Source organism: Hemitrygon akajei, chromosome 29 (assembly GCF_048418815.1).
Source record: "Hemitrygon akajei chromosome 29, sHemAka1.3, whole genome shotgun sequence".
Lineage (NCBI taxonomy): Eukaryota > Metazoa > Chordata > Chondrichthyes > Myliobatiformes > Dasyatidae > Hemitrygon > Hemitrygon akajei.
The window spans coordinates 26455119-26527207 of record NC_133152.1 but is presented as its reverse complement, the minus strand read 5'-3'; the positions used below and the strand labels follow the sequence as shown (position 1 = coordinate 26527207).

The 72089-nt window shown below is 42.1% G+C and overlaps 2 protein-coding genes across 8 annotated transcripts in view; both read right to left on the bottom strand.

Moving 5' to 3' along the window:
- Positions 1-26771, bottom strand: part of LOC140718565 (tumor necrosis factor receptor superfamily member 1B-like) — a 33056-nt gene extending 6285 nt beyond the window's left edge. The window contains exons 1-5 of the mRNA XM_073032533.1: positions 26687-26771; positions 15523-15601; positions 5331-5459; positions 4626-4775; positions 1852-1945 (exon numbers count right to left, since the gene is read on the bottom strand). Of these exons, the coding sequence (XP_072888634.1) occupies positions 1852-1945; positions 4626-4775; positions 5331-5459; positions 15523-15601; positions 26687-26752 (518 nt within the window). The 5' untranslated portion in view covers positions 26753-26771. The remainder of the gene's footprint in view (positions 1-1851; positions 1946-4625; positions 4776-5330; positions 5460-15522; positions 15602-26686) is intronic.
- An 11820-nt stretch (positions 26772-38591) lies between these two features.
- miip (migration and invasion inhibitory protein) lies at positions 38592-69212 on the bottom strand. Of its 7 annotated transcripts, none has more exons than XR_012096673.1 (11): positions 69127-69183; positions 67609-67808; positions 63656-64336; positions 61453-61555; positions 61164-61275; positions 60428-60495; positions 59839-59965; positions 53561-53657; positions 51262-51387; positions 41080-41437; positions 38592-39166 (listed from the first exon to the last, which is right to left on the bottom strand). XR_012096673.1 is itself a non-coding variant. In XM_073031974.1 (11 exons), exons 2-10 carry the CDS (start codon positions 67780-67782, stop codon positions 41321-41323), a joined length of 1605 nt encoding a protein of 534 aa, XP_072888075.1. In that variant the 5' UTR covers positions 67783-67808; positions 69127-69183; the 3' UTR covers positions 38592-39166; positions 41301-41320. The 7 variants fall into 7 exon arrangements, 4 of the variants coding, with proteins under 4 accessions (XP_072888075.1, XP_072888074.1, XP_072888073.1 ...); XM_073031974.1 differs by having other exon boundaries at positions 41301-41437; XR_012096672.1 differs by lacking the exon at positions 38592-39166 and adding an exon at positions 50090-50272 and having other exon boundaries at positions 41323-41437.
- Between the last annotated feature and the right edge of the window lie 2877 nt (positions 69213-72089).

The following is a 72089-nucleotide window of genomic DNA, read 5'->3' as shown; positions in this document are numbered from 1 at the left end:
CAGCGCCTCAAGAAGGTGGCATCCATCACTCGCCATCCAAAATATGCCCTCTTCTTATTACGGCAAGCAATCACAACTCACACTCAATGATTCAAAACCAGCATCTTCCTCTCTGCCCTCAGACTTTCAAATCATCCATGGACCCATGATTTAACAGCTTGAATATTACCCCTGTTATTCCTTTCTTTTTAGCCCTTCCTATTTACTTTGAAATTTATAGTAACTCTATGCCTTTGCACTGTACTGCTACGGCAAACCCATAAATTTCACATCATGTAAGGTTCAAGATTCAAGTACATTTATTATCAACCTTGAGATTTGTTTGCTCACAGGTAGCCACAAAGCAAGAAACCCGAAAGAACCCAATTAAAGAAAAATACTTAAAATAACCAACCAACGCTCAATGCACAAGAGAAAGGGGGCAAAAGCCCCAGAGTAGGCCCAATGCCTCATCTATCAGTTCATAGTAGGGGGCATGGAGCACAGAGGTCGGGACAGTCTTCATAGCTTCAGTGCCCTGAAGATGAGCATCACGGAGAATGAGCGAAGACCGTGATACTAAACCTGATTCTGAAATACCTGCTTCTCCCAGAACCAAGGAGACACACATGGGAAGTTTTTTGAAAACACGGAGTAGCAGGCAGCTGGAATGTGCTGCCAGAGGGAATGGTAGGGGAGGTGTTAGAAGCAAAGTTTAAGGAGCATTTAGAGAGACACGTGAACAAGCATGGAATAGAGGAGAACGGGCCATGTGCTAGCAGAGGGGATTAGTGTAGCTTGGCACAGGCATAGTTGGATGAGGGGCTACTCCTGTGCCACGTTCTTCTGCATTTATTGTCGTCGTTGCCATGGCTGCACTGGAACACTGTGCACTGCTATCACCGTGCAATAGGAAGGATGGAGATCTCAGAAGAGAACAAATAACATGTTCATCAGGGCGGCGGGACTGGATGATAAAGAGCGATTATGTAAATCGGACACGTTCTCACCAGAGGGGGAGAACGGCGAGGAGCAGTTTACCCGCTATCCCAAGGGGAAGAGGTAACGCCCGCCATGATCAGCTGCTCCACCTCGCCCAGAACAATGAATCCAAAAAGGAAGGGAGGCACCTGAAACAATATCATTTCATGTCAATGAGACTAGCTCTAGGGATAGAGAGAGAAGCCAGAACAAATATTGATCATGTCAGATGCAATTTAGAAAAACCTATCTTTCAAATTTTGGATCTAGTACATGAGCAATGGAACGTAGAAAGAGCAGGGTGAAGGTAAATTTCTTATCAGTATGACTATATCTCTAACATTGGCATGTTTATTCATTTATACTGACTGTATCAAACAATTTCTTCCTTGTATCCCCTACTGGCTACTTCACCTCTGGGGAGAAAAGCAACATGCTTAAAGAAATGGGTGATTTTGCACTGAAGGGCCCCATAGTTCCCTTCCAGATCAGATTCTAGATCTGTTACAGATCTTTGATAGATTACAGTGTTATGTCAATCACAGCTGCGACTTGGGCCAAAACTAGTGGAAGAAGCACACGGCGGACCTTTCTCTCTCATTGTCCAGCAAGTCCTGCCTTCCTCCCCCAGGGTAGCTACTCCCCAAGAACAAATCTTTTATTAAGCCTTCCCACCAGGGCTACTTGGATGGTAATGAGGAATGTTACCCTACCCTGAGGAAAGTGAATTGAAGATAATCGTGGCAGCTACACAGCCCATAAAGAATACCTCAACAAAGAGACCTTTCAAATCCTTTGCTCCTTCCTCCTGCAAGAGTCCTCTGCCTCTGGGATGTGACCCCAAGCAGAGGCAGAGTAACTGGCTGCAAATGATCAACAACTTGCACTTACTTAACATATGGCTGGCACTTGGTGGAGACAGACTTCTTACTTGAGAATGTGCCTTCTGGGCAGGGCCCACAAACATTGTCCTTTGTGGCATTTCCTGGTAGAGAAGCACAAAGGTGAGGAGATGAAATATAATCATTGCATTTGCTTCCTGAAATTGAGTTGATTAGTTAATCTTAAACTCAACTAACAATGCACAGGGGGAAAAAAAATTCTGCACTGAGCCTTTGATAAATGTTCTAACAAATGCAATGGAATCCATGAAAAAGCACATATAACAAAGGGGGGCACACCGTAGCACAAATAATAGAAAAAACAATCAGATACTGAGAACTTGAACTGCAGAATCTCCGAAAGTGGGGTCAGTTGAGCAATGAGGCAGCAGGATAATCTGGTAACACTCAATGACTAGGTTACCTTCTGTGGAGATGAAGGAAGTTAACACTTCAGCTCCATGGGTTTCTAGCTGAATTCGAGATCAGGTCCATGGGTTTCTAGCTGAATTAGAGATCAGGTCCATGGGTTTCTAGCTGAATTGGAGATCAGGTCCATGGGTTTCTAGCTGAATTAGAGATCAGGTCCATGGGTTTCTAGCTGAATTGGAGATCAGGTCCATGGGTTTCTAGCTGAATTCGAGATCAGGTCCATGGGTTTCTAGCTGAATTGGAGATCAGATCCATGGGTTTCTAGCTGAATTCGAGATCAGGTCCATGGGTTTCTAGCTGAATTGGAGATCAGGTCCATGGGTTTCTAGCTGAATTGGAGATCAGATCCATGGGTTTCTAGCTGAATTCGAGATCAGGTCCATGGGTTTCTAGCTGAATTCGAGATCAGGTCCACGGGTTTCTAGCTGAATTAAAGATCAGGTCCACGGGTTTCTAGCTGAATTGGAGATCAGGTCCACGGGTTTCTAGCTGAATTGGAGATCAGGTCCACGGGTTTCTAGCTGAATTAGAGATCAGGTCCATGGGTTTCTAGCTGAATTAGAGATCAGGTCCATGGGTTTCTAGCTGAATTAAAGATCAGGTCCACAAGTTTCTTGCTGAATTAGAGATAAATGGTTCCTAAGGTTGCCACAGCCAGGGGTGGTAGTGGGGATAAACTCCCACCACCTATAAAATGCTCCAAATGGCATGCAACTCTAACAGCCTCTAACAACCTAGGCCAACTCTTGGCCTTCAGGGGTGGCTTAGCTACTAGGCCCAGCAGAACTGTTTCTACTGACAAGAGAAGGGGCAAACGCGGACCACTGGCGCCTCAAAGCCAGACGCTTTAGGAAGGTGGGGCTCGTCAGACGTTGGACGCCAGCCCGCCTAGGAGAAGGAAAACAATTATTTTAAACCTCTGTTGCCTTGCAGCCATACCCACCCACCTGTGGGAAAGGCTTCGGGAGTAAACCGCGAGGAAGAAATCCAGAGCCAGGGTCCCTAAGGCAGTTTGATGCTTACAACTTCACTCTGGCAACCTCTGTGACAACACTGGTGTCAAGTTGTATCGGTGCTCACCCTTCCCTTGGACTACATCAGTGACTTGGAGAGGGGGAACCCGCTGCACGGGCAACAGCCAGTTCTTCAAATCTTCCCGCCCAGGCTTGTGCCCTGGAGAGGCCACAGTCCACCAGAGGCGAAAACCAATGATCCCCTGGGATTGACGGCTGCCTACTCCTAGAGATACAATGGGGTATTGAGCGTATACAGAGGCTAAATAAGAAGAGAGGAATACAACTAAAATGCAAGTTTGACCCTCCACGGAAGCTGGCAGTTCCGCAGGTGATTTCTGCCAATTTTGGTTTTTTTCTTTCACATTTCCAGCAATTTCAATTTTCCGCTTTTTAGCTAAAGGCCAAGTCTGAAAGGGAAGACAGTGAGGGAGTTTGTAGCGGAAAAACTAAACCAAAATAAAACAACTGTCGCCAGCCTGCGACCGCTACGGAGTCATTCTACTTGCTTGCTGTGCCCCCAGCTCCAATGATTGCTCCAAAAGTCAAACCCTTTATTAGCAGTTAGCAAACATACAATCTTGAAGCGTTGAAACTTAAGTGCACCCTGGCATAAGCTAAGCATTATTCAGCAGTTAGCAAAAGACATGTCCTCCACCGGTCCCAACCTGCATGAAATAAGTAAGAATACACTACTTATTCCCTTCGCCTTTACCTGCGCATGTGACAAGCTACATAATAAGCACACAACACAATACAAAGCAAGTAGAGAACAGATATGTAAGGTTTTTAATAGGACAAACAACAAAACGATGGATCTAGACAGCTGCAGTTGGGAATAGCAGAGTGTTTACCCGCTACTGCTTTGGAATAAATTAGGAGCAAAGAAATATGAAATTCTAAAAATTAATCACAAATCCACAAGTGATTGAAGGATGAAGTGCTCTTCTTTCAGCCTGAACTGAAATAAATAAATCTCAAATATCATGAGCTTAATCTGATAATTCTGTACAATCCATCCTGAGTTTTCTGACAGGGACATCAACAGTCCACTATGCGGACTGGCCCAGGACATCATGTTTTCCATATTCCCATATCAATCCAAGATCCCAAATAGTTTCCCAAGTCTATTCTCTCTCAGGAATTATTCAATTATTCTAATTTAGTCTGTCTTTGTGTTATTGATTCCTTCTGGATAAAGTCAAAGCCTGTGTTAGGCTTTATGGCCTTCCATCTGTCAATTACTTCCTAGTGTGGTTACAAGCAGCCTGAGGCCCTTCACTAGAACCCCCCTCTCTGTGGATAACACTTGTTGAGGCTTGGAGCCAAAAATTCACACCTGCGATAATCAAGTATTCTCCCTCGTTGCATACACTGTGTTCAAAACATTGCAAGCAGTAGTCTTTGCTCGGAGTTTTGCAGAACATTCCGGGTTTACACTCGCAGATTTGCTTTGTCTTCTTGGTACAGCTTTGAATTTGTCGCAGAGCTAAAACACAGGAAGACAGCAGGAAAAAGGTGACAGATTAATAGGTTCACTGAAAACATGAGGCCTATCCCCCTGGGCTTCACACACTAGAATTTGTTTCAAATCCTTTGTGCTCTTCATCCCTCCACTCCCTCCCCTGCCAAATTTCAGCCATTTATCTATTAGATCTGGACAGCTCCATAAATGGATACTGTTCTCATCCACCATACCAGATACAATCTACATGAATACATATACATGTATTCTAGCAGGACGTGAAACCAGTGACAGGTCGAAATGCTGGCTGATTCTCCCATTGCTAATATGAATCACTGAAGCAAGTCAAACCCTGTTAGATTAGAGTCAACTCTCCAGAGATTCTGGTCTTCACTTTCAGAGGCTGGGAAGTGTGGTGAATGGGAATTAATAGTCATTAAAGTAGGCAGATTTCAAAAATTGTTCTGAATCTGACAATATTCCTGTAACATTGTCTGTTCATCATCGGTCATTGTCTTGCTACTGAATGCAAGTCTCTGAGCTTACAGTGCTTTGTACTCACACATGAGAGAGACTTACGATCTGTGCATACTCCCACACAGCGTGTGCACTCATACGAGTTGCTCCACTCCTCCTTGAACGTGTTCCGTTGGCAGTCAGTACAGACTGTGTCGTGTCCAGATGTGCAGAGTGTCTCTCGATATGTCCCTGAAAGCAAGACCAACGGACAATATCAACCTACAGTCTGCATCCCGTCAAATCCAATCAGATTTTGGAGATCTCTCCAACTTGGAACGGAATCAAGCACTCGCAAATGATGACACAATTAGTCACATAAAGAGAGACAAACATGTTCAATGAGGAAATGAGGAAGGACCCCTACGGTCAGAGCTCCCTCGATGTGAAAATATTGAGTGACCACATAAAAGGCAAAAAGGCTTATGATTAATGTCATTAGAAAATAAAGCAGAATATAAAATGCAACAGTGTGATGAGAAAGATAATTCGAGGGACATTGAAAATAAATGAGCACCACACACAAAATGCTGGAGGAACTCAGCATCTACGGAAATGAACAAACTATTGCCGTTCCAGACAATCACGACACAGTATAAGCAGCTCTAAAAATGTTAAATAAAACTCAATTCATGCCACAATGATCTTTTATTTTAACTCTTCGAGCCAGTCCAGTCTGAGATCCCTGCCTTTGACTGTTTCAATAGAGCTTAAGATCAGCTCAAAAGGCAGCACGGAAGATTCAAATTAGGTGCGTTACATCCTTTCTGATGTAAGCTCTGAATTCAACAGCCCGTAAATGAAATATTGCAGATGTTGTAAAACAAGGCAAAATGTGAAAATGCTCTATATTGCAGAGAGAGGTTGTGGGGTGTGGTGGGGCTACAGAGCAGGGGGAAGGTCAGTGCGATTGAAAGGTCACAGATGTGAAATGTTAATTCGGTTTCCTTTTCCAAGGTTTCTGTCTGATTACAGAGTATCTGATTTTAGAATTAATTAGTCATTCTACCCTTGTATCTCACATCTCCGTTACAGTACTTAGTTTTATTCCTCTCTCCTCTGCACATTTTAATCTTTTCCTTTTTACACTACATTTTTCCAGGCTCTGAAACAGTAACTGTTTCTGTTACAACTTGGAACTCCAAAACAAAAAAACAATTGCAAGAAGCAGACAGGGGTCCAGGACATCGGGTCTTAGTTTGTCTTTTACTTTAGTGAGAGGTGCATACATTATCATGTGGTGGCAAGATGACGTACGTCATCTACATACTTTTACATATAACCCACAATGCTTAATCAAATTATATATTTACAATATTACTGAAATATTAAGTACACAACACTCCTTCCTGCTTAGCTATAAACTCCAACATATAGAATGCATCTCAACATATATGCACAGCACACTACAGCTCTGCTGTAAAGGGAAGCCACCCTGCTTGGCAGGTGAGACTTGTGGCTGTGACACAGTCTGAGGTTCTCCTCTGTAGTGGTTGTAGGAGTTGACCGAGACTGCAGGAAGTGGTTTTGACAGCTCTGGACAACTTTCTTCCTCTTTTCTTTCTGGATCTTCTTCGATCCTCCCTTCTCTCCTTTCATCTTGTTTTTCATTTTCTCACTTTCCCTTTTCTGCTAGTTTCTTGTGAGTGTCTCTGAATTTGCTAATTTCTCAAGAAATTCTAACCTGTTTATCCTCTTTCATTTCCATAGCACTCATGTCATCCTCCTTCCCCTTTCTTTTCATTTTTCCTCTTTCTAGGATGTGCATCTTGATCTTGGGAAGGTGCATTTGGTTCACTCTCCCTTTACGATCAAACCCCTCCTCTTGGTTTCCTCATCTGCAACATCACCTGTTGGATCCTCTGTTTTCATATCTCCATTGACTGCTTTCTTTTTGGCCTTCCATTCATCCAGCTGGGCTTTGGTCTTTGCATTTCATTTTACAAGTTGCTTTTGGTTGGGCGTGTTGTGAATAGCGTGGAGGTTTGTCAGAGTTTACAGCGGGACATCAATAGGATGCAGAACGGGGCTGAGAAGTGGCAGATGGAGTTCAAACCAGATAAGCGTGAAGTGCTTCATTTTGGTAGGTCCAATTTGAAGAGAGAATACAAATGATAAGACTCTTGCCAGTGTGGAAGATCTGAGAGATCTTGGGGTCTGTGTTCATAGGACACTCGAAGCTACTGTGCAGGTTGACAGTGTTGTTAAAGAAGGTGTATGATGTGTTGGCATTCATCAACCATGGGACTGAGTTCAAGAGTAGTGAGGTAATGTTACAGCTATATAAGACCTTGGTCAGACCCCACCTGGAGTACTGTGTTCAGTTCACTACAGGAAGGATGTGGATACTATAGAGAGAGTGCAGAGGAGATTTACAAGGATGTTGCCTGGATTGGGGAGCATGCCTTATGAGAATAGGTTGAGTGAACTTGGCCTTTTCTCCTTGGAGCGACAGAGGATGAGAGGTGACCTGACAGAGGTGTATAAGATGATGAGGGGCATTCATCGTATGGATAGCCAGAGGGATGAAATGGCTAACACGAGGGGGCACAGTTTTAAAGTGCTTTTAAATAGGTATCAAGGGTAAGTTTTTCACACATAAAGTGATGGGTGTGTTGGAATACACCGTCGGTGGCGGTGGTAGAAGCAGATACAATAAGGTCTTTTAAGAGCCTCTTACATAGGTACATGGAGCTTAGAAAAATAGAGGGCTATGCCCGAGGGAAATTCTAGGCATTTTCTAGAGTAGGTTGCATGGTCAGCACAACATTGTGGGCCAAAGGGCCTGTAATGTGCTGTAGATTTCGATGTTCTACATTGTCTCCCACTTGAAGTTAATGCAACAACCTTAATGCACACAGAGTAGATTCTGGTTCTTCATACTTACAAAAGCCAAACACTTGCAACTTTCCTGAAATTCTTTGAACTTCCTTTCTGCTTAAAATCAAGCATTGTTTCACAAGAAACTGCCTGATTAACATATCAGAAGCTTTCTCAGATATGCTGCCCACAAAAAGCCCGTTGTAGTCGGACCACGGCTTCCGCCACTTTCACAATTCCTCTGGACAGCATGGTCCTCCTTGGTCCGATATGCTTTCCAACCAGAGACACAGAGGTTGGCAGCAACAGTTCATGGTGTGCAGCACGAAGACAGTTGTAGCCTCATTCAGGACCCTTTTAAATTCACTTTCAGTTGCCCCTTCTGCAGGCAATGTTGCATGCAAATGGTGGATGGGATGTCCAATCAACTTGTAGTGCTCTCAGCCAATCACAACCCCATAATGCTGGCCCTCCTGTTTTTACCACGTACAAGCCCAACGTGGCTTGTTGGTTTTTGCACTTCACTATTATTCCCACAGGAGTTATCTTCTCTCCAGTATATGTTCTTACATGGATATCTGCAGGCTTCAGTTCAGTATCTTTAAAATGCCGTTCAAACTCATTTGAATGAGAGTCTAATTTCACGTTTACTTTAAGCAACACGTACACATATCACATGGTGATGTAACGGCCTAGGTCATTTGCATACTTTTACATTTAACCCGCAATTCATTTGCTAAACAACAAAGAAAGCTTAATCAATACATTAACAATATTACTCAAAATTTTACCAGAATATTAAGTACACAAGTTTCTCTCTCCACGTGTGTGGTCTGATCCTTAAGATAATTTCAACATGTCCTGTTCTTACTTGAAAGACAAATTGAGGAGATTAATAAAAAGGACATTTTGAGGCTTAGAGCATAACAGTAAGGAAATCAGGCTGAATATTGAAAAAATAATCACAGGTTACACACACAAAATGCTGGAGGAACTCAGCAGGTCAGGTAGCATCTATGGAAATTTAAACAGTTGGCGTTTCAAGCCGAGACCCTTCTTCGGGACAGAGAAGGAAGGGGGAAGACAACAGAATAAAAACGTGGGGGAGGTTGAAACCAGGTGGGTGGGAAAGGTCAAAGGTTAGAGAAGAAGAAACCTGATCAGAGAAGAGAGTTGACCATTGGACGAGTGGACTCAGAAAGAAGTGATAGGCAGGTGGGAAGAGGTAAGAGATCAGAGTAGGGAATGGGGAGGGGGAGGAAAAATTTTTAAAACCAGAAGAAATCAATATTCATGCCATCAGGTTGGAGGCTACCCAGATGGAATACAAGGTGTTGCTTCTCCCCCCTGAGGCTGGCCTCATCTTGGCACAAGAGGAGGGAGGCCATGGACCAAAATGTCGAAACAGGAATGGAAATCAGAATTAAAATGTCTGGCCACCAGGAAGTTCCACTTGTAGCGGATGGAGCGAAGGTGATGGATGAAGCGGACCCCCAATTTACGACGGGTCTCACCGTTGCAGAGGAGGCTACACCGGGAGCACCAGACACAATAGGCAACCCCATCACAGGTGAAGTTGCCTCACCTGGAAGCTCTGTTTAGGGCCCTAAATGGAGGAGGCGTATGGGCAGGTGTGGCACTTTGGGTGCTTACAGGGATAAGTGCCTCGAGGGAGATGAGTGGGGAGGGGTGAATGGACAAGAGAACCACCGAGGGTGTAATTTGATAGTGTACTTTAGGATGCCAGGGTTATAGAAGAGATGTACTAAAATGGTCCCCGGTAATGATAGACTTTTTTATGTGGGTAGGCTGAGAAACTGTGATGACTCAGGTAGACAAAGTTAAGCAGAAATGTGCCAGAGATATCCCTGAACTTTCTGAGGTAAAGTCTGTGGAAGAAAAATCAGTAACTGGGGAGAGGAGTGAATGGTGCTTGAACCAGGGACAGAGAGAAAATATAATGAAGCAACTTACTGTTACTTATGGTACTATTGCAGATCATTTCATTTCAAATGTCTAATTACAGAATAGAGGGCTGCAGTTATAGAGGTTGTGCAGGCAGGTAGTAAGGCATCAGGTGAATTTCTGTATTAAGATTTTGCCCCTTCTGGCCACACCGCCAGCAACCCCCGGTTTTACAATGACCTGTTTGTCTGTGGTCTTTGGACTGTGGGAGGAAACCAGGGCACCCAGAGCAAACCCACACGGTCACAGGGAGGAAGGTGCAAACTCCTCACAGGCAGCAGCGGGAATTGAACCCGGGTCGGCGGTACTGTAAAGCGTTGTGCTAATGCTACCTTGCCGCAGGTTGTTACAATGTGGCGGAATGGGACTTAAAAGGGACTAGGACAACTGTTTATTTGTGTAAATCTGCAGAATGACGGGGTGGGTCTTATTGGATAGCTCTTCTAAAATGGGCCAAATGGCCGCCTTCGGTACTGCCTCATTTTAAGCTTTCTGTCCTCACGACTTGTATTCCAGGAAATCATCCAGCACTTTGTACTGTTCTGAATGAATGGTACTGAATTTATAGAGGGCATTGTTTCTATTTTAATAGATATGGGTCTTCCGAGAACCTCAAGACGCAGCATGAGGTCCAGTTACTGATATTCTAGTAACACAGTACTGCGTTCACTTCAGCTCTGACTGCAGCTCCCTTTGCACTGGCCTCCCCACTGTGCTATAGCAAAAAAAAAGATTAATAATGAAAACAGAATGGTAATGATGTGAGCTGTGTAGGAGGATGCTCTGCACAAGTGCTGATTAAAATCTGCCCAGTCAGAAAGAGAAAGAACGAATCAGACACTACAGAACAATGGATAAAGACAATGAGAACTTGATCCAATTCGCACTCCTGTCCACTGAGTTTTAAAAAAACCTATACAAGCACAAACCATGAAGCTTAAGGCTGACGTCATAAAAAAACCTCCCAGGATACGCAATCATTTCCAGCACAAAGATTACAAACGAGATGGCTGAGGTCCGTGACATTCACTGCACTTGAATGAATATTTCAGATTATTATTCAGGGCAGAGGTCGGGAAACTACAGCTTTACTCAAAGCAGATCAGCAAATGAGGTGAGTGAGGCCACAATGGAAATTAGATCAGATAGCAGAAAACAAAACTTTACACAATGACTAATAAATAATTTCAAATAATCTACCCAGCAGCAAAATAACCATTCAAACTGTTGTACAGGAAGTTTACTGTTTCTAAGCTGGACTGTTCTTGCCTGAATATCTTTTGAAGGTGTTTTATTCTCTTTCTAATTCATAAATCGTGCTGCAGTTGACGGAACTGTTTTCAGTCCCGGCACTAGCTGCCTTTCACCTGGTGAATACAAAGTCCAGGCACGAAACATGAATGACATGAATTTCTTATCAGGACTGAATGCTCAAGGAGCATAGAATCACACTCTGGAAGGAGAACATTTAGTCTATCAAAATTAGCTCCATGTTAGGGCAATACAGATAACCCCTGTTCTGTCCTTGCACTACAGAACTGCATTTTCTTTACTTTCTTTTCACACATCTCTTTTGAATACTGCAAGTGAAAATGTTTCCATAACTAACCATCTAAACCCCACCATTCATTACGTAAAAAAAACTGTCCTCAAATTACTTTTGGTCCTTCTGCACCCGGTTCTCAACTCTTTCATCAATGAAAACAAAGCTGCTACCTGCCTTCACATAACCTCTGTCAGATTCCTTTGTGACTTACGGGCCAGATTGAATTTTTTGAGGATGTAACTAAACACATCGATGAAGGTAGAGCAGTAGATGTAGTGTATATGGATTTCAGCAAGGCATTTGACAAAGTACCCCATGCCAGGCTTATTGAGAAAGTAAGGAGGCATGGGATCCAAGAGGACATTGCTTTGTGGATCCAGAACTGGCTTGCTCACAGAAAGCAAAGAGTGGTTGTAGATGGTCATATTCTGCATGGAGGTCGGTGACCAGTGGTGTGCCTCAGGGATCTGCTCTGTGACCCCCTTTTCTTCGTGATTTTTATAAATGACCTGGATGGAGGGATGAGCTAGTAAATTTGCTGATGACACAAACATAGGAGGTGTTGTGGACAGTGTGGAGGGTTGTCAGAGGTTACGGCTGATAGGAAGCAAAAATGAGCTAAGAAGTGTCAGATGGAGTTCAACCCAGATAACTGTGAAGTGATTCATTTTGGTAGGTCAAATGTGATGGCAGAATATAGTATTAATGATAAGACTCTTGGCAGTGTGGAGGATCAGGGAGATCTTGGGGTCCGAGTCCATAGGACACTCAAAGCTGCTGTGCAGGTTGACTGTGTGGTTAAGAAGGCATACGGTGCATTGGCCTTCATCGATCATGGGATTGAATTTAGGAGCCAAGAGGTAATGTTGCAGCTATATAGGACCCTGGTCAGACCCCATTTGGAGTACTGTGCTCAGTTCTGGTCACCTCACTACAGGAAGGACGTGGAAACCATAGAAAGGGTGCAGAGGAGATTTACAAGGATGTTGCCTGGATTAGGGAGCATGCCTTATGAGAATAGGCTGAGTGAACTCAGCCTTTTCTCCTTGAGCGATGGAGGATGAGAGGTGACCTTATAGAAGTGTATAAGATGATGGCAGGCATTGATCGTGTGGATAGTCAGAGGCTTTTTCCCAGGGCTGAAATGGCTAGCACAAGAGGGCACAGTTTTAAGGTGCTTGGAAGTAGGTACAGAGAAGATGTCAGGGGTAAGTTTCTTTACGCAGGAAGTGAGGAGTGCGTGGAATGGGCTACCGGTGATGGTGGTGGAGGCGGATACGATAGGGTCTTGTAAGAGACTCCTGGACAGGTACATGGAGCTCAGAAGAATAGAGGGCTTAGGGTAACCCTAGGTAATTAAGGACATGTTCGGCACAGCTTTGTGGGCTGAAGGGCCTGTATTGTGCTGTAGGTTTTCTATGTTTCTATGTACTTCTGAAGTTTTGTTTAAAAAGATTAAATCATTCTGAGCTTGAAGAATGTTACGAGGAGAAGCAAGGAGTACCCCAAGTGAACAGGTTGTTGCAGTGGGGATGAGGTCTTTGTGTGGTGAGGCAGAGCAAAGGTTTCAAAGCAAGCAAATAAAGTTTCCCCCACTACGAACAGGGGTCTTTGAAACTTTGACTGCTTGTCTAGCTGTTTATTTTATCAGCGAACAAGTCTTTAATCTTAGTGACATGCAGGATATGAGTCAGAGGTCAAATGCAGCCTGATCAGGAAATAGTTGCTGAACACTTAAATTCTATGACAATGCGAGCTTGGACATTGAGTGGGTTTGCTGCTGTGGAAAGGGTCTGTTGGCTGATTATCAAGTTACCAGTGCTGCAGTCACTGCCCAGACCCTTCTCAAGGAGTATGGGCTCAGACAATCAGCACGGTTACAGTGCAGGAGGAATTTATTCAGGCTGTGTGACTGAAGCACTGTACTCGGAAACATTGTCCCTGCTCCTTCCCGCATCTGTTAGTGTTTTACTTTACACGACATACTGTATACAATTTCCTTTTAGTGATATCAATGTCTGGTTATGTGCTGCTTGTGCTAAAACAATCTTCGTTCCCTTCATCCTCTGTGTATAGAGGTAATCTATTGTCACCAGAATCGTATTCGAAGAGCATCAAGTTACCAGTTCGCCAGCTATGAAAACAATTGGAGATTAAACGTTCTCTCTCAATCTTCTCATACCATTGAGAGCCTTATTGTTGGTCCCAGAACTTTGAAGTAGTGGAAGTAAATGATGGTGAAACTACTTGGTAGTTTTCTTCAGGGATGAGGGAACTTTATACAGGAGAAGCTGGAGATCATGTACATGTGAAATGTGATTTAGGTTACATCATCTAGCCAGTATTACCCATCCCAAAAGAATTCTTTAAACTGAATAACTTGCCACGTCTTTTCAGTGTACAGTTAAACTTCAACTGCTTAAGAATCACTTAGTAAAGATCTTAGTAACACAAAGACTTTTACTCCCTCATGTTGTAGGATGGACGTAAGATTTAAATAAATTCTAATTCTAGTCAGACCAGAGAAGAATAGCAAATTTCCTTCCCCGAGGAAGCAACTTAATGGAGTCATGGCTCCATAATTGAAGCCAGTTATTTATTTAAAATGCACTGCATTGTTCGAATATAAATTCCCCCAACTCAACAATCCAGACCATTATGGAGCATGTTAGGTTGGTAATTAAGTTACTGGACTAGCAACCAAGGTTTTCAAACAGTAATCCACAAGAATCAGTTCAAATCCTAGACAGGCAATAGGGAACTGAAATTCAGGTAAATATAGATAAATCTAGAAATGATAATGTTAGTCTCATACAATTATTAGTTTATAGTCGAAAGTATGCCCAGTTTCTCATATCTTGCAGGGAAGGCCATAAGCCTCCTGAACTCTCTGCCACCACCTAGGCTAAGATATCATCATATATGCAGCTTTGTACTGTTTACTTTGTAAATTGTATTAAGACCATAACATATAGGAGTAGAAGTAGGCCATTCAGCCCATTGAGTCTGTTCCACCATTCAGTCTTGGGCTGATCCAATTCTTCCAGTCAGCCCCACTCCCCTGCCCTCTCCCCATACCCTTTGATGCCCTGGCTAATCAAGAACCTATCTATCTCTGCCTTAAATGCACCCAATGACTTGGCCTCCACAGCCACTCGAGCAACAAATTCCACAGATTTACCACCCTCTGACTAAAATAATTTCTCCACATCTCTGTTCTAAATGGACGACCTTCAATCCTGAAGTCGTGCCCTCTTGTCCAAGACTCCCCTACCGAGGGAAATAAATTTGCCATATCTAATCTGTTCAGGCCTTTTAGCATTCGGAATGTTTCTATGAGATTCTCCCCTCATTCTCCTGGACTCCAGGGAATACAGCCCAAGAGCTGCCAGACGATCCTCAGACAGTAACCCTTATATGCACCTTATTATTTGTTCATTTATTTGTCGTAATGTTACTTTATATGTTATGTGTGTGAGTTACATGTAACGTGTTATATGTTATGTGTTGCGCACCTCGGTCCGGAGGAGCATTGTTTCGTTTGGCGGTATATGTGTGTACAGTTGAATAACAATAAACTGAACTTGAAATTGAAGCCTGCTATTCTCACCCTGTCTGGCCTATTCATTACTCTGGACCTATAAAAGTGATTGACTCTGAACACCTCCACATTTGAGGGGCAAGGAGGAACGGAGAATATTGTGAACAATACTGGTGTCATCCATACTCTATGAATTAATTTAAAACAGTAACTTCGCCTCTTTATAACAGTGGCACCAAAGCTGAGGTTGTGAGGCTGCCGTGGCTGTGAGCCCCGCGACACAAACCTTTCCATTGGTATGGATTTAGGACATCTACAGGCTGTGAGACAAAAGACCCGCGTGTTTTAAGGCGGGTATTCAGGGAGCGAGGGATGACACATACCTGGAGGACACAACGAGCAGCACCGATCTGCATCTTCATTATAGTATTCATTCTCCTTACAGGATTTGCCATTTTGTTGCTGACATGCGAGAGAAAGAGAGAATTGGCCGTTATTCAGGAATTACCCACTATCCAGTACATCCACTCTCAGAGATAAAGATACAGCTTTTCAAGTCACTGCAGAAAGCAGCTACTAACTCCAAACCTATTCAGTTTCCAAAAACCCTCGGCTCCTCCACAATACCAAACCTAAGCTGAACACCATCTTCCATTCCAGTAGGCATGAAGGAGCTATTAATGCACCTGGGGCAAATATTCTGATTCCTAAAAAGGGAACTGCAATTGCCGAGATTTTAAGTTATGTGGCTGGGGGGTGGGGGTCAGAAGGATGGTTGGGCGAAGGCAGGGCACAAGCACAAAGTCAGACCATAAGATTATAAGACAATGGCCCATAAGGTTGCTCCAAATGATCTTCTTGTTCATAATTCAGTGCGCCGGACAGAACTTAATGAACATTTGTTCATTGTGAAAAGGGTCCAGTGGAAAATGTCTCATTTGGAAACTTGATGAAATTAACTTAAAAACAAAGAGTTCGTAAAATTTATTACGGTTTCACCTCTGGCTGTTTCTCTCCACAATATCAACAGTCCCAATAAGCGATATGCAAATCGTAGACAGGAAGAATTTCCATCAAGTTATAGGTCACACAGTTGATTAAAACTAAACAACGAGAAAGTTCTCTGTATTGTCTAACAGAGTTCAGGTTAAATGGTCTAAATTAAGCTCACACTGGTGCAGCATACAATGAAGGCACCACAGAGCAGGGGAATTTGCACACAAATCAAAGGAGACCCAACCACACAAAATGCTAGAGGGACTCAGCAAATCAGATAGCATTTACGGAGGGGAATAAACAGTCAGCGTTTCGGGTGATGAGGGGTCTTGGCCCGAAATGTTAACTGTATATTCGCCTCCAGAGATAATGCTCAACTTATTCAGTTCCTCCAGCTTTTTGTGTGTGTTGCTCAAGATTTCCAGCATCTGCAGAGTCTCTTGTGCTGGAAATAGATTCGAGATTGTTTATTGTTATTCTTCAGAGCACAAGTATAAAGGAGGGCAAAATGATTGTTACTCTGGATCTGATGCACTATTAAAAAGTAACACAATAAGCACAAAGAACACAAGCAAAAACAATAAATATGAATACAAAGGCAAATAAACCCTTGTTAAAAAAAGTTTAAAAATTGTACTGCTCCCCCCATAGCAGATTGCCTGCAAGAGATGGTGAGACTGGAGTCAGCAGCTTCAGGAAAACAAGTCCTCCACTGCTTTATGGTTTTAACCGTGGTACGTTTTACAGTTTTTGCATCCTAATCTCTCTGCCTGTCCCAATGAGAGACACTCTCCTACTTACAAACTCAGGCCAAGTTTCGTCCAGTGAAGCCATTACCCTAATTCCTGGGGTCCACGGACCCCTCGGTTAATGGTACGGGCCCATGGCTTAAAAAAAAATGTTTGAGAACCCCTGCTCTAGTTGGACTGAAAGGTAAGGCTGTCACAGGAACATGAATAAAGGTGATGTATAAATAACGTTAGGATACAGGTAGCTGTCAGGACTGTTAAAGTGGTCAAACCCCCAAGGGAAACAAAGAAAATTAGTAAATTCAATCTGAAGTCAGTGGGTACTAGCAAAGGATAATCAGTGATGTGTGTTTATGATACTAGTGGGATTCCAAGGAATTCAGCATCTAATCCCATGCATTTTTCATACACATTAATAATTAAGACACAAGTGCCCGAGGCATTGCTGAGATTGTAATAGGGGGGAAGAGCGTAGACAAGGCTGATCTGGGGCAAGGGTAACCTTGAGGTTGGGAGTAGGGGCTGAAGGTCATGTGAAGGTGGAGGTGATGTTGACGCTGAGTTGGCGAGTCGCAGGAATGATGCTGGGATGGTCACGGGGGCAGGGAAATGAGGGCAATAACAGGAACAATCATTCAAGGTTGCGGTGCAGCTGGGGGTGAGGATGATGTTAAAAGTTAAAACTGTTGTGGGCCGAATCAAAGGAATCAGCATACAGAAGGGAGATAGAAATTTTGGCTAAGTAGTGTAATAACAACAACCTCAGCAAGACCAAGGAACTGATCGCAGACTTCAGGAGAGGGAAACCAGAGGTCCATAAGCCAGTACCTATCAGAGGATCAGAGGTGGAGAGGGTCAGTAACCTTAAATTCCTGGGTGTCTCTATCTCAGAGGACCTGCCCTGGACCCATCATATAAATGTAATTGCAAGGAAAGCACGACAGTACCTCTGCTTCCTTAGGTGTCTTGGAGATTCAGCATGTCATCAAAAACTTTGACAAACTTCTATAGATGTGTGGTGGAAAGTGTGCGGAGTGACTGCTTTACAACCAGGTGTGGGAATGCCAAAGCCTTTTGAGAGGAAAGTACTACAAAAGGTAGTGGATTCGGCCCAGTACATCATGGGTTAAATCCTCCCAACCATTGAGAATATCCACATGAAATGCTGTTGTAGGAAAGCAGCATCCTTCATCAAAGATCCTCACCACCTAGGCCATGCTCTCTTCTCACTGCTGCCATCAGGTAGAAGGTACAGGAGCCTCAGGACTCACACCACCAGGTTCAAGAACAGTTACTACCCCTCAACCATCAGGCTCTTGAGCAAAAGGGGATAACAACACTCACTCTGTTTCTAGTGTTCCCACAACCAATTATCTCACTTTAAGGACTCTTTATCTTCTTACTTCATGCTCTCATTATTTATTGCTATTTATTTATATTTGCATAGTTTGTTGGTCATTGATCCTGTTTACAGTTACTGTCCTGTAGTCTTGCTGACATTGCCCACAGGAGAAAGAACCTCAGCTTTGTGTATGGTGACATGCATGTACTTTGATAAAAAAACATTTAACTTTGAACAGTGATATTGACATTGGAGCTAAAGGTTATCTGAGGGTGCGGGTGACATCTGGAGCACAATGGTAATGCTATGGGTAACGTTGGCTGTGTGGTTTTTGTGGCATGGTGGGGATGTTTTGGGCTGATGTGTCATTAGGAGTTTGGGAAATACAAGTTGCCCAAGAAGAATATGACACCTGTCTTGAGGGGATTGCTTCAAGTGCAACGTTTTGAGGCCAAGTATGCAGACAGAGGTGAGGGTGAGGTCAGGAGTTAGGGTCGGGCTGTATGCAGTAACAATGTGTGTCTGTTTGTGAATGAAGGCTACAGTATCAGAAAAGAAGGATGGATGTGGAACGTGACAATTGTCTCGAACATAGGACAAGGGTGATTGCCTGTCTGGAGATAAGGGTGATATCTGCAGTCATTCATTTAAAGGATCAGTGGTTTCAGCCTGAGAACTAAAAGGGGCAAGAATGATTCATACCGTGAGAAGAATCAGAGCCACTCTAATCCCCCACTGTCTCTAATTCTCTCTGGTCCATTCATCTGCACAGAGGCCAATGTGTAGCCAAGTGAAACCTAACCCTCCTCAAGATGTGACAGCTCCAGGTCCTGTCCCCAGAGTGCCCCTGCAACCCTCCCAATGCCCCGCTGAGATATACACCCAGGGATGGTTCTACAATGTCGATGATTCATTGTATAAATGGTAAAGTACAGCTTTACTCAGTTTCCATTTCAATGGTCCTACAGGACTGAGTGGGGCATGAGCTGGTTTGCATATGCTCAATACAGCCATGACAAGACCTGCTTGCTTTTAAATCACTCATGACATTTCAGAGAAACCCCTGCTTCATGTGCATGTCTGGGCAGTTGCATCTCCGTAAAATCTCAACAGCATTATTTTCTTGGTTCAGCTTTACAAAGGGATCATCTTACATTCTCAAACCTTCTTGCATGCTCTTATAATAGAAATTATAATCTAAGTTGGCGTCAGTGTCAGAATGAGAATCAGGTTTAATATTACTGGAACACACACAAAATGCTGGTAGAACACAGCAGGCCAGGCAGCATCTATAGGGAGAAGCGCTGTCGACATTTCGGGCCGAGACCCTTCCTCGTGTTTACTCTTAATATTACTGGCATATGTTGTGAAATTTGTAAACTTTGCGACTGCAGTCCGTTGCGATACATGCCAAATATAGAAAAAAACCTGAATTATAGCAAGTATATATATGTATATTAAATTGGTAAGTTAGAATGGGTCGTGCAAAAACAGAAATAAATTTTTTTAAATGGTGAGGTAATGTTCATGGGTTCAATGCCCATTTAGAAAACAGATGGCAGAGGGGAAGAAGCTGTTCCTGAATTGCTGAGTGTGTGCCTTCAAGCTCCTGTACATCCTTCCAGTAGCAATGAGAAGAGGAGTCGAGGAATGCTACTGAGAAAGCGTAGGATTAGCAGTGGAGCTATCTTTTGGATGAGAACATAAACCAAGGTGACATGTACACCTTTGGGTAGACATAGTAGAGCTCATTGCTTGAGTGATGAAATCTCACCAGATGCCTGCAGCCATCACTTCTCCCTCAATGCACATCACTAAGACAGATTCGTGTATTTATATACTTTACGGACTCTTGCTGCATCAGAAGTAGAATTACCTCTCTAGGTGAATTAATATCTCAGATGCTTTTAAATATTTTCAAATGTAGTTAGGCTCCAACTGAAACATTGCTACTCTTTCTAAGTAATATTAGGCATGGTCATCGGCTAACTCTATCAAATCTTCCACCGAGAGTTTGAAGACTCCCAACAATGAATATGACTAGCTGAGGAGGGAATTCAAAGTCTTTTAACTCTGCTTTACTCATGTTCTCAACACCAACAAGATGGTGGGGGAACATTAATAAAAAAAAAGAGGGAGGAGTAGGTTCTTTCCTTCACAGTCCAGTGAGATTATGACTCATAATACATTTGTCAACTTTTCACCCTTTCTTAATGTCCTTTGGTTTGTTAATGGTCCAAAAATCTATCTATACCAGTTCTATCTATACTCAAAGATTGATAGATTTATCAATTCTTTTGGTAGATAATTATCAGAATTCATAATCATTAAGTAAATAAAGTTCTCCTTACCTATGTCTTAGTTCTTGATGTGCCCCTTTGTTCTAGACTCTCCTGATGGAAAAATATTCCTTTCAGTCACTACCCTGACATGATTTCTAAACTTATATGTTTCAATGAAACTAGTCCTATTTCTAAACTCGAACATGATTGTCTATTGGACAATCTCCTCATCTAAGGAATCAATCAAATACAGTACTGTGCAAAAGTTTTAAGCACACATTTATAGCTAGGGTGCATGGTATTGTACTTGTCAATGTGGAGTGGAGAGTGAGTTTGTAAATCTGGCAGAAGCAAACAATGTTGGGAATGGCGAGGGTGGAGTGCCACACAAAGAGTGTACGACAGGTGGTAGAGGAGTGCCAGGTTGGCACAGCTGCAGAAACACCCAGCCCTGGGACACCAGGCAAGGTCATTTGATTCTGAACAATTGGTTTATTGAACATTACAGAATGTCTCTCCAGTGCTTCCTGCCTCCTCCCCTCTCTCTTCCTCTTTCCCGAACTATGATTCCCCCCTCCCTGCCCCTTCAGTCCACAATAGAAATCCATATCAGAATCAAGTTTACCATCACTCACATGTCATGAAATTGGTTTTTGTTTTATTTTGCGGCAGTAGTACAGTGAAATACATAAAATTACTGTAGTACTGTGCCTAAAACTTTGGCACATTACTGTAAATCTATGCTGCACAGATCCCAAGGCATTTGTTTTTTTTTGTGACCAAATCCACATGCAGTAACTCAAGTGTGGTCACATTAAAGCCCCATTTAATTTTAAAAAAAGATTTTCTTATACAGGTCCACAGCCCCTTATCTGAAATTCTGAAACCGAAAAGCGCCGAGAAATGAAGTTTTTGCCGCGCCAACAGCTGACGTCACTCAGGAGAGACGTGGCAGCACTAGCAGAGGCCGCCAGACGTCAGTTGTGGCTCGGCGCTCGTACTGGTTACACGTGCATTTGTTGTTCGCTGTTATTTTGTGTTCACTGTTGACTTTGTGTTTAATTTCACTGTGAAAATGTCAAAAAGAGCTGCAGATACCCCAATGGGTAACAATGAGAAAAGAGAGAAGGAAGCATCTGTCATTATCAATAACGCAGAAAGTGGAGTTATTGCAAATGCTTGATCGTGCTGTGTCTGTGCGGCATCTTACATTGACGAATTTGCCAAGATAATATCTGATGAAAACCTTAGCCCTGAACAAATTTACAATGCTGATGAAACATTTAACGATATATGTTTTCTTCACTGTTGACTTTGTATTTAATTTCACTGTGAAAATGTTAAAAAGACCACGGATCAGGAAAACCCGTAAGTTCTCTCTCCAGCACTCGTTTGTGCATGTATATTTTCTTGTCATTATTCCCTAAACAATACAGTATAACAATGATTTACATAGCATTTACATTGTATTAGGTGTTGTAAGTAACCTAGAGATGATTTAAAGTATACCGGAGGATGTGTGTAGGTCTGGAGCTCCCCTGGGTCCTAAAGTTCACCCACACTCAGACAGGTTATATTCTGAATTCCGAAAAATTCTGAATTCCGAAATGCAACTGGCCCCAAGGATTTCAGATAAGGGATTGTGGACCTGTATGAAATCCTCATTCAATTTGCCTTCCCTGCTGGCTGCATGTGTGCTGGATCAAACCAATTTGTCATCGGTCACCAGTAAGCCAATTTCTACCTGTTCAGGTAATTAACACAGTCAAGCTGAAGATGTGAAGATTTTTCCTTTCTTAGAAGGATACAATGCCTCCAGAGAAATGCACAATCTGCTGAAAGAGCTCAGCAGGTCAAGCAGCATTGGGAGGAGGAGAGAATTTGTCAATGTTGCAGCTCAAAATCCCACATCAGAACCAACATCTGCAATCTCTTTTGCAGACTTTGTCCTCCTGTTCCCTAGCCATACAGTCCAGTGTCTCTGTGCTGGAGATATAGAAGAGTCCAGCACAATACAGGCCCTTTGCCCCACAGTGTTGTGCCAACTTCTAAGAAAAAATAAAAGCAGAAAATGTTGGAAAGATTCAGAAGGTTAGGAACCACCTGTAAAAAAGAAAACAGATTTAATATTTCAAGTCAAGTATGTTCATCAGCTGCCTGACCCACTGAATATTTCCAGCAATTTCAGTTTGAATTTCATATTACCAGCACCTGTAATTCTTCTAATTTCCAATTGATAAATATCAAGAGCAGGTTTAAACATTAGACACTGTCTATTCATTTTGTGAATTTGAGATGAACATCAATGAGACCATTGGCCTGTGAATCAATATATGTCAGCTACAATCTCACAGTTTTCATCATCCTATCAGATCAAGAAACTAGAAGGGACAAAACAGCAGGCAATACTCTAAAGGCAAAATTAATCACAGCTGATTACATTGAAGATCTATTCAAAGAACAATAAATTTCTGCATAATCTCACAGAAGCATCTCTCCGTCTCCTCTCTTCCCAGGAAAGTCCCCATAAAGACATTTACAATTTCAACTAACCCTTCTGATACTATTATCTTCTGATCCAGACAATCACAATGTCACTGATAGATGTCACCAAGGTAACTAACAGCAAGCAGTTCCCTGACTCTAGCTTACTGAAAAGGAAATGAGGGCTGCATTTTAAGGGCCTGATAAACCACCCTTTCGGAAATAAGCAAAGATCCACAAAAAGTTCACCATTTGAAATTACCACTACTGCTTAGCTTGGCAATTCATATTCAGCTAGACAACCATTGATTCAGCAGAGGGAATGTCACGTATTTAATGTTTGAATAAATCTTGTAAATACTGTGGCTATAAAAAGTATTCACCCCCTTGGAGCTTTCATGTTTTACTGTTCTACAACATTGAATCACAGTGGATTTTATTTGGTTTTTATGACACGAATCAACAGAAAAAAAAAGATTCTTTTGTGTTAAAGTGAAAACAGATGTTTACAAAGTGATCTAAATTAATTACAAATATAAAACACAAAATAATTGATTGCATAAGTATTCACCCCCCCCCCTTTAATATGGCATACCAAATCATCACTGGTGCAGCCAATTGATTTTAGAAGTCACATAACTAGTTAAATGGAGATCTGTTTTTGGAATGCAGTCAAGGTGTTTCCTATATCTGGAAGGTCCAACTGCTGGTGAGTCAGTATCCTGGCAAAAACTACACCATGAAGACAAAAGAAAACTCCAATCAACTCGGCAAAAAGGTTATTGAAAAGCACACGTCAGGAGATGGATACAAGAAAATTTCCAAGATACTGAATATTCCTTGGAGTACATTTTAAGTCAATCATCAAGAAATGGAAAGAATATGGAACAGCTGTAAATCTGCCTAGAGCAGGCCGTCCTCAAAAACTGAGTGACCGTGCAAAAAATGGAATTGTAATGGAGGTCACCAAGTGCCCTATGACAGTTCTGGAGGGGCTACAAGCTTCAGTGGCTGAGATGGGAGAGACTGCACGTACAACAACTGTTGCCCGGGTGATTCACCAGTCTCAGATTTATGGGAGAGTGGCAAAGAGAAAGCCACTGTTGAACAAAACTCACATGAAATCGCAGCTGAAGTTTGCCAGCTGGCATGTGGGAGACTCCTACATCAGCTGGAAGGAGATCCTATGGTCTGATGAAACTAAAATTGAGGTTTTTTTAAAAATGCTATGCTTGGCATAAGCCAAACACCGCACATCATCAAAAACACACCGTCCCTACCGTGAAGCATGGTGGTGGCTGCATCACGCTGTGGGGATGCTTCATTGCGGCAGGCCCTGGAAGGCTTGTGAAGGGAGAGGGTAAAATGAATGGGGCAAAAAGCAGGAAAATCCTGGAGGAAAACCTGACGCAGTCTGCAGGACAACTGCGACTTGGGAGAAGATTTGTTTCCCAGCAAGACAATGACCCCCAAGCATAAAGCCAAAGCTACACAGAAATAGCTTGAAAACAACAAAGTTAATGTCCTGGAGTGGCCAAGCCAGAGTCCAGACCTCAATCCAATTGAGAATTTGTGGCTGGATTTGAAAAGGGCTGTCCTCTCACAATCCCCATGCAATCTGACAGACCTATTCTTACAGAATTAAAGGCTGTAGTTGCTACCAGAGGTGCATCTACTAACTACTGATTTGAAGGGGGTGAATACTAATGCCATCCCAATTATTTTGTGTGTTTTATATTTGTAACTAATTTAGATCTCTTTGTAGAGATCTGTTTTCAGTTTGACACAAAAGGGTCTTTTTCTGTTGATCAGTGTCAAAAAAGCCAAAATAAATCCAATGCTCTGAAAGAATAAAACATGAACATTTCCGGGGAGAAGATGAATACTTCTTATACCGGGCTGTATCTTGTTGATTAAGCATTCCTGTTCTTTAAAATTAATTCATTACGGATTATAAGTAAAAGTACATTGATGGCTTACGTCATCGTGCTACCATGTGATACGCGTGCAGCTAGCTAAAATGCAGATCCACGTTTCTGACTCCCAGGTCTTCATTTGAATTAGTTTAATGTTTTGAAGTTACAAAACTTGATAGTGTGGGTTACACTCCCCTGACCCAGGGATAAGTAGATATCTGACAATCCTCAATGCAGAGAACTCCGAGTGGATTCGCTACACGATGGAGAACCCCCCCCCCCCCACCCCATCCACACGATTCGTTTGATGATACAGGCAATTCCTCATCAATCAATCATGCCAGCAGGTAATCAGCTTAGCGCAAACATGCTTGACTAAAATATAAACACAGCAAGTTCGGGAAGAACTCAGCAAGACAACATTTTTTGGACCTGAGACGTTAACTGTTTCTCTCTCCAGAAACGTTGCCTGACCTACCGGATTTTTCCAGCATTTTCTATATTTTTTTTTAAAAAAAAATGTTTTTAGGGTTCCAGTGTCGGCAGTCGTCGTTTTCCTTCAGTGGCCATTTTCTGCGTGCAACGTCCATCGCCCTTTGCCCCCTAATAAATATCTATTACTCAGAAAGTAAGTTATTCAAATCCAGAGAAGTTAATCATCTTGAAGATTCGTCGGCTTACATTCGATACGTCTGATCTTACATATCCTAACCGCATGCATCAAACTCATCTACCGATTTCAGCTACCCCATTCCAGGAAAGTAAAACAGCACACGGTGAGCAACATAAACACGCTTGTATTCATATAGCAAGTCTACAAAAAGGGTAATACAAGTTTTTTAAAACTTCCAGCAGTTTTCACCTCAATGAATGTAGCATTCCCCCCTCCCTCCACGCCCGTCAATAATTGCCAAGATATATACCCGCGTTATCTGTATCTTACCTTCCAGTTATCTTTCTCTCCAGGCGAAATAATTTTCATATATAAAATTTTACAGGACAGCGTCTATGCTTTAACAAATTCGTTCTACCTCAGTCCGAGAACCACTCCCCCACTTCCCAAGAAATCGTCCTTCCCCGTTCAGTTCATGTACAACCATCCGCGAAATTTCAAGCCTCCTGTCATCGACGCCCACGTTTGAAACGGTGTGTTCGATTCGCGACACCAGCCGACCGCGGCTGGTCTGAACAACTGAGATAAGACCAGACAGCAGACCAGGTGCGTTTCTAATGTTTGTGTTTCATTATGAGATCTTACTCCGGAGCAGGTTCGGGGGCCGCGGAGGGGCTGACAGAAACCATGTGTTAGCCTGACTACCGCCCTAATCGCGATGGGACCCCTCCCAGCCTCTGTCAAATTGCAGAAACAATACAAATCCTCGTGGGCAGGTAGGTTTTTAGTGTGAGTATGAGAGGGGGGGGGGGGCTCTGCTGAACAAGTGGAGCTTACTCTGTTGATAATTTCACTAGCTGACTATTTAATCAAGAACTCTCAGCGAAACTCAAACTTCACGCTGGGAAGAGTATAGTGGAAAGAGGGAATTCGTCTTAATACGTCCGTGCCCTTATTATTTATCATTCGGAGCGCAGATTCGAAATCATTACGTGTTTTCATCTTGAAGAATGTTGCCAGAGCGCTGGGTCCGACTGAACACCCTACAATTCAAATAGGAATTTAAATGCTTTTCGGTCCCGTTTTACGGAGAAGGTCTGAGTTATGAATTACGTTCCTGATACACTGGCCGCTCCGACAATAAGATTCACAGTTGTTGACCTACCTCTCCAAGCGCCGCCGTGAACACCAACGAGACCCATAAGACGGGGATTGAGCTCCGCGGCAGCATCCTCGGCTCCTCGCTGCCCAGAGGTTGCTGGCGAAGTGACAGACTGAGCTCTAATTGACACAGCAGATTGACTTTGAATTTTGCCGGTGCTGTACGTGAATTGGTGGGAGGAGCTAGAGCGCTTGGACGCTATAAAATACGAGCATCTATAGAAAGAAACACGTCGACGTTTCGGGCCGAGACCCTCCGTCTGGACTAACTGAAAGAAAAACAAGAACATAGAATACGGGCTGCAGTCTTCCATTAATCTCCAACTGGAACCTCACATCTTTCTTGCCCTCCCACTTTCCGCAGGGATCGCTCCCCACGCAATTCCCTTGTCCATTCATTCGTCCCTCCCCACTGATCTCCCTCCTGACATTTACCCCACTGATCTCCCTCCTGACATTTACCCCACTGATCTCCCTCCTGACATTTACCCGTGTGCAAGCGGTGCAAGAGCTACACCTGCCCCTGCACCTCCTCCCTCACTACCATTCAGGGCCCCCAAACAGTCCTTCTCGGTGAGGCGACACTTCACCTGTGAGTCTCTCGGGGTCATCCACAGTATCCGGAGACCCGACGCAGACTGGGAGAGCGCTTCGCCGACACCTACGCCAGAAAAAGCGGGATCTTCCAGATCAGCAGGTTTTACTTCCCATTCCGGCATGTCAGTCCGTGGTCACCTCTACCGCAACTCCGTCTGGGTAGCCTGAAACCTGACGGCATGAGCATCGATTTCTCGAAATTCCGGCAATGATACCCCTACCCGCACTTCACCACTTCCCATTCCTGTTTTCCTTTCTCTCCTTATCACCTCCCTCTGATGTTCCCCTTTTCTTTCTTCCACGGCCTTCTGTCCTGTCCTATCAGACTCCCCCTTCTCCAGCCCTGTATCTCTTTCACCAATCAACTTCCCAGCTACTTACTTCATCCCTTTCCCCCCCACTCCCCATCTCCCAGTCTCGCCTATCAGCTGGTGTTTCTTTCACCCCTCGCCCACCTTTTTACTCTGACTCCACATTCCCAGTCCTGATAAACTCTTTTCCACAGATGCTGCCTGGCCTGCTGAGTTCCTCCAGCGTTTTGTGTTAGTTGCTTGAATTTCCAGCGTCGACGGATTTTCTCTTGTTTGTCGCTGCAATTCACCAGAAGTTCAGGCAGCATTTGTGGAAAAGAGAGCCCCTTGATGTAATATAGTCTGTATTCAAAACCGGCGCAAGCCAGATCTCCAGGACCATCGGGTGCTGTCAGGTTTGGGGTGGTAGCCAGCCTCCAATTTAAACACATTGTCACTGGCACAGTCTCCGAAACCGCTCCCGTACGAGACCCTCAGAGTGAAGCTCCAAGCAGAAAGGCGTCTGATTTGATATTTGGTCTCGGCTGTGTCCCCCCCCCCCCCCCCCCCAATTTAATAAACAGACGCGTGAATCCCGGTGAGTTGGTGCCGTTTATCTTCGCGATCTCGTGGCCTTGTTGAACCCCGCGGGCCAGGGCCAGGGCCAGGGCGAGGGAGAAGTGGGAGCTGGAGGCGAGGATGCAGATTTGGGCGGCACTGGACTGGACTGCAAACCACCCTGCCTTGATCGAACAGACCGGTCCAAAGTAGCGAACTGGATGAGTTTCCAGCAAGCTGATGCAGTCATAATCCCAACAAACATCATAATCCCGATGAAAGGACAGATTGCTTAAAAAGTAACAGGTAACGTCTAAAGAATGGCAGTGGACATGGTTAGTAATTTTGTCGATGATACTAAAATAGGTGTTGTAGACAGTGTACTTACAAAAAATGACAAGGGGTGGGAGTCAGCGGGAGACGTTCATGGAGTGTGCACTGTTTTAGATTCGCTCCATAACCTTTACTTTTTTTAACCTGTGATCACCCTTATCCAACTTATTTTTACCTACACCAAAAGATTCTTGCTATTTTTTTGGACTTATAGTTAAGAGTTTATTGTGAATTTTTGAAGAGATGCAAACAGAAATGGCTCTTAGATCTAAAGGACGAGAACCGGGGTGCAACCCGAATGGTAATGGAAAGAAGCAAGCTCATCCGCAACGCACTGAGTTAACTTATGAACTGTTTATGGAGGTTTTGGATAAAAAATTTGATGAACTACAACAAATTTTTAAACAAGATATAAAGGCTTTTCAAGATTATATGGTTAAGACGGATTCAGTAATTAACCAGCAGCAAGTTCTCTGCAAGACGACGCTCGGAAACGTGATTTGACAATTGAAAAATTGCAACTGGATTTAATGTCGACCACTAAATTGGTGGAAACACTTAAAGCCAAGAGTGTCGACTTTGAGAATCGGTCCAGAAGACAGAACCTACGTATACTTGGTCTCTCAGACGGCATAGAAAAAGACGACCCCTCGAAATATTTTGCTCAACTTTTAAAAGATGCGTTCCCGTCGGTTTTCCCAGATAACCCTCCGTTACTTGACCGAGCACATAGAATTTGGCGTCGATCATCGAGTGTTCCAGCTAAACCTTCGGTTGTAATTGTCCGGTTTCATTATGTACACGACAAAGAACAACTTATTCGTGTGGCTCGGCGGGTTGGAATGGTTAAAAAATGACAAGGGGGGGGGGGGGGGGATCTTGAACAGATAGATATGTGGACTGAGGATTGGCTTTGGATCCAGATAAATTCAAGGTATTGCATCTTGGGAGACCAAACCAGGATAGGGCTTATGCGGATAATGGTAGGGCCCTGCGATGCGTTGCAGAGGAGAGAGACCTAGCAGTTCAAGTGCATAATTTGCTGTAACCAGCATCACAAGCAGATAAGGAGGTGTAAAAGTCATTTGACATACTGCCCTTTGTCAGTCAGGTCAAGAATAGGAGTTGTGAAGTTGTGTTGCAGTTATCTCAGACGCTGGTGAAGGCCTCAGATAAAATTGAATGTAGGCCAATGGAAATGTGAGACAACAGCACTACCAGCAAAGACTCAAAAGTAATTGATGGATAATTTAAAAGAATAATAAGGAATTTTTCTTTGACACAGACAGTGGTAAGGGGTGTGAAACATGACAGAGTGAAAAGGCAGAAACAACTATTACATATGAAACTGTTTGGATGTGTAGTCCAAAAATTATGCCTTGCAGGTCAACGGACACAATGCAGGAAGGTGTAATATAGTGAGTTGTTCTTTTATTGGCCAGTAAAGGTGAAATGGGCCAGGTGGCCTTATCTAGTTCATAAATGTTCTATGAGTCTATCACTCAGAGTAGTCTAGGTTTGCCGATGACATTAATCTAGGTGGGGAAGTAAACCGCGCAGAGGTGTAAAATGACTGCGGAAGGGTCAAATGACTGGACAAGAACGTGTCAAATAGAATGTATTCAGCAGAATGAGAAATTATCCACTTTGGTGGAAAGGACGGGAAAGAGGCAACATTTTTTTTAAAGTGACTGTAACTGTACATTCAGAGGGATTTGTGTGTCTCTGTTGACAAATTACTAAAACATAATGTATAAGAATAAGCATTAGTTAGGAAAGCAAATGCTATGTTAATCTTAGAGACAACAAGAAACTGCAGATGCTGGAACCTGGAGCAAAATAAAACTGCTGGAGGAAGTTGATTTTTATGGAAGACAAAGGGCTTTGGCAAGGCTCCACATGGAAATTGAACCTAAATGGGCTCTTTAAATGGAACAGGAAGCACGTGCCTTAGAAGGGTTGCTGTAAATATTCCCTGCATTGTTCCTGGGAGAAAATAACTTATAAAGAGATGTTCTCTGTGCTCTCTGGAGCAAATAAAATTCTTAGGCAGAATGGATGCTGAGAGTTTCTTCCCTCGTGCTGGTGAGAGGCCAGACATTCAGGACCGGGATGAGGAGAACACTTAGAAGGTAGCAATATCTTGGAACGCTACAGTCCACGAGATCAGCAGATATTCAGGGTGCAGGTTCATCCACTTTTAGCACTGAGGGAATTAATAAGTATAGAGAGGGGATGGGAGAGTTAATGATTGGCTGCAATCTTTTTCTTTATATTTTGACTATGATGCAAGATCATGGTGAAACATCAGAGCCTTGATCAAAGTAACGTGCACGACTCCACATCAATCAAAATGAGTTGCACTCACTTTCAACCAGTCAGCTCACATTTCAATCAAAAAAGCCTCAAATATTTTTTAAAAATGAGCAATAGCTTCAAAGCTCAATTTGTCTTTCTCTTAAATGCAGATTGCCCCTTTATTGAGATGACAAAGCAAACTTTCAGATTTGCAGAATTGGACCAATTACTAACTGAGTTTTGGTTAGCTTTTCCCAGCAACACCAATGCTGAGAAATTTCAAGTTTACCATACTGAAGTTATGAGCGGCTGACACGTTCCACCCTGGCTCTTTGATCATTTCAAGGGTTTAATTGAAAGTCAGTGAGAGCTGTTCTTATATACAAGACACCAAGCAGCATCTTTTACACTGACAGTAGCAGCCAATATGTCTCAAAGTGAATTGGCAGGTGCTTAATGTTGGCTAAGAGTTGAGCTTCCAATCCAAATCTAGTCCATTCCTAAAACTGGCTGCTTCCATTACTCTTGTCACTCAAGTTATCTTTTGCCGAAACCTCATTCATTCCATTGTTAGCTTTGGACATGGTAATTAAAGCTTCCTGACTCATTATCATCTTTCTCCCATCTGTTACTGCCCACAATGCCGCCGGCATTTAGGGCAACAATAAAGGTTCTCCTTCTCTGTCTGTCTTTGGCCATGTTACTTTGCACACAGATATAAAAGAATTCTTCATTGCTGTTTCCATAACAATTTTTTTGACCAGTCAGGGGTGTCAGCCCTGAGCTGAATGAACCCAGAGGACCGGTGGTCCACTCTTAGTCTGGCCTCTGACCTTTGACCTGCTTGGCATTGGTAACTCTACCAAGAGCCAAAACATAAAGCCCTGATTCCAGCCAATATAGCTCTCTGAGTTATTGAGGAACACAAGCCTCCAAACCCTACGACAAAGTTGTGGTCCTCTTGGAGGCTTTCTTCCAACAGTTCACCCAAAAATCTATGATGCCAACTGTAGTCCACCTGCTAATTTGGGTTTGTTAATCTGCATTGCTCTTATCTGCATATGCTCTTATTATTAAAAAAAAATCATCCTTGAATTCAAATCTCTCTCCATTGACTTGCCTCAAATCTTTTCAATGAATAGTTTGTCTGTATCACAGTTTTCATTGTTCCACCTTGAGCTATCTGGACCCTAAAGTCAAATATTCTCTCCCTTAACCTCTTGCAACTCTCTCCTTTAGGCCAGGCTCTGAGACCTATCTGCTTGAGCAAGCTTTTGGTTACATCCAAACATTTCCTTATATAGTTTATACAAGACTTTATTCATTAAAAACTCCTGTGAGGCATCTTGAGGTATTTTATCATGATAGATGTAATACAAAAATATGAACTGTTGCTGTGACTTAATATGTTGTTGGCCAAGATTCTAGTCTTTCCCAAACCTGGGAGTACACAGAAAGAGTCCTGGGCAGCTCTTCCTAGATGTGCAGCTAAGCTTTCAAAAAAAGATTGGGAGTGAATGGTTGGTGCTTAAGCCACATCTGGATGTCATTTACTGACTGAAAAAACACCAGGCTAGTACTGTGGAAAGTTTCAAAACAATTATAAAACCCAAAGTAAACACAAAGTACACTGCGGATGCTGTGGTCAAATCAACACGTACAAAAGCTGGATGCATTCAGCAGGTCGGGCAGCATCCGTTGAAATGTGCAGTCAACGTTTTGGGCCGAGACCCTTCATCAGGACTGAAGAGGGAGGGGGCAGGGGCCCCATAAAGAAAGTGGGGGGAGGGTGGAAAACCAATCAGAGCGAAGTTCAAGGGGTGGGGGAGGGGAAGCAGGGAGGGGATAGGCAGGAGAGGTGAAGAAGGAATGTAAGGGGAAAGCACTATGGGTAGTAGAAGAAGGCAGAATCATGAGAGACGTGATAGGCAGCTGGAAGAGGAGACAGAATGAAAGTGGGATGGTGGAAGGGAGAGGGAGGGAATTACTGGAAGTTGGAGAATTCGATGTTCATACCAAGGGGCTGGAGACTTCCCAGACGGTAGATGAGGTGTTGCTCCTCCAACCTGAGTTTGGCCTCATCATGGCCGTAGAGGAGGCCATGTATGGACATATCCGAATGGGAATGTGAAGGAGAGTTGAAGTGGGTGGCAACCAGGAGATCCTGTCTGTTGTGGCGGACGGAGCGGAGATGCTCGATGAAGCGGTCCCCCAATCTGCGTCGGGTCTCGCCGATGTAGAGGAGGCCGCACCGGATGCAATAGATTACCCCAACAGACTCACAAGTGAAGTGTTGCCTCACCTGGAAGGACTGTTTGGGGCCCTGAATGGTGGTAAGAGAGGAGGTGTAGGGACAGGTGTAGCACTTTCTAGCTGCCTATCACGTCTCTCATGATTCTGCCTTCTTCTACTACCCATAGTGCTTTCCCCTTACATTCCTTCTTCACCTCTCCTGCCTATCCCCTCCCTGCTTCCCCTTCCCCACCCCTTGATCTTTCCTCAGATTGGTTTTCCACCCTCTCCCCACCTTCTTTATGGGGCCCCTGCCCCCTCCTTCTTCAGTCCTGACAAAGGGTCTCGGCCCGAAACGTTGACTGCACATTTTAACCGATGCGGCCCAACCTGCTGAGTTCATCCAGCTTTTGTACATGTTTAATTATAAAACCCAACTTTTTTAATTTGGCCTATTTATAGGATTACTTGGTACCTGTTGATGTTGATTACATTCATATCATTACATTCAATTACAATTTAGTCTATATAATGTTTGTCTTTACTTATGATTTTTAATTTTGTCTTGTATTTTTATTACTAGATTGATTCATCTTTACAATCGATGTAAAGCATTTGAGCCTGCATCTTAACGTATAAAAGGTTAAGATAAAGTTATAATTATTATTTAACATCAGCTAGAGTTCAGGACTAGCATGTTCCTGTGGAGATGAATGATAAGGATGGCAGGGTTTGGGAACTTCAGATGACATGAGATACTGTAAGTTTAGTCAAAATGAAAAGGAAGCATACGTACGGTTTTGGAAGCTGATATTAGATAAGGCCCTTGATGAACGTAAAACAGAACTAAGGGGCCAAAAAATTCCTTAGTAAGCAGGATTAAAGAAAACCTCAAAGTAATTTATACATACTGCATAATAGGAGTGAGAGTGTAGCTAGTGAAAGAGTAGGTCCACTGAAGGACAAAAATGGGAATTTATTCATGAAGCTAAAGAGAGACCTCAGGAGGACCAGAATCTTGTTGTGGGTTGGAGGCTTGCATGCCTCAATGACCTGGAGAGCTGTGTTGGCTGGAGGCGAGGCTTTATGCTTTAGCTCTGGATAGGGTCAACCATGTCAAGCAGGTCAAAAGGCAGAGACCAGACTAAGAGTGGTCCACCGGTCCTCCAGGTTCGGGGGTTCAGCTCAGGGCCAACAACCCTGAGTGGTCAAACAAGATTGTGATGGAAACAACAATGAAGGATCCTCTACATCTGAGTGCAACGGTATTCCTGAGTCTCACCCTGTGTAACTAACAGTAGTAAAAACTGAGAGGATGAAGGAAGCCCTGAACACCACCAGAGATGGAGGAACTTCATTGCTGCCTTAAACACCAGTGGTTTAGTGAGCAGGAGCAGGGGAAGGTAAAGAAAGTAGAAAAAGTCCTAAATGAACACTTCACGTCAGTACTCACCAAGGAGAAAAACATAAATGTTGTGGAATCTGAAAGGGGTACGTTAATATTAAGGAGGCAGCGCTGAGTGTCTTTAAAAACATTAAGATGGATAAATTCCCAAGCCTAATGGAATCTATCACTGAACGCTGAGGGTGGCAAGTGAGAAGATTGCTGGGGCATTGAACAGATATCTTTATATCTTTTTTTAGCCACAAACAAGAAGAATAGCCAATGTGTATAAGATGGGCTAATCAAGGAAATGTTAGCCAGTGAGCCTTAAATCAGTTGTAAAGAAATTATTGAAGAAAATTCTTAAGTACAGGATTTACTCATATTTGTAAATACTTAGATTTAAACTATCTCCCTCAAAAGATAATTGTCAGGTCAGCTATATGAACTACACCCTTAAACTGTGGAATTCAATACCTGAAACTATAAGGGATGCAGACTCAGTTGACACTTTTAAATGCCAGCTCAAAACATATTTATTTAACCTTGCTTGTAACTGACACCTTTTTGTCTTTTATTTTCATGTTTATTTTAAATTTTATTTTCATGTTTGTACTTTTATCCCATTGTAAAGCGCTTTGAACTACATCATCTGTATGAAAAGTGCTCTAGAAATAAAGTTATTAATATTATTATTAATATTGTTGATATTATTATTGTGGATTATTATTATTATTATTATTATTATTATTATTATTATCACAGATTAACTGGAATAGTCAGCATGGCTTAGTAGTTCCATCTCACAAATTTAATTGAAATTTTTTGAGGAGGTGACTAAGATCATTTTCGAGGGTAGAGCAGTGGATGGTGTCTACCAGGACTTCACTAAATTATTTTCCAAGGTTCCTCAGAGTAAAGTAGTCCAATGGATTAAGTCTCATTGAATCACAGTAAACTGGTAATTCAAGAAAGTTGGCTTGATCATAAAAGACAGAGGGTAATGGTAGAGGGATTCTTTTTTCTGACCAGTGGTGTTGAGCAAGGTTCAGTGCTGGGACCTCTCGTCATTGTTTTATGTAAATAATTTGGACGAGAAAGTCAATGTTCTGATTAGTAAGTTTGCAGATGGACATGAAAATGAATGTTGTTGTGGATAGTGAGGGAGATTGTTAAAGGATATAGAACAGTTGAAAATTTTAGATGAGTAATGCTAATTGACATGTGTACGGTGATGTATTTTTGAAGGTCAAATGCGAGAGGAAAGCATAAAGTAAATGGCAGGGATTCCCAGCCCATGGTTAATGGTGAGGCTCCAAGCGATAAAAAAAGGTTGGGAACCTCCGCTTTAGAGTATTAATGTAAAAAGTTATCTAGGAGTACGAGTCCATAGCTCCATGAGAATGGTTAGGATGCTAAAGAAAGCATATGGCATGCTTGCATTCCTTGGCTGGAGCATTGAGTGTAAGAGCTGACAGGTCATGTTGCAGCTGTATCGAACATTTACAGTATTTGTGTGCCGTTCTGGTTGTCACAATGTGGAGGGCTTTGGAAAGAGTGCAAATGATGTTGCTGGATTAGAGTGTATTAGCTATAAGGAGAGGTTGGACAAGCTTGGATTGCAACATTTGAGACTCAAGGATGACTTGACAGAAGAATATAAAATTATGAGAAGCATAGATAGGGTAGATAGTCCCAGGGTTTTTTCCCAGGGTTGAAATGTCAAATACAAAAGAATATTGGTTTAAGATGAGAGGGGTAAAGTTTAAAGGAGATGAATAAGGCAGGGAATAGAGGGAATATAGACCATTGCAGGCAATGGGATTAGTTAAATTGGTACCATAGTCAGTACAATTTTAGTAGGCTGATGGACCTGTTCCTGTACCGTACTCTTCTACATTCTACATTCTAGAAGCAGTGGAACTCAGTTGCTCCCATTGAGAACAGTTCCACTTAAGTCAGTCTTTATTTCAGGCTGAGGAGGGAATTGTGCTTGGCAGAATATTCAGATAAACATATGGTAATGCCACTTTTCTTTGGTAGGGATTTTAAATTTCAGCCTCAGAATCAGAATTATAAAACCTTAAGACATAGGAGCAGAATTAGGCCATTCGGCCCATCAAATCTGCTCTGCCATTTTTTCATGGCTGATTTATTATCCCCCTCAACCCCATTCTCCTGCCTTCTCCTCGTAACCTTTGACATCCTGACTAATCAAGAACATATCAGCCTCTGATTTAAATATACCTAATGACTTGGTCTCCCCAGCCAACTGTGGCAATGAGTTCCACAGATTCACTACCCAGTGGCTAAAGAAATTCCTCCTCGTCTCTGTTCTAAATGGATGCCCCTCTATTCTGAGGCTGTGTCCTCTGGTTCAAGACTGCCCCACTATAGGAAACATCCTCTCCACATCCATTCTATCTTGGCCTTTCAATGTTCAATAAGTTTCACTGAGACCCCACTCATTCTTCTAAGCTCCAAACCATCAGACACTCCTCATGTTAACCCTTTCAACCCCAGCATCATTCTCGTGAAGCTCCTCTGGACTCACTCCAATGCCAGCATATCTTTTCTTAGATAAGAGGCCCAAAACTGTTCACAATATTCTGAGTGTGGTCTGACCAATGCCCTATAAAACCTCAGCATTACATCCTTACTTTTATATTCCAGACTTCACAAAATGAATCTAACATTTCATTTGCCTTCCTCACCACTGACTCAACCTGCAAGTTAACCTTTAGGTAATCCTGCACGAGGACTCCAAGTGTCTTCGCACGTCTCATTTTTGAATTTTCTCCCCATTTAGAAAATGGTCTTCATCTTATTCCTTCTACTAAAGTGCATGACCATACAATTCAGTTCAATACAGTTCATCTGCTGCTTCTTTGCCCATTCTCCCAATCTGTCTATGTCCTACAGACTTCCATCTTACTCAACACTACCTGTCTTTCTGTCATCTGCAAACTTGGTTACAAAGCCATCAATTCTGTTATCCAAATCATTGACACATCACTTGGAAAAAAGTGGTCCCAACATTGACACCTGTGGAATACCACTGGTTACCAGCAGCCAACCAGAAAAGGCCTCCTTTATGACAACTCTTTGCCTCCTGCCAATCATTTCTATCCATGCTAGTACCTATTTTGTAATACGATGGGCTCTTATCCAATTAAGCAGCCTCACGTGTGGCATCTTATGAAAAACCAAGTACACCTGTAAACAACAACCACTGACTCTTCTTTGTCTATCCTGCCTATCAATTCCTCAAAGAATTCCAACAGATTTCTCAGATTAGATTTCCCCCTACGAAAACCATGCAGACTATGACCTATTTTATCATGTGCCTCCAAGTACCCCACAAACTGAACTTCAATAATAAACTCCAACATCTGGCTTAAGTAATTTTCTTCCGTCTCCCTCCCTTCTTAAAGAGTGAGTGGCATTTGTAATTTCCAGTTCTCTGGAAACATTCCAGAATCTTGTGATTCTTGAAATATCATTACTAGTGCCTCCATAATCCCTTCAACTACCTCTTTCAGAACTCTAGGGTATATTCTATCTAGTCGAGATGACTTACCTACCTTCAGACCTTTCAGCTTCCCAAGCACTTTCTCGAATTTCTGGCATACTACTAGTGTCTTCCACTGTGAAGACCAACGTAAATACTTATTAAGATCATCTGCCATTTTTTGTCCCTCTTTACTACCCCTGCAGTGTCATTTTCCAGCAACCAACATCCACTCTTGCTTCTCTTTAACTCTATATATCTGAAAAAACTTTTGATATCCTCTTTTATATTATTGGTTAGCTTACCTTCATATTTAATCTTTTTTCTCCTTATGGCTTTTTTAGTTGCTTTCTGTTGGTTTTTAAAAACTTCCCAGTCCTCTGAGTTCCCAATATTTTTGCCATATTATATGCCCTCTCTTTTGCTTTTATGCTTTGACTTTCTTCGTCAGCCATGATTGCATCGTCCTCCCCTTTAGAGTACTTCTTCATCTTTGGTATGTATCTATCCTATACCTTCTCAATTACTCCTGGAAACTCCAGCCATTGCTGTTCTTCTGTCATCCCTGCTAGTGTTCCCTTCCAATCAACTTTAGCCAGCTCCTTCTCACATGCCCCTGTAATTCCCTTTACTCCAGAACAGAGTTTAATATCACTAGCATACCACAAAATTTATTGTTTTGCAGCAGTGGTACAGTGCAATACATAATAGAAAGAACTATAAATTTCAGTAAGAATATATATGTAATTAAATTAATTTAATAGTAGGTAATGCAAAAAGGGAGTGAAAATATAGTGAGGTAGTGTACATGGGTTCATTGTCTGTTCAGAAATCTAATGGCAGAGGGGAAGAGGCTATTCCTAAAACATTGAGGTAGCAATAAGAAGAGAGTACATCCTGGGTAATGAGGGTCCTTAGCGATGGATGCTACCTTTTTGAGGTATGACCTTTTGAAGGTGTTCTCAATTATGGGGGGAAGGAAGGGGCGCTGGAGCCCATGATGGAACTTTCTGCAGCTTTTTCCATCCTGTGCAGTGGCCCCTCCATACCTGATGGTGATGGAACCAGTAAGAATGTTCTCTGTAGAAATTTGCTAGTCTTTGGTGAAATACCAAATCTCCTCAAACTCCTAATGAAATACAGTGGTTGTGGTGCCTTCTTTGTAATCACATCAACATGTTGGGTCAAGGATAGATCTTTAGAGATGTTGACATCTAGGAGCTCATTCTTTTCACTGCTGATGCCTCGATGAGGACCATGTGTTCCCTTGACTTCCAATTCCTGAAATACACAATCAGTTCTTTGTTTTTACTGAAGTTCAGTGCAAGGTCGTTGTCACAACACTTAACCAGCTGATCGATCGCACTCCTCTATGCCTCCTCATCACCATCTGAAATTCTGCCAACTATACCAGTTTTATGTAGATTGGGATCAGTAGTTTTATTTAGCTTTAAAATATGGTGATCTTCGTGAATGTGTCCAATAAAGATATGCCAGAAGCAACAGCAGCCCAGGGCATGTCAGATTTTATAGGGAATTAAACCAGACTTAGTTAAATTTTAACCACGCACGATAATTTTTCAGTTAGTGATAAAAATATGGTTTCATTGAATGAACTAGTTTGGAAGTAGAAACACAGTAAGATTCTAGAATTAAGTAATGGTACTGAGACTGAGTCTCACTATGATAAACTTGACCATAATGACAAAATAATTGAAAATCAAAAGAGTTTTAAAAGCAAAAGTTGTAATAAAGAATAGGCTTATATCTCAAAGTTGCAATTAAAAAAGGGACAATCTAAATGCAAAACATACAGAGAAGGAAAATCTGAGGCAGATTCTGGAAAGAGAGAATAAAATGAAACAAATAAAATAGCAAAATGGAGTAAAAGACTACTAGAACCAACACAAAACAAATCTACATATCTATATTGCAACATTTATGATCCTACTCTACAAACATTGGAGTGAATTTCATCTTTAGCCCATTTTAGTTACTTTAATTAATCAATTTCACAAAGTTTAAGCTATAATCTCCACATCAAAATTAGATTCAAATAAAAGTATTGGTTATTAAGTTACTGTATATACCAGCACTCATCATTTTTCAGGTGCCAGTAATAATGACATTCATTAACTCTCAGCATTGTTCATATCTGCACTTTCATTCTGTGACGCAAATCAGTCATCACCCTCTCAGATCTACTCATTTGCAAACTGCAGGACACCAGAATTGATTGGGTCATATACAGGAAATGCAAAAATAAAATTAGACTACCAAGGAGGTTTGATATTAAATTTAAAACAATAATCAAGAGAAACTTCCTACAGGGATGTAAGGTCATGGAATTTATATTCAGGTTTATTGGCCAAAGTACAAACTGCAGCATTTGAGATTAGGTTGGATATAAGAGAAGAAATGAGGAAACACAATTAGGATCAAACACGCGCACAGAAAGTAAACGTTGCATGGACTGGTAGGGACAAATGGCTTGTTTCTGCTGTACTTCATGTGTATTTGGTGGTTAATTCAGTTTCTACACACAAGAACAAGGTTGGAGTTTGAATATAAAAGAGACTGCAGATATTGGAATCTATAACCTAAAAAGGCTGAGGGAACACAGCATCACACACAAAATGCTGGAGGAATTCAGCAGGTCAGGCTGCATCTGTGGAAAAAAAAACAGGCTTATTCTGGCATTTTCCTTTCCAGTCTTGTTGAAGGGTCTCGGCCAGAAATGTCATCTGTTATTCTTTTCCAAAGATCCTGCCTGCTAAGTTCCTCCAGCATTCTGTATGTGTTGTGTTGCATTTCCAGCATCTGCTGAATCTCTTGTTCATGACTTGCCACAAGAGCAGAGCAGGTCAAATTCCTCCAGCATTCTGACTGTGGTCAATGGTGAAGTTCCTAGCTTTCAACACATAGTTGTCATGGTAAAAACCTCAAATGGGTCTATACATTTCAATGTCCTAGGAGAATATTGAGAAATCAGCTTTCCTGATCTTCCTCAGGAGAATAAGTGAGGTTATTAACTAGCAATCAGACCAGTTGCCTGGTTATTTAGGTGTCAAGGGAAGTTGTGTTCCATAGTCCATCTAGAAGGGATAAGTGGGAAGATGAGAACAATGAAACACAAAATTAAACAGATTCATTGTAATATGATTTATTTCCATTGAATGATTAAAACTGATTACCCACACAGAGGTGGTGATCTGTCCTATCCAACATCGTCAATCACTGGGAGACTATCGTAGGAATCTGCTGCAGCAGGTTTGGCATTAGGGACTTGCAAGATATCAGCAGCTGGCCGAGAGAAATGATGGCCAAATCGTGGGGCTACTTGAAATTCACTCTCTGATACTGGGCACTCAGTGGTCTGGCATTTTGTACAGTCAGTGAGGGAACATGGTTTGACCTGCCAGAAGTCATCCAGGCTCACGTTGCTCTTTTCGGCACCTGTTGACACGATGAAGTATCGGATACGTCCTTGCCTGCCGATGTCACACATACATACCCAAGATTCCCACTCAGTCCACTGGAAGTCTGGACCAGCTGGGAAAACAGGAGGAACAGATCTTCAAACCAAACTCCCTGCTGTCAGAAGCTACTGCTGAAGTGCTTTAATCTCTGGAATCCCCCAATAATTTGAAAATATATATATCAAATGTTTCAAACAAAAGCCATCACCCAGCAAAACAAGTGATTTAATTAATTTCTGAACTTGCTTCTTTGTTTACCATAGCACATCCCTAACCCATATTTAGTATTTAGCCTTTTATAAACTCTGAATTAAATAGAAGTGTTCTGATCAATGTCCCATTCTCCCTCCAAATTCATTCCTAGATTTCTTTAACCATATAACCATATAACAATCACAGCACGGAAACAGGCCATTCCGGCCCTCCTAGTCCGTGCCGAACTCTTAACCTCACCTAGTCCCACCTACCCGCACTCAGCCCATAACCCTCCACTCCTTTCCTGTCCATATACCTATCCAATTTTACCTTAAATGACACAACTGAACTGGCCTCTACTACTTCTACAGGAAGCTCATTCCACACATCTATCACTCTCTGAGTAAAGAAATACCCCCTCGTGTTTCCCTTAAACTTTTGCCCCCTAACTCTCAAATCATGTCCTCTCGTTTGAATCTCCCCTACTCTCAATGGAAACAGCCTATTCATGTCAACTCTATCTATCCCTCTCAAAATTTTAAATACCTCGATCAAATCCCCCCTCAACCTTCTACGCTCCAATGAATAGAGACCTAACTTGTTCAACCTTTCTCTGTAACTTAAGTGCTGAAACCCTAGTAAATTGTCTCTGCACTCTCTCTAATTTATTGATATCTTTCCTATAATTCGGTGACCCAGAACTGTACACAATATTCCAAATTTGGCCTTATCAATGCCTTGTACAATTTTAACATTACATCCCAACTTCTGTACTCAATGCTCTGATTTATAAAGGCCAGCGTTCCAAAAGCCTTCTTCACCACCCTATCTACATGAGACTCCACCTTCAGGGAACTATGCACTGTTATTCCTAGATCTCTCTGTTCCACTGCATTCCTCAATGCCCTACCATTTACCCTGTATGTTCTATTTGGATTATTCCTGCCAAAATGTAGAACCTCACACTTCTCAGCATTAAACTCCATCTGCCAACGTTCAGCCCATTCTTCTAACCGGCATAAATCTCCCTGCAAGCTTTGAAAACCCACCTCATTATCCACAACACCTCCTACCTTAGTATCATCAGCATACTTACTAATCCAATTTACCACCCCATCATCCAGATCATTTATGTATATTACAAACAACATTGGGCCCAAAACAGATCCCTGAGGCACCCCGCTAGTCACCGGCCTCCATCCCGATAAACAATTATCCACCACTACTCTCTGGCATCTCCCATCTAGCCACTGTTGAATCCATTTTATTACTCCAGCATTAATACCTAACGACTGAACCTTCTTAACTAACCTTCCATGTGGAACTTTGTCAAAGGCCTTGCTGAAGTCCATATAGACTACATCCACTGCCTTACCCTCATCAACATTCCTCGTAACTACTTCAAAAAATTCAATAAGGTTTGTCAAACATGACCTTCCACGCACAAATCCATGCTGGCTACTCCTAATCAGATCCTGTCTATCCAGATAATTATAAATACTATCTCTAAGAATACTTTCCATAAAAAACAAAAATGATTAATGGACCTCATGAAACCTTTCTCAAAAAAAGTTTATAATTACCCTGTATGAAAGTTGCAATCTAATTATCTAATCTACTCATAAAATGAATCATTTGTTACTTACCTCATCACAGAAACACTATATGTCCAGAAGGTGGCCATTGAGCCCATGGCAGGTTTTCTTACAAGAACAATCCAGTTTGTCCTGCCCTTGACTCTTTCTCCATAGCCCTGCACGGCCTCCCTCCTGCCCACAGATGCTTATCCTCAACAGAGACACCTACCCGACTGTTGAGCACTCTCCCCCTCTTCCTCCACCCTGGCCACCATGCCAGTGGCTGCATTTATAGAAATGAAAACTCTGATTGCAGTACTTTTCTGAAACAGACTTTCAAATTATTATGGTTCTCTGTGTAAAAAGAGATCTTTTGATGTTCTTTTGCCAATCTCCTTAAATGTTTTCCACCTTCCCACCCTCCACCCCTCGCACCCCCCCCCCCCCCCCCCGGCCCGCCACAAGGCCTGCAGAAGGAATACTGGACATCTTAAATGAAAATACTGAAACAGTTGAACTCTGTTGAATCCAAAGTGTGCCTAGACAGAAGACAGCATGTTTTCCTCAGGCTTTATCTGAAATAAAACAGAACCTCTCTGGCTCTTTATCTTCTACCTCATGAAGCAGTTCTTCTTCATTCGCATCGTCTAATGCCTTCCTGATATTGTACTATCTAACAAAGTATCTCTCCTCTTCTCTGGAAAGTCCCAGCTCTTCCAGACTATCCATATAATTGAGTCCACAATCCCTGGTCTATTCTTTTTAATCACACCATATGGTTTTCTGTAGGACAATAACAAAACATTGGCCAAATGTTCCACTTGTGGCTGAAGCAGAGGATCAAAAAGTCCTGATTGTCTTTGTGGTCTGTTAATGATGGCTTATACACTCAAGGTGCCTCCTGTACCTAATAAAGTGGCCATTGAGTGTCTTTTGCTGCTGTAGGCCATCCATTTCAATGTTTGATGTGTTGTGCATTCAGAGATGCTCTTCTGCACATAACTGTTGTAATGGTGTAGTTATTTGAGTTACTGTTACTTTCCTGTCAGCTTGAACCAATCTGACTATTCTCTGACCTCCCTCATTTGGCCTCAGAACTCCCACACACTGGATTCTTTTTTTCTGTTTTTTGCACCATTCTCTGTAAACTCTAGAGACTCTTGTGCGTAAAAATCCCTGGAAATCAGCAGTTTCTGAGATATCAAACCACACGATCTGACACAATCATTCCATGATCAAAGTCACTTTGATTACCTTTCTTCCCCATTCTGATGTTTGGTCTGAACAACAACTGAACCTCTTGACCATGCCTGAATGCTTTTATGCATTGAGTTGCTGCCACATGACTGGCTGATTAGATATTTGCATTAGCGAGCAGGTGTGTGGGTGTACCTAATAAAGTGGCCACTGAGTGTATGTTTTGTACTTTTATAATATGCCTTGTGCTCTGAAGTATTTTCCTTCATCCATTCGGTATTGTATCCTTTATAGAACATAGAAATCTATAGCACATTACAGGCCCTTCAGCCCACAATGTTGTGCTGACCATGTAACCTACTGTAGAAACTGCCTAGAGCTTCCCTACCGGAAAGCTCTCTATTTTTCTAAGCTCCATGTACCTATCTAATAGTCTCATAAAAGACCCTATTGTATCTACCTCTACCACCAGCACTGGCAGTACATTCCACACACCCACTACTCACTGTGTGAAAAACTTACCTCTTTATGTGGTACTCTTTCATTTCTCCAACCAAAAAGTTTTGGATTTCACCTGTGCATCCACCCTCACAGCCTATATTCCATCCCATTCTAATACAACTTCATCGTCACCACCACCACACTCCTCTCTTCTCTCCTCCAGTATGCTGAAGCAATTCCTCAGCACCCACTCCAGTTTCTACAACATCTGTCCTTCTCTCTTTCCCATATCAAAGCTGCACAGATGTCCACAGGAAGTGATTTTTTTGGTACTTTTCTCAGGTTAGTAAGCTATATCCACTGTTCATAATGCCACATTCTCTGCACTGATAGCAAACATGGACTGTGTAATCTCTTTACAGAGTAACTTCATTTTGTTCATAAATACGACCATGAGCTCCCAGTGACCCTTCATTTTGTTTCTCCAGCTCAGTGCCACTATAATTTATCTGTCCTCAGCCTTCAAAACTGTTCCAATAGAAGTCAACATGAATCTAAAATCAAATACCATAGCTGCTGGAAATGTAAAATAAAAAGGAGAGGTCTGTTTTTCTTTACACCGATGCTGCCTGACCTGCTGAGTATTTCCAGTACTTTCTGCTTTTATTTCAGATCAATGTAAGCCTGAGGCACAGACTTCATTTCTTACCTAGGCACATTCTGGACTCAACAGATTTCAATTATTTCAGAAAATAAACATGCCCAGAGCTTTTGTTTCAGGTTTCCAGCACTCTCCTCTTCAACATTACTTTCTCTAACGAGAACAATCACCTTTTCCTTAAAGTCTCAATTTAAATCTCTTGAGTTTAGTAATTTTCAAAAGCCTCAATATCCTTACCAAAATCAAGTGCTCAGATTGAAACATAATAATCCAAATAGGGTCTAAACAATGATTTCTAAATTTTAGTACAATTCCTTGCTTTGTACTCTATTCTTCTCACAATATACCAAAGAATTTTTTTTAAAGAATCTCCAAAATCATGTTGTCAGTTTCACATATTTGTATACTGGACCATCCAGTTTCTCAATCGATACATGACTTTTAGAAAGAGGAGCAGAAGTGGACCACTTGGTTCAAGGCTGCCCATCCATCCAATACAACCATGGCTGATGCATGGCCTCAACACCAATTCCTCATAACCATCAGGTCCTGGACCTTTCTAATACTTATTTACCTTAATTTTAAAATGGAACTAATTATTTCATCTTTCATTATCCCTACCAAAAGGCTTAATATAAAATCAATTTTCCACGTTTACTTAATTTATCTGACTATATGCTCCTACCATCTTTTTCTATAAGATTTCTGGATTCAGTGTAATAGTCTATTTTTTTAATTAAGCCCTGGTGTGGTAATTTTAGTAGTGTCCTTACATCAGTAATTAAAGAACACTAACTACTAAATTCGCCCCAGTCAAAAAAAGTCCTTTGTTTTATTTTTGCTTCCTACTTAACTTTGTAGGTAAACTCCCAGCTTTATAGCTTATGACTTTAATTATTAACTTTAATGGAAAGTCCCGAGAATTTCAGCATTCAAGACTGACAGATCTCAACTCTTCATGAATTCTGAATTTAACATTTGTTTACGGGGTCTGCTTCATCATCGCTTCAGCAAATGTGTGAAGTTTCTGTCACTTTGGCAAAGTGATCCTATTACACAACAAATACCCACTCCCGAAAAGTCTTACTCCTTTTGGGATGTTAGTCCCAGACAGAAAACAAAGTATTTTCTGGAATGTTAACAAACTCATACCCAGACCTGTGGGAAAGGTAGGGGTCGGGGAGTGATGGAGAGCGGAGGTGAATGAAAATAATCCCTGAAGAGAAGGTCCCAGTCCGCTACACACAGCGGCGCCAGACTGTAGTAGTCAGATTGCTCAGGCCTCGTGGGTTTAGTTTGTGCCATAGGCCGAAGGCTGCCAACTCTGCTTATTTCAACGGCGGTTAAAAGGCACTTAGTCAGTACGGGGAAACAGCCGCTTTTTAGAGACCAGTACCGACCCTGCCCAGCTTTTCCATCTTTTCTCATTACCTCCCGGCCTGGGCCAGAATCCCGCCTCTCGCTGCGACGTCACCCCGCCCACCAAAAAGGCCACCACGGCCAGCGGTAAGGGCAACGCCATCTTTAAACATCAGGACGCTGTAACCTGGCAACCCAGCGCGCATGTGCAGCCGCCCCACATCCGCGACAACTCCAAACTGGCCAAGGAAAGAACGTTGAAGAACGAGGAACTCCGGCCGACGGGTGCTGGCACTCACTCTCAAGGACTTACGCTCTTCACCTTATGTTCTCAATATTTGTTTGTCATTATTATTTCTTTCTTTTTGTATTTGCACAGTCTTTTGCGCATTGGTTGAACGCCTAGTTGGTGTGGTCATTCATTGACTCAATTAGGGTCATTTCTACTATGAATTTGAGTATGCCCGCAAGAAGAGGCATATCTGGGTTGGGTGTGCTGACATGTATGTACTTTGATAATGAACTTATATTTGATCTTGGTTTGAGTTCTCACGCTGTCTAGTCTTTTCAGGCAGAGTACCCTTTTATCTATCTCTCACCTCATCGCTGAGTCACAGTGCTCCTTGTTCTGCAACCCAACTTCTAGTCTTTACATTTTACTGTCTTTTACATTATGCCTGATCTGGCCCTATTGCTACCCCAATGGAGTACCCTAACTGCATCTTTCAAATTACCACCTTCCTCTCTAACAATCTTTATGCCTCAGTTCATTCAACTCCAAGGGATCATCAGCCCAATAATATGTTTTAATAAGACATTGACATATCAAGTTTTCCTGTCAATGTGATTGCCTCTTAAACAGACAGCAATTTAATTTTCAGATATCCTTTAATAACCAGCAACTGCATTACTTTACCCATCAACTTTACAAGACTTATCTAATTACAGGTTTCCCCTGCTATCCGAAGGTACAGCATTCCTATGAAACTGTTTGTAAGCCAAAATGGCATAAAGCAAAGAAGCAATTACCATTAATTTATATGGAAAAAAATTTCGAGCATTCCCAGACCCAAAAAATAACCTACCAAATCATACCAGATAGTACATAAAACCTAAAGTAACACTAACATATATTAAAAGCAGGAATGAAGTGATAAATACACAACCTATATAAAGTAGAAATAATGTATGTACAGTGTAGTTTCACTTAACAGAATCAGGAAGACTTAGCCAAAACCAATTTGTAGAAAAAAATCGGCACGTACACGCATGCGCACACACCTGCTTCACGGTCATGGTAGTCTTTTTAGCAATAACAGGTACTAATGTAGGTCTTTCGTAAAAGCGAAGTGGCATAAAGTGAACTTTTGTAAAATGGGGGACACCAGTACTGTTGACCCGCTTGGTTTGTGCCAGATTGTCAAAACACTAACAAAGTCACTTTGCAGAATAATCTAGCAGTTTAGTGCTCCTAAAATGGTTAACTTACCATCAGACCTACTGATGCATGACTGTGAACTGACTAAGAAGGGGCTTATTATGTCTGTGACATCCAAAAGCATAGTTCTGAACACAGCATTTCATCTGTGACAAGAAGTGCAAATATTCTTAATCCAGACATCCAATTTAACCTAAATCATTCTGGATACCAAGATTTCTGTGTGGAACAGGGTTCCCCACCTGGGGTCAATGGCATAAAAAAGTTTGGGAACCCTTGATGTGGGTAGACTTATGCAATTCAACTGAATTTAAACATTAAGTTTATTTGCAAAAAAACACTACCACACAAAATAAACATGCTTCAGAAACTCTGCGGTGGCCGCTTATACTCCAAACTTTGGCCCAGTTTTCACACCATCGCATTCAATATACCTGTACATTGCAACACATTTAGTTCTGCTGATACACGATTGTTGTTGGACCATTTCCAAATTTTCAGGTTTTCAGGAAACCTTATAAATCATGCAAAGGTGTTTCAAATTGTTGAACAAAAAATGAAACCCTTTTTTGTTATCTGATTAGTTTATTACTGTTCTTACTTTTGTAATAATTCATCCAGTGGCTTTATAAGGTGTCAGTTATATGATATTGGTATGTTCTTTAGTCATTCAGAATAGAACACACATTGCAAATTGAGTTCTCTTTTTAGTATCTGTAGAAAAATAGACTTTGCAGAAACAACTGCTTTTTGTGAACTCTTAGCAGCTCAGTTTAAGAATCTTGATTCCTCCACAAGGCATACAGGTAATGATTGATATTAGTCAAATTTCTACAAATGATCAAAATCACAACTCTCAGCATTTACAAAGGTTACAAATTCATCATTCACTTCAAGTGTCAAAAATTATTCATTTACAGAACTGAGAGAGCTTTTAAATCTTGCCAATTTTCTTCGAATGCTAAATTAAGTCTCTACCTGCCTGAGACATAAAAGAAATTTTAACAGTATTAGAAAAGAATTCTCCCAACATCCTGGCCAATATTTATTCTTATCTCATTATATTTGTAACTTAACTACAAGTTCAATGAGAGCCACAGGAACATAATTTTCAGAATACTTCAAAGGATACATAAAATATAATTGAAAGCAAAACTTATGAATTGACAATGATATATTGTTGGAATAGCTGTAACTCAGTCTTGTGCTTCCTTCGACAACCAAATCAGTTTAATATGTTTGTGTGGGATTCGCAGCCACATTTCCACACCATAATCCTATCAAATTTTTGAACTCAAGCAATTAGATTCATGATTTTTCCATGAACAAAAACATTAAATCCATATTAAAAGCATAAAAATATTAAAATAAGAGCAAAATCTCCTCTGCTATCAGCTCCATTTTGTGACACATGTGCCACACGTGGCAAGTATTTGCAACATAGAAAGAATTAACATCTATCAATGGCATACACAAACTCCATCGTGGGAGAAGCACCCATAAGTCAAGGCAACTATTGCGATATGCATAGATTGTTTGATACCAAAATGAATGGCCAATCAGATGAGTGCACAGGACAGCCAACCAATCATACAGGCGTATGTGGTATGTGCAGGTGTACATGCTGTCACTCGTGCAAGTAAGCTGTACTTTACCCTCCAAGAAAGACATTCTTAAATCAGAAATGGTGGACAATTTCCTAGGGTTCTACTCAGCAGACATTCTACATTTCTGATAATTCAGCCCTTCAGGTAGTCTCACAACAGCCAACTGAGTGAAACTTCCACAGTTGGAGTGAAAAGCTCAGGTTCAGAGATAAGATACGTCCCAGTACAGTATCATGATGGGAAACTGTACCTGTGAATCAATGAATTCTTGTTATTGGGAACACGTGCACCTAAAGAAGGGTGAATGAGGCCTGTTTCACCTCAATTTCAGGCTTTGCTCTAGTTTCTGAAACTGGTATTGAGTTGAACGTGATAAATCCAGTAACTCATCTGTTCTGGTGCTTCCAGCCATTCGTGACACTGCAGCAGCACCCTTAAAAAGACACACACAAAATTGTTCCTAGTTCAAATTTTGCTTCACAGAAAATACAGCAAAAGTGCATCACGAGTGAAGGTTTACACTCTTCTCTGTATATATTACATTCTCCTCTTTACTTCTTTCCCTTTCTTTTTTATCTCTGAAAGTGGAAGATACCCCTGGGTTCAGTCAGTTGTGGAATTCCAATTTTATTCCTCCAAAATTAGAAACAAAGACATGTTGTCCAGTTTCAAAGATTACATAAACACCTAATGTTAATCTCGGCAAATTTTTCCACAGTGAATAGAATTCAAACGTGAAGTTAAGAAGTCAACAGAAGGAAGTCAATCAAAGCTTGAATTTGCTTTTTGTGCAAGTTGTGAAACAAGTGAGGAGAAAGTAATTTAAAGAGGCAAATCAATAAAATCTGTAAAATACAGCAAAGCATCAAGTATGCCAAATTCACCTCTGGTAAAACTGTTAAGGCAGAGATGGAGTCTACTCATTCTTTTTGGAAGGAGTTATAAATATAGTCTAGATAAAATTGACATCTTTCAACGAGGCTAAATAATTTTCAAAGTTATGCACAATTCTTTTATAAGCATTTAGTACAGGTGTGCGCCGCTTAACATCCATTCCGACAACGTCCAATCGCATACACATCCGTAGTCCCGACGTGACGTAGTGGACGTAACCAATCTCGTGTATCGCACATCTCTTGAGTGTAGTAGCGTTATCTCTCTGTTTAATTTTCTTTCGAAAATATTGCCGTAAAGTGCATCATAGCTTCCAAATGCAGCAAAACCACCCCTAGTGATAGCAGCAGCAAGAGGCAAAGTATATAATATGGTGTTCGCACAATGTCCAAATCACATAACGTCCGATTTCACAGAACGTATCGTGGACGTTAAGCGACGCATACCTGTATTCAGTCACAATGACCAGAGGTATTTTATTGATTATTGGCTAGGGCAGAATACCAAATAAAATTATCAGCATCTTACCATATTGGAGCAATTAGGAGTCACTAGCACCGAAGTTCTTTTGTGTTCCAGTGCGCTGCGCAAATCTAAGGTGCCTGCAACAGGAGCTGCAGAAGGCATGGAACTTTCCCAGCCCAAAAGACAATGCTAAGAGAAAAAATGGGGTGAGATCAGACACTGCAACAGTACAACATTTACACATAGTATACTTTGTTCAAGTTTACTGTCATTCAACCGTATAAATATATACTTCCATGTGAATCCTCCAGACCAAGGGGCACAACACAATACATATAACTCACACACAGCATGTAATATTATCATAAATAAATTAACAAATAATAAAATATATTCCAGAAGATTGACATGTAGCTTAAGATGTATTTACAACACAAGTTAAAAAGTAAATAGTATAACGCTGCTGGCATTTCATTGGTCATGAGACCTGGGTGGTGGCAGGGGTTGGAAACTGTTTCTCATCCTAACAGACCTTGTCCTGATGTTACTATACCTCCTGCCTGATGGTAGGGAATTAAAGAGATTGGGAATGGAAGGGAGGGATTCGTGACAATGCTGAGGGCCCTGCTCCTGATAAATATCTCAGACGGGTAGAAAAGAGACCTAGATGATCCTCTCAGCAGTCCTTGAAATTCTTTGTAGCGTCTTGCGGTCAGATGCCTTGCAATTCCTATACCAGATGATGATGCAACTGCTCAGCACATTCTCAATGCTGTTCCTATAAACATTGGTTAGGATGGCGGGGGAGTCTGACGCGTCTCAATCTTCTCAGGAAATGGAGACACTGCCGTGCTTTCTTGACCAGCTGAGATCGTCCATTATGTGCACTCTCAGAAATTTGATGCTCCTAACTCTATTTATGGAGAAGCCATTTATACACAGTGAGGAGTGGTCAGCGTGCACCTTCCTAAAATCCACAATCATCTCTTTAGTTTTGTCCATGTTGAGACTCAAGTCATTGTGCTCACATCATTCTACAAGCCGCTCTACCTCCTCTCTGTACAGTTTCGCCGTTGTTGATGAGGCAACCACTGTTGTGTCATCAGTGAACTTTATGCTTCAGTTTGAGCTGGATCTAGCAGAACAGTCATGTTTTAGCAGCAGGGTGACCATGCAGTTCCGGGGCGCTGGTACTCAGCACGCTGGAGCTAGAGATGCTGCTGCAAACACAGACTGCCTGTGGTCTTTCTGTAAAGAAGTCCAAGATCCAGTTACAGAGAGAGGTGTTGAGACCCAATAAAGACAGTTTACCCACCAGCTTCTCAGTAATGAGCATATTAAATGCCAAGCTGAAGTCGATAAACAGCATCCTGAGTAAGAGGCACTTACGTGGAATAGGACGGAGTGGAGGCACATTTTGGCAGTGTATAACAGACAATGAAACCTGACCCTACCCTTACTGTTATCTGCTTACGAGCTTTTCTCAAAGACAAAATGCTGATTATTGATGAGCTGCATTACAACATAGCAGAGATAAGCTTTGACCATTTAGATTCCTGTACTTGCCTCACCAATCAGCAGGATCATAGCTAAACCTAACTTCTTCCATTTTCCTATCTGATCCTAATATATCTTTAATAATCAAAAATATATTCGCCTCAGCCACAAATAGACACAAAAATAAAACATCCACAGATCTTTCAGCAGAAAGCTCCAAAGATCTGAAACCCTCACAATAAGAAAAATTTTCATCAGTTGCAAAGTATCATCCTTTCCTTGAAACTATTAACTCCAGCTCTAGCTCTCTAGGAGGGAGAAGCAGCTTCTTCTCCCCTATGCTCTCAATCCCTCTCAAATTCTTGTATACTTCCATTTCTGTTTTCTAAACTCCAGGCAGTATAAGCCAACTTCACTCATCCTTTTCTGAGAGCAACTCCCATAACGTAGTAAACATATACTACAGTAATTTCAAAGCAAATGTATCCTTCTTAAGGTGCAGAGACCATATCCCTTGCAAAATGAGTTGAAATTGTTGTAGAATTAGTGTCTCAACTCCAATCGATGCAACTAAGAAGGCTTATTGATGTATATATGAGACCCATCAGCAGAATGCTGACTTATCCTTTAACTATTTGTACAAAAATAAATGAGAACAATCAAAAAAGCATGAAAGCCTTTTCAGAATGTTTTAAGAAAAATAGATCTGTGTGATTAACATAGATTCCAGACAAAAAACACAGAATCACAACAGAAACAGAATTTTAAAATTTTCAATCAAAGGCTGGGACTCCTAAGTTTAATTGTGTGAAGAGGACTGATACCATAGAATAGGTTTCAAGCAAATAAGCATGTAAAAACTCACCGAAGGCAATGACAAGCTGTCAGTAGGATTGAAGCTCTTCCGACGGTGTGGCTTATACTTATGTGGCGGGAGTAAAGTTGATCTGGGGATACTGACCCTGAAAGTGATACAAATATTGAATCTGCCTGATCATTTCATAGCTTTGTCTTTATAAGAACACAAGTACTTGGTAATACTTCTCAAATCTTGAGTGGAAATGTTCGAACTGCAATAAATAAGGAAAAAGCAGGAACATTCAATGACTCTCACTATTTTATCTGTTGATCCCCGTACCTGCCCCGCAATGTAATTATCTGTTCAGAGTGTGAACTGAAGGGGAGCCATTCAGTGGTTTTCTTAATGACAATTAGTGTAAGAAAATGAGAGTAAGGGCAAAATCTTCTGTTCTCCCAGAGAGAAAAGCATATAAGGTAAGGACTACTGCTGGAAGAGCACAGCACCTGTGGAAGGAAAGGAATATTCGACATTTTAGTTTGAAAGTCTGCATCACATCTAGTTTAGCCATAAGAAAACAATCCCAGTATTTGCACTCTCTCCACATAGGTGAAGTCTTATTTCCATTGTATTACTGTATAAACTAGTTTTTTAACTCTCACCAAGACCTTAACATTCTTCCTAAAGAAGGTGTGAAGATGAGGCCTGGTCAGTGATTCATAATGGTTAGTGTAACTTAATTTTTTTTTGTAATCTTGGGCCTATAATTATAAATCCAAGAAACTCTAACCTTTTTTGTTTTCTTTATGCAAGCTTTTCTAGTCATCTTGAAACGTCACTCAATGCCTCTATCTACCTTTGATCAGGCATATCTCCTATGAGGCTCGATCCCAAATAAGAGTCCACAATATCCTGAAGTGGGAAGGTGAACAGCCAAAGGTCGTGGTACATATTGGTACCAACGACATAGGTAGGAAAAGGGAGCAGGTCCTGAAAACAGACTGCAGGGAGTTAAGTAACACACACAAAATGCTGGTGGAACGCAGCAGGCCAGGCAGCATCCATAGGAAGAAGCACAGTCGAAATTTCGAGCCAAGACCCTTCATCTGAAACGTTGATTGTGCTTCTTCCTATAGATGCTGCCTGGCCCGCTGTGTTCCACCAGCATTTTGTGTGTGTTCCTTGAATTTCCAGCATCTGCAGATTCCCTCGTGTTTACAGGGAGTTAAGAAGGAAGTTGAGAAGCAGGACCTCATAAGTAGTAATCTCGGGATTACTACCTGCGCCACGCAATAGTGAGTATAGGAGTAGAGTGAGGAGGAGGATAAATGTGTGGCTGAGGGATTAGAGCAGGGGGTACGGATTCAGATCTTTGGATCATTGGGACCTCTTTTGGGATAGGCGTGACCTGTACAAAAAGGACAGGTTGCACTTGAATCCCAGGGAAACCAATATCCTAGTGGGGAGGTTTGCTAAGGCTATTGGAGAGAGTTTAAACTAGAATTGCTGGAGGGTGGGAACCGAACTGAACAGAGAGAGGAGGGGGCAGCTGGCTCACAAATAGAGAAGTTTGGAGACAGTGCGAGAGGGAGGATAGGCAGGTGATAGAGAAGTGATATACTCAGACCAATAGTTTGAGATGTGTCTATTTTAATGCAAGAAGCATTATGGACAAAGCGGATGAGCTTAAGAGTGTGAATCAGTACTTGGAGCTATGATGTTGTGGCCATTACAGAGACTTGGATGGCTCAGAGGCAGGAATGGTTACTTAGAGTGCCAGGCTTTAGATGTTTCAGCAAGGACAGGGAGGGAGGCCAAAGAGGTGGGGGCATGGCACTGTTGATCAGAGATAGTGTCACAGCTACAGAAAAGGAAGAAGTCATGGAGGGTTTGTCTACTGAGTGGAAGTTAAGAACAGGAAGGGATCAATAATGTGTATGGAACTGGAGGAGATAGCAGAGGTACTTAATGAATATTTTCCTTCAGTATTTAGTACAGAAAAGGATCTTGGCGATTGTAGGGATGACTTACAGTGGACTGAAAAGTTTGAGCATATAGACATTAAGAAAGAAGATGTACTGGAGCTTTTGGAAAGCATCAAGTTGAATATATCTCTGGTACCGGATGAGATGTACCCCAAGCTGCTGTGGGAGGCAAGGGAGGAGATTGCTGAGCCTCTGGCAGTGATCTTTGCCTCATCAATGGAGACAGGAAAGGTTCCTGAGGACTGGAGGGTTGCAGATGTTGTTCCCTTATTCAAGAAAGGGAGTAGAGATAGCCCAGGAAATTATAGACCAGTGAGTCTTACTTCAGTGGTTGGTAATTTGATGGAAAAGATCCTGAGAGGCAGGATTTATGAACATTTGGAGACGCATAATATAATTAGGAATAGTCAGCAAGGCTTTGTCAAAGGCAGATTGTGCCTTACGAGACTGATAGAATTTTTTGAGGATGTGACTAAACATGTTGATGAAGGTAGAGCGGTAGTAATGGTGTATATGAATTTCAGCAAGGCATTTGATAAGGTAAACCATGCAAGGCTTATTGAGAAAGTAAGGAGGCATGGGATCCAAGGGGACATTGCTCTGTGGATCCAGAAATGGCCTGTCCACAGAAGGCAAAGAGTGGTTGCAGACAGGTCATATTCAGCATGGAGGTCGGTAACCAGCGGTGTGCCTCAGGGATCTGTTCTGGGACCCCTTCTCTTCATGATTTTTATAAATGACCTGGATAAGGAAGTGGAGGGATGGGTTAGTAAATTTGCTGATGACACAAAGGTTGGAGGTGTTGTGGATAGTGTGGAGGATTGGCAGAGGTTACAGCAGGACATCGATAGGATGCAAAACTGGTCTGAGAAGTGACAGATGGAGTTCAACCCAGATAAATGTGAGGTGGTTCATTTTGGTAGGTCAAATGTGATGGCAGAATATAGTATTAATGGTAAGACTCGGCAGTGTGGAGAATCAGAGGGATCTTGGGGTCCAAGTCCATAGGACACTCAAAGCTGCTGCGCAGGTTGACTCTGTGTTTAAGAAGGCATACGGTGCATTGGCCTTCATCTTGAGTTTAAGAGCCAAGAGGTAATATTACAGCTATATAGGATTCTGGTCAGACCCCACTTGGAGTACTGTGCTCCGTTCTGGTCACCTCACTACAGAAAGGATGTGAAAATTATAGAAAGGGTGCAGAGGAGATTTACAATGATGTTGCCTGGATTGGGGAGCATGCCTTATGAGAATAGGTTGAGTGAACTCCGCCTTTTCTCCTTGGAGCGGCAGAGGATGAGAGGTGACCTAATAGAGGTGTACTGTACAACATAATGAGAGGCATTGATCGTGTGAATAGTCAGAGGCTTTTTCCCAGGGTTGAAATGGCTGACACGAGAGGACACAGTTTTAAGGTGCTTGGAAGTCGGTACAGAGGAGATGTCAGAGGTTGGATTTTTTACGCAGAGAGTGGTGGGTGCGTGTAATAGGCTGCCAGCGATGGTGGTGGAAGCAGATACGATAGGGTTTTTAAGAGACTCCTGGATAGGTACATGGAGCTTAGAAAAATAGAAGGCTATGGGGTAACCCTTGGGAATTTCTAAAGTAAATACATGTTTGGCATAGCATTGTGGGCTGAAGGGCCTGTATTGTGCTATAGGTTTTCTATTTTTCTATGTTTAAGGAAGTTGTGAATTTGATTAACGATAACTGATTTGACACATTCATTCAGCAATAATTCAGTGTCAAATGTATTTTTGTTTTATCCTTTCTGAAGATGGCATGAATATTTCTTAAATTCTTCTCGTTCGGATAGTGTCTCACCATTCTCCTGTAAAGCTCATCACATCACATTTATCACATCAAGTTTGGCCACCCTGCCCACTGTCCTTCTGAAGTCTATTACCACACTCCTTTTACTTCTATTACCTACAACTTCTGTGACATGTATGAACTTTAAATTAAATCATTCCTCTAAACACCACTCTCAATCCAATGGGACTGGAAGATCGGGATCTGAGCCTCACATTTTTCACCCTGCTCTTCTAAGCAACTCAAGGTATAGCCACTCCAGACTGTGATACTTTGAAATAATCATTTCTTGTTATGGAAAATATCAGAACTGTTTACCATCACTCTACTAATTTTTGTATTTAATTCACTTGGTAGAAACCAGTGCCTAAGAAACTACTGTAATTAGCCTTTTGGAGTACTTTTCATTTTTAGTTTCATATCTGTTGTTGCAGAACCAAACTTAATATTTAGAGACATAAATGTTAAAAATATAAATATTACCAATCTTACAGATGCTCAAAATCCCTTATACTAATTTATATAACAGAAACTATCTCTATAAATTAGTCCTTGTAATTCATCTATGTAGTCAGTGGAGCTGTTGCAATACCAGCATTAATGCTAAATGCAGACAAGGGAATTGTTACTGAGCAAATTAAAATTAGAAAATAACTTAAAAAGAAATCCAAATTAGAAGTCGTCCCCCAGGTTATGGCAGGGTTCTGTTCCTGTAGCCCAAAAGGTTTGGAAGTTGTAGATGTGACTGTGAACTGAATCACCACACAGCTGAACATGCCTGCGGACAGCAGTAGATGGCATGTCCATACCACCGGTCTCCCAAGTGATCACTCATGTATACAGGCATTCGTGTACTTTCACGTGTATGTAAGTTGGGTGTGTATAAGCCCTGGAGGACCCATACAGCCATGACATTGATCTATCTCTGTCTTTTAATATCACTTCACCAAAAATAAAGAAAAAGAAAAAATTGAGACTAGCTTAAGTGGGCATCCGGGATGCCATGGATATGTTGGGCTGAAGGGCCTGTTTCTGTACAGGATGATTCAATTACTATAAAGATCAGAAGCACAAGCCAATGTGAGAATCAGAAGAATAAAAATAAGGATCTGATATCTGAAAACAAGAAGACATAAATATGAATCTGTAACTCATGAGAACCGTACTGTTGTATTTTTGTTTTTGGAAAGTAATTTCCAGTATGCCTACACCTTGGATTGTGTTTGGACAGTATCTGCTATTTTATACAGGCAGTCCCTGGGTTACGTACGAGTTCCATTCCTGAGTCCATATTTAAGTCGGATTTGTACGTACATCAGAACAAGTACATCCGGTATTATTTAGCGTCAGTCAAACGTTTGTCTTAGTATATAGTACATATTTTACCTTTCTATGCATATAAAACACTTAAGAAACGTATGTATTCCAATAATTAAACCATTGCATTGCTTAGTAATAATTGTAGTTTTCAACAGGGCAGGGCCTTTCAGATGCTCCATTATCCTCACTTTATCTGTTATCCTTTAAAATTGTTCCAATCGTTGACCAACTGTAGCCTAATGCTTTTCTAATGACCGATGGCGTTTCACCTCTTTCCAAACGCTTTATTATTTCCACTTTATTTTCAATTGTGATCACTTCCCATCAATGGAACAGAAACACTACGGGCGTCGGGTCCCGACCTCCACCGGCTCTTGAGGTCCGCTGGGTCTTAAGGATCACCACACACAGTCAATGGAACAGAAATACTACGGGCGTCGGGTCCCGACCTCCGCCGGCTCTTGAGGTCCGCTGCGTCTTAAGGATCACCACACACCATCAGCGGAACAAAAACACTGCGAGCAGCGGGTCCCGAGCTCCGCCGGCTCTCGAGGTCCGCTGGGTCTTAAGGATCACCACACACCATCAGCGGAACAGAAACACTGCGAGCAGCGGGTCCTGAGCTCCGCCGGCTCTCGAGGTCCGCTGGGTCTTAAGGATCACCACACACCATCAGCGGAACAGAAACACTGCGAGCAGCGGGTCCTGAGGTCCGCTGGGTCCTAATGACCACCGCACTGAGACAGGCTGAATGGGACAAGTGGTAACTGGGCTGGGTTTGCGTATTTGATCATCCACAATATTCCGCATGGGAATTTAAACTGGAGGTGGCAGTGTTTTTTTTACGAGGTCGAGTTGCGACCTTGATATCAACCCGGCACGGAAGGTACAGGAGTCACTGGATCGACATCAACCCGGCATGGAAACCTCCAGTTTGATCTCACTGCGCCACCAGCCGACCGGAATGGCGGGGGGGGTGGTCAGGGTGAATCTTACTAAGAAAACTTTAAACCAAATACAAAGTTAAACACTCAACACAGTGTCAATGGCAACGACTTAAAATGGCGGATGGCATTCTCCTTCCTCGGTTTGTAAGTATGAGTTGCCCATAAGTCGGACGTTCGTAACTTGAGGACTACCTGTAAACAATTTTTCTCTAAGGTTTAAATTACTAGAATGAACAGATGAAGAGGCACGTAGCTCTTGCTGTAATGGGTAAGATCTCACCTGATATAGGCAGGCTCCTCCAAGGTGTGTGGACGCTTTGACTTGGGAGTTTTGCAAACAGGACATGCTGCTGCTGGTTCCAGTGGGACTGCAAACAAGCGACTGTTAACACGGTAAGAATGTGTGCCTGAAAGGGAGAATCACAGCTACCCTTACTGCCAACTGATAACAGAAAGCTGAAGCCTGAATAAAAGCAACAAGGCTTCCCAGAGCCTTGTGACAAATACCCGCATAGGAATTCAAGAATAAGCAGCTATCCACCATATGGTCCCTCAAGCCTGCCAAGCTATTCAATAAGGTGATGGATGATCTGATCTTTGGCTTTAACACTTATTTGCTACCAAATTACAATAAACCAATATTTTTTATAGTCCAAAAATTATTTCAGCTTTCACTATATATAGTGGTTCTCCTTGATCAGTCAGTCAAAATAAGTATACTTCCCTTTTCTGTTTGAAATTCATCAAAGTTGAGGCTAGAAATGGAATTAGTAAGACAAAACACAATATCATTTCCTACTGAGCCAACAATGAATCATGCTATAATTTGAATTTGTAACAAACACAGCTACCCTACAGAAATTACTCACACTGGTGAATTTGGCTGATGATGCTGAGGTCTTCTCGATCAGTGACCTTATCATTTAGCTCTTCTTCCCTGAAAGTTGAAGACACCAAATAATTAAAGCTTTATGACTGTAATTAATATTTCAATTTTACCAGATTCTGGCTTCCAAGGAATAAACAATTGACCAGTCACTAACTGTAATTCCCATAAAAAGAGGAAATTACCAGTAAGAGTCCTTCCACGGTTTCACAGAAGAGAGTCTGTGTAATCCAGAGCAACACAAACAAAATGTTAGAAGAACTCAGTAGGTTGGGCAGCAAGGAATAAAGAGATGATGTTTCGCGACGACACTTAGTGAAGGGTCTCAGTTCAAAATGTTGCCTCTTTATTCCTTCTCATAGATGCCTCCTACTCTTTTGTCCCCTTACACTGCTGACTCATCATACCAAGTCACAAAACTCCATAATGTCTATTCTGCCCTTCCACAACTAAGCTGCCCCTTTGATTTTAATTTCCTTCCCAATTCCTTATTTCTCCAAAAACAGACTATTATTCTCAGCCTTGAAGATACTCAATGACTAAACATTCACAATATTCGAAATAACTCCGAACCTTCACATTGTGAAATTCCTTCTGCACAGTCCTAAATATCCAACCTGTTTTTCTGAGAATATACCCCCTAATTATCGACTTGCCAAGTACTCCCCCATCCAAACTCATTATCTGCTGTCTTATGCAAAGCCCCTGCACAAACATACTCTATGCAGTCCTGATGGACACATTCTTCTTTGTTCACCCTTCGGAAATTCTGCAGTTCCAAAAAGTACTCCTCAGATTGTTCAGAGAGTGGTGAGTCCACATCTATCAGACCTGAAGAGTACAAATTAGAAAATAACAATCAATTAGCTTGCACTTCTGAGAGTTCACACAAAAGAAGGGACCGACACCAAGATCATAAGCGCGCCTGCTGGGAACACTCTAGGCAACTCTTCAGCGCAGACAGGCAGCTGAAATTCCAAGACAGAGAAACACAGCCCGGTTTAGTACCTGCTATCCAGTCATAGCCCAGGAGAGGTTGGACAGACTGAACCTCTGTACTTAAGCTGGATTCCTTATCTGGGGACTGGAATGTCACATGGCCCACATCTTTCTGTAAATTAAATAGAAAAGTTTAATAGCCTGAACTACATTAACAACAGCTAAATCAATACACTTCAGTGACAGGAAATACCTTTCAAAAATCACAGAAGCAGATGGTTAATGCACTACATAATTAAGATTGAGAACCATTCTGACCATTTTATCCCTTATATTTTAAGTCATAGTTCTCAATGCCCGTGATTGCTTACTTTGGCACAATTAAGGTGCCTCTGCTCCAGTTTACATATCTTTCTATTACACATCCTTCAGTTACTGTCTATCTTCACTCTGACTGAACTGGGTAAGTATTTTGCATCAGTCTTCACCGTGGCAGCACGCTGGACGTTTGAGAGTGTCAGGGGGCAGAAGTAAATGATGTTGCTATCACTAGGGAGGAGGCGCTTGAGAAACTGAAAGGTCCGAAGGTAAGTAAGTCACCTGCACCAGATGGCTGAAGAGAGTGTGCAAGCATTAGTCATCAATTTCAAGAATTAATGGATTCTGGCATTGTTCCAGAGGACTGGAAAATTGAAATGTCACTCCACTCTTCAGGAAGGAAGAGAGACAGAAGAAGGGAAACTACAGGCCAGTTAGACTGACCTCAGTTGCTGGGAAAATGTTAGAGTTGATTGTTAAGGATGTGGTTTCGGGGTACTTGGAGGCACGTGATAAAATAGGCTGCAGTCAGCATAGTTTCCTTAAGCGAAAATCTTGCCTGACAAATCTGTTGGAATTCTTTGAAGAATAACAAGCAGGATAGACAAAGGTGAATCAGTGGATGCTGTGCATTTGTATTTTCAGAAGGCCTTTGACAAGGTGCCACGCATGAGGCTGCTTAATAGGTTAAGATCCCGTGGCATTATAAGAAAGATACTAACATGGATAGAGCAATGGCTGATTGGCAAAAGGTTGAGTGGGAATAGACTGAGCCCTTTTCTGGTTGGCTGCCAGTGACCAGTGGTGTTCCACAGGAGACTGTGTTGGGAATGCTTCTTTTTACATTATATGCCAACGATATGGATGAAGGAATTGATTGCTTTGTGGCCATGCTTGCGGATGATACAAAGATTGGTAGAGGGGCAAGTAGTTTTGAGGAAGCAGAGAAGCTGCAGAAGGACTTAAACAGATTACAAGAATGTGCAAAGCAGAGGCACATGGAATACAGTATCTGGAAAGATTTGGAGACTATTTTCTATAAGGAGAGAAAATTCAAAAGTCTGAGGCACAAAGGCATTTGGCAGGTTAATTTGCAGGTAGAGTCGGTGGGGAGGAAGGCAAATGCAATGTTAGCATTCATTTCAAGAAGGTTATAATATGAAAGCAAGGAGGTAATGTTAAGGCTTTATAGGGGACTGGTGAGGACTCATTTGGAGTATGAGAGTATTTTTGGCCCCCTTATCTAAGAAAGGATGCGCTGACATTGGCGAGGGTTCAAAGAAGATTCACAAAAATGAGGAGTGTTTGATAGCTCTGGGCCTGCACTCACTGGAATTCAGAAGCATGAGGGGGGGATCTTAATGAATTTTGAAAGGCCTCGGTAGAGTAGATTTGAAGATGATGTTCCCTATGGTGGAGGAGTCTAAGACCAGAGGACGCAGCCTCAGAATAGAGGGAAGTCCATTTAGAACAGAGATGAGGAAGTATTTTTTTAACCAGTCAATGGTGAATCTGTGGATTCGTTGCCACAAGCAGCTGTGCAGACCAAGTCATTGGGTATATTTAAGGCAAATATTGACAAGATTCTTGGTTAGTCAGGGCATGAAGTAATATGAGGAGAAACAGGAGAATGGGGCTCAAGAATGGATCAGCCATGATGAAATGGCAGAGCAGATTCAATGGTCCAAATGGCTTAACTCTCCTCCTATATCTTATGGACTCAGTCACTTTTCCCACATCTCTTCTCTCTGGCTAGTCACTTTGAACACATCACAGCTTCCTGAACAACTCCCTGCTGGTCAGCAGAATTTTCTACAAGACAGATAAGCTATCAACTCAAAACAAACAAAAAAAAACTCACAACAGCTGGGTATTTGGATCTTCTGAAGTTTGAAAAATGTATGGAAAACTTGCAGAAGCAACCAGCAGCACTGGCAAATTAAAATAGACCTACCTTCACAATTTTGTTATGTGGTTCCAAGAGGATTGATTTTGGTTTCTGAGTGTTTCTGATGAAATGCTTGCTGTGCCGATCATTGCCCACATCCAACAGCTGATCCACATATAATGGTGGATCCAGTTTGGACCTTGGCTTTGGATTCTCACTGAGGGACTGAAGCAACAGGGAATAGTGCTGAGAAGTTCCCCCTGTACTTGGTGGTGCTGGGGCAAAGCACTCTGCGTGATCTGTTAATGTTGGGTCAGGAGGAGGCTTGGTAAAAGGAGTTGAGCTTTGGAAACATTCAGTCACATTACAACTTTGGGGATCCAACTTTTGCACATCCCACTTCTGGCCCAGTGCTTCTGCAGAGATAAAGCTTTCTTCAGGTGACAGAACCGCTAATGTGGAACAGTTTTTCTCCACACTGGAAATTGTTTTGGCCCTACTGAGAGGCAGCATGTCAGCCAGCTCTATGTTTGCTCCATCTCCTGAGCCAAGGGTCCAACCTTGCTTCTTAGTTCTGTGCAACGAGGGAGTACAAAGTGCCGCTCGAGAGTCTCCTCTTTTCTGTAGGGATTCAGATATAACCACCTCACTGGGTTGCTGTAAGGCACCATTCTTCATTTCTTGTTCAAGCAGTTCACAAGTTTTGTATTTCTCAGTGGAATTCCTCACAGAGCATCCATCTCCCTGCTAAAGCAGATTGGAATGTTTTCATTAGGACATAAGAACAAGGAAGAAGAAGCAAGACAAGGTCATTTAATCCTTTTACATTTCTAAAAGTGGATCTTTTACTTCAATTGCTTTGCACCAACTCAAAACCAATTATGTTTTTAGATAATAAAACATGTGTCAATCTCTTTATTAAAATTACTCTGCGATTGAATCTCCACTGCTCTCAAGTAGATAATTCTAAAAATTCACTACTCTGATTTTTTCATTCTCATCTTGAACATTTGAGCCTGTATTCTGAGATTCTGAGCCCTTGCTCCAGACACCCTATCGAGCCTTGTAGAAATTCCATGTTACAATGAAGTCTTTCTTTGTTCTAAACTCTGAAGTATAGATTTGCATTGCATCACTCTGCCCTCAACCACAGCTTCCCTCGGAATCAGTCTAGTGAACCTTCAATGCGTTCCCTCGATCACAAACAAATAAAGTGGGTACAGATATATGGACAATATTTCAGATACAGTCTCTCCAGGCGGTGTTGAAGATATGATTAGTAAGTGTGAAGATGTCAGGAAAACTGGTGCTGGTGGTTGGTAAGGAAAGTCAGCCAAGGCTACCATGGGATGCAAATCAATTGGAAAGTTTGGCAGTGCATTGGAGATAGAATTTAATCCTAACAAGCGTAAGGTGAAGCATTTTGAGAGATGACGTGAAATGGTAGGGGACCAACAAATGTTGAACAGAAAAATGTAGAGGTCTAAGTCCGTAAGTTCTCTGAAAATGGAAACACAGATCAATAGGATAGTTTTTTTAAAAAAGGGTATAATATACTTGCCTTCGTGGACCAGGGAATTGAATACCAGATGTCACATTGGAACTTGTGACACTGGTTAGGCTGCATTTGGAAATACCATGTTCATTTCTGGCTACCACATTATGGGAAGGTTGCAGCTGTACCAGAGAGAGTGCAAAAGACATTCACATAGAATTGAGGATTTTAGTAATGAAAAGAGAGTGGATAGGCTAGGTTTGTTTACTTTGGAGGCTCTGTGGTACACAGATTAAAGTAATTAAAGGGTGGTAGTTAAAGTACACAAATTTTAACACAAGAGGCATAGGCAAGGTAGGTGGCCAAAATCTTTTTCCCATGGTAAGGGGTATCAAAAACAAGAGGACATCAGTTTAAGGCTTTGAGGAAGGAGTTTTGAAGGTGATCAGAGTTTTTGGTTGATATCTGGAATGCACTCCCAAAGCTGATGATGGAATCAGATATGTTTAAAATGCATTTAGACAGACATTTAGATTTGAAGGTGTCCAAGAATTACACGGGCTGTAAGAATCTCAGTTCTAATCCCATTTCCCACATAGAAAAATATGGTCCTAGAATGGGAAATGGTATTAGTGTAGATATACAAAAAGTTCAGCATGCATGTAGTGTGCCAAAGAGCATGATTTTGAGTTTTACAACTCTAAATACTTGGAGCAAGATGTATTCAAATCCTCTTGCAATAGATTGGTTTCAATATGTACATTTAATGTCAGAGAAATATATACAATACATATCCTGAAAATCTTTTTCTTTGCAAACATCCACGAAAACAGAGAAGTGCCCCAAAAAACGAATGACAGTTAAATGTTAGAGCCCTAAAGCCTCCCACCAGTGCCCCCACACACGAGCAGCAGCAAGGAAACGGCCCCTCCCCAACCCAACTAGCAAAAAAAGCATCAGCACCCCGCCCCAATGAGCACTCAAACATGCAGCTAAGCTTCAATAAGACACAGAATTGCAGTACCCCAAAGACTACTCGTTCAGCTGGTATTCGACAAATCACAGGCTCTCTCTCTCTCTCCCTCTAATAAGGGAAAAAGAGGTGTCCCCGTTTTACCTTACTATTTGTTTGCTGTGCCCAAATGCTAACTTTCAATGATTCTGGAAGTGCCAGGTGTCTCTGAACATCAATGCCATTAGTGTGATTCAATTTCTCACCAGCTAAAGCTGTCTTCTACCACTGGATGATCTCTTATTATAACTATCACAACCTTGCCTATTTACTTAACCTGTCTTTCTACATACATTCTCACACTGCCACCTAATTTTGTGTAATTAGAAAACGTGGATCTATTACATTTGATCCTCTCATCCAAATAATTAAAGTGATAAAATACTTTTCTTCTGCTTAAATCAGGTGGATCCAATAGGAGCTAACGGCATTACACATCTTACAACCGCTTGAAAGCACACTGGGCCTCCACAATAAAACCCATCCCATGTGAGAAGCCCAAGCAACAATGCTGGTCACAACCTCACAATTCAAAAACGATCCCTTTATTCCTACCTTCATCAGATACACAGGAGAATAATCTGACCTACAGTACAGTGCAAAAGTCTTAGGTACATATATATATATAAAACTAGGATGCCTAAGAGATTTGCACAGAACTGTATTTGTCAACATGGAGCCAGGGAGCAAGTTTGTAACTGTGGCAGGAGCAAAGGATGTTGGGAATGGCGAGGGTGGAGTGCCACGGGAGGGGTGCGTGACAGATGGCAGAGGAATGCCAGGGGTGGGAGGAGAGTGGGTGTAGACACACCCTGCCCCAAGACAGCAGGGAAGGCCATTTGGTTTATTGATCATTGCAAGATGTCTCTCTGGAGCTTCCTGCTTCCTCCCTGTTTCCAACCATGATTCCCATCTCCCTGTTCCCTTCCCACTCTCAATCTACAATAGAGGCCCATATCAGAATCAGGTTTATCATCACTCACATATGTCATGAAATTTGTTTTTTTGCAGCAGCACCAGTACAGTGCAATACATAAAAAACTTCTGGGGACTATATATATATATATATATATAGTGCCTGGGACTTTTACACAGTATTGTGCACCCATCCAGGAACTAAGTTCAAACCCAGCTCATTGTTCAGAAGTCACTGGTCACATTTGCCTGATTTACTATGATGATGAAATGGTACTTTGGTGCCTTACTCTAACCTGGAGCTGAACTTGCCGCGGGTACAAGTGAAGGGTTCCAAACTGAACCTGATTTTATTATTTCTTGAACTAGTGATACATTTAAGAGAATAGTGTTGTTGATAAGTATACTGTAGCCAATAACAGAAGTAACTTTTGATGCAGAATGTATTTTACTCCAGGGATCTAGAGCATGGATTGAAAGTGTCCTGCAATCCCATGTTTGGGCTCAGGAGTACATCTTTACAACTCTACTTGCAATTTAAGCGAACGTACAGAAATGTATTTCATCACTTCATTGGATAATGGCATCTACAGCTACCTCTAATCCGTTGCCTCTGTAGCTGTTCCTTTGGTAATCGACAGCTGTACCATTCCCTGCTGAGTCATGTCCTTCACTGCTGGAGGACGCAAACCGCAGTCGTTCTTCTCTTAACCTTTGCAATAGCTGTTTGTTCTGATCCCGAAGGAACTGCAGACGATCGGAGTATGACATCTCTCAACAAGGGAATACAATGACTGCTGAGAAAATAGGCACAAGGGTCAGTGGTAGGAGAAACCAGGGCCAGAACTAAAAGTGGGCAGGTGCAGCTTGTATTTAAGAGGGTAACCATATAACCATATAATAATCACAGCACGGAAACAGGCCATTCCGGCCCTCCTAGTCCGTGCCGAACTCCTAATCTCACCTAGTCCCACCTACCTGCACTCAGCCCATAACCCTCCACTCCTTTCCTGTCCATATACCTATCCAATTTTACCTTAAATGACTCAACTGAACTGGCCTCTACTACTTCTACAGGAAGCTCATTCCACACAGCTATCACTCTCTGAGTAAAGAAATACCCCCTCGTGTTTCCCTTAAACTTTTGCCCCCTAACTCTCAAATCATGTCCTCTCGTTTGAATCTCCCCTACTCTCAATGGAAACAGCCTATTCACGTCAACTCTATCTATCCCTCTCAAAATTTTAAATACCTCGATCAAATCCCCCCTCAACCTTCTACGCTCCAATGAATAGAGACCTAACTTGTTCAACCTTTCTCTGTAACTTAAGTGCTGAAACCCAGGTAACATCCTAGTAAATCGTCTCTGCACTCTCTCTAATTTAATTTAATTAGGGTAAATGTCATATTGCGAAGGAGCTTAAGTTTATAAATAGAGACGTTTTGTAACAATTGTGCAGGTTGTTGGCGAGGCTACACAGAGTGTTTTGGTCCCTTTAGTAAAATAGTAGTAGCATTTGGGGTGATGCAAGAGACTCGCCAGACTAATACCTGGGATAAAAGATTTTAACAGAGGTGGAGCAAATCGATCTACATTCTTCCGTGTGAAGAATGAGGGGTGATCTTATTGAAATATATAAATTCCGAAGGGGGCATGACATGAGGAGATCTGGTTTCATGATCAGGGACTGCACGTTTAAAAACATACATTGAAAGTTCCGGAATTATTTCGCCTTACTCGTGCAAGTTAGCACATTAGAAATATTTAGAGTGGAAGTAGATCCATTTTTGAATGACGAGTGGATATAGGATTATGAGGAAGACTGGGGTAATTAACCGACAGGGTAGAGAGGTTGGCCTCTATGGCTGTCCCTATCTTCGGGTTCAAAGGCACCAAGCCCAGCCGCTTGCGAACTGCGAAGGGACGGGGAACAGTGGGAGGGAGACGGAGCTCTTGCGGGCCCGGGGGCCGTAGAGCTGCTCTCCGAAGCCAGATGACTCTAGCGACCGCAGCCGCTCTCGATTCACCCGGGCTCCACTGCACTGATAGCGGGCGACCCAAAGTAACCATTACCCCTTCCCGATCCTCCCTTCCCTCGGCTCCACTCACTCTACCTCAGTTCATCATTTAAACCGCTTCCTCCCGCCGTGTTTACATTGGTTATCCAGCTGAACGACGCAGTAAACTCCTCTTCGATTAGTCAGTTAAATCCCTAACGGTCGGGACAACGATAGGTCGACATATCTGTCCGTCAGCAAACTCTGACGAACTGGCCAACACTATCAAATATTTGATCGGGGAGTTTACAGCATCGTAGTTCTCGTAATTATTTTGATGCAGGATTTAATGCCCAGAAAATTTTAGGTTATGAATCTTTCTGAAGTAGTTGCTTCGGCGGATTCATTAGATCTTTATATGGACCTCAAGACTGCGTGCAAGGGCATTCCTGTCAAGTTCAAACTTCTCTAGACAGACCCACGGTGAACGCACAGGATATGATTTCCTGCATAGTCTGAAATTATGGACACTTTGTTAACTAGAACCACGAGAAGGCTTTGTCAGATGTACATGCACTACAAAATAGAATGCAAGGAGCAAATCTGTTATTGAGTGCAACAGCTCCACACAGACAGGTTCAGAATCAGAATCAGGTTTATTATCACCGGCATGTGACGTGATACATCATCTAGCAGAGAAAATAAAGAACAATAAATAAAATAATATCATCAAATAGATCAATTACGTATATTGAATAGATTTTTAAAAGGTGCAAAAACAGAAATACTGTATATTTTTTTTAAAAGTTGAGGTAAGGCCCAAAGATTCAATGTCCGTATAGGAATCGGATGGCAGAGGGGAAGAAGCTGTTCCTGAATCGCTGAGTGTGTCTTCAGACTTCTGTACCTCCTACCTGATGGTAACAGTGAGAAAAGGGCATGCCCTGGGTGCTGGAGATCCTTAATAATGGACGCTGCCTTTCTCAGACACTGCTCCCTGAAGATGTCCTGGGTACTTTGTAGGTTGGTGCCCAAGATGGAGCGGACTAGATTTACAACCTTCTGCAGCTTCTTTCGGTCCTGTGCAGTAGCCCCTCCATACCAGACAGTGATGCAGCCTGTCAGAATGCTCTCCACAGTACAACTATAGAAGTTTTTGAGTTTATTGACATGCCAAATCTCTTCGAACTCCTAATAAAGTATAGCCGCTGTCTTGCCTTCTTTACAGCTGCATCAATATGTTGGGACCAGGTTAGATCCTCAGAGATCTTGACACCCAGGAACTTGAAACTGCTCACTCTCTCCACTTCTGATCCCTCTATGAGGATTGGTATGTGTTCCTTCATCTTACCCTTCCTGAAGTCCACAATCAGCTCTTTCGTCTTACTGACATTGAGTGCCAGGTTGTTGCTGCACTACTCCACTCCACTAGTTGGTATATCTCACTCCTGTATACCTTCCCTTCACCACCTGAGATTCTACCAACAATGGTTGTATCATCAGCAAATTTGTAGATGGTGTTTGAGCTATGCCTAGCCACACAGTCATGTGTATATAGAGAGTAGAGCAGTGGGCTAAGCACACACCCCTGAGGTGCGCCAGTATTGATAGTCAGCGAAGAGGATATGTTATCACCAATCCACACAGATTGCAGTCTTCCGATTAGGAAGTCGAGGATCCAATTACAGAGGGAGGTACAGAGACCCAGGTTCTGCAACTTCTCAATCAGGATTGTGGGAATGATGGTATTAAATGCTGAGCTATAGTCAATGAACGGTATCCTGACATAGATGTTTGTGTTGTCCAGGTGGTCTAAAGCCGTGTGAAGAGCCATCGAGATTGTGTCTGTCGTTGACCTATTGTGGCGATAGGCAAATTGCAATGGGTCCAGGTCCTTGCTGAGGCAGGAGTTTAGTCTAACCATGACCAACCTCTCAAAGCATTTAATCACTGTCGATGTGAGTGCTACCGGGCGACAGTCATTAAGGCAGCGCATATTGTTTTCTTTGGCACGGGTATAATTGCTGCCTTTTTGAAGCAAGTGGGAACTTCCGCCCGTAGCAGTGAGAAGTTGAAAATGCCCTTCAATACTCCCGCTAGTTGGTTGGCACAGGTTTTCAGAGCCTTACCAGGTACTCCATCGGGACCTTCTGCCTTGCAAGGGTTCACTCTCTTTAAAGACAGCCTAACATTGGAAACACAAAGTACACTGCAGATGCTGTGGTCAAATCAACACGAACAAACAAGCTGGATGAACTCAGCAGGTCGGGCAGCATCGGTTGAAATGAGCAGTCAACGTTTCGGGCCGATAACCTTTGTCAGGACTGAAGGAGGGGGCAGGGGTCCCATAAAGAAAGTGGGGGGAGGGTGGAAAACCAATCAGAGGAAAGATCAAGGGGTGGGGGAGGGGAAGCAGGGAGGGGATAGGCAGGACAGGTGAAGAAGGAATCTAAGGGGTAAGCACTATGGGTAGTAGAAGGAAGAATCAACATCAAATTCTCCAACTTCCGGTAATTCCCTCCCTCTCCCTTCCCCCGTCCCACTTTCACTCTGTCTCCTCTTCTAGCTGCCTATCACCTCTCTCATGATTCTGCCTTCTTCTACTACCCATAGTGCTTTCCCCTTACATTCCTTCTTCACCTCTCCTCCCCCACCCTTGATCTTTCCTCTGATTAGTTTTCCACCTTCTTTATGGGGCTCCTGCCCCCTCCTTCTTCAGTCCTGACGAAGGGTCTCGGTCCAAAACGTTGACTGCTCATTTCAACGGATGCTGCCTGACCTGCTGAGTTCATCCAGCTTTTGTACGCGCCTAACCTGGGACTCTGAAACAGAGATCACAGGGTCATCAGGGATCTTCACAGCTGTAGCTGTGTTCTCCCTTTCAAAGTGGGCATAGAAGGCATTGAGTTCATCTGGTAGTGGAGCAATGCTGCCATTCATGCCATTGGGTTTCACTTTGTAGGAAGTCATGTCTGGCAAACCCTGCCAGAATTGGCATGCATCCCATGTTGCCTCCAACATAATTGTCTCTTCGCCCTTGAAATGGCCCTCTACAAATCGTACCTGGTTTTCTGGTACAG

Bases quoted from the DNA above. Each gene is read 5' to 3' on its own strand.
- miip (XM_073031972.1), bottom strand. From the start codon at position 67,782: ATGTCATACTCCGATCGTCTGCAGTTCCTTCGGGATCAGAACAAACAG. The intron at 60,496-61,163 runs GTATGTTTGTGC...TTCAACTTTCAG, and splicing joins GTCCATCAGGACTGCATAGA to GGAAGAAGAGCTAAATGATA. The intron at 53,658-59,838 runs GTGAGATCTTAC...TATCACTTTCAG, and splicing joins GAGGAGCCTGCCTATATCAG to GGTCAGTATCCCCAGATCAA.